At 43.0% G+C, this 64,945-nt stretch overlaps 2 protein-coding genes across 4 annotated transcripts; one reads left to right on the top strand and one right to left on the bottom strand.

Annotated features, from left to right (window-relative positions):
* Positions 1–10,946: 10,946 nt before the first annotated feature.
* On the bottom strand, positions 10,947–16,217 carry LOC131571470 (hydroxysteroid dehydrogenase-like protein 2). Of its 3 annotated transcripts, XR_009275947.1 has the most exons (5): positions 15,967–16,217; positions 15,399–15,527; positions 15,038–15,156; positions 13,358–13,552; positions 10,947–12,618 (listed from the first exon to the last, which is right to left on the bottom strand). XR_009275947.1 is itself a non-coding variant. In XM_058824193.1 (4 exons), exons 1-4 carry the CDS (start codon positions 16,067–16,069, stop codon positions 13,511–13,513), a joined length of 393 nt encoding a protein of 130 aa, XP_058680176.1. In that variant the 5' UTR covers positions 16,070–16,217; the 3' UTR covers positions 13,347–13,510. The 3 variants fall into 3 exon arrangements, 2 of the variants coding, with proteins under 2 accessions (XP_058680177.1, XP_058680176.1); XM_058824193.1 differs by lacking the exon at positions 10,947–12,618 and having other exon boundaries at positions 13,347–13,552; XM_058824194.1 differs by lacking the exons at positions 10,947–12,618; positions 15,038–15,156 and having other exon boundaries at positions 13,332–13,552.
* A 3,474-nt stretch (positions 16,218–19,691) lies between these two features.
* HSDL2 (hydroxysteroid dehydrogenase like 2) lies at positions 19,692–37,680 on the top strand. Its single transcript, XM_058823682.1, has 11 exons — positions 19,692–19,743; positions 22,507–22,670; positions 23,080–23,178; positions 23,317–23,431; positions 27,982–28,085; positions 29,030–29,128; positions 34,021–34,215; positions 34,722–34,793; positions 36,155–36,343; positions 36,783–36,911; positions 37,376–37,680. Exons 1-11 carry the CDS (start codon positions 19,727–19,729, stop codon positions 37,486–37,488), a joined length of 1,296 nt encoding a protein of 431 aa, XP_058679665.1. The 5' UTR covers positions 19,692–19,726; the 3' UTR covers positions 37,489–37,680.
* Positions 37,681–64,945: the final 27,265 nt, after the last annotated feature.

Here is a 64,945-nt window from a genome sequence, read left to right on the forward strand (position 1 = left end):
TAAGTTAAATTATAGAAAACTTCCTGGCGTAATAACAGCTACCAGTGCATAGATGCATCAGTACAGGAGCAGTATCAATGCATATTTGGTTACAAAAAAATCCCAGCTTACTAACAATGGCTGGAGAAGTACTTCAGCTGTTATGGTTTCTCCACAAGTTTTAAGTTACTTTCTAAACACCTAGATATTTTAGTGGAATACAGAGAAGAATTCTGCTACACTCTTGAGATGAGTTAGTGACAACAGCAAAAACAGTAACTTCAGGGTATATCTCTCTCACAACAAGTTTTACACTGCATATAAGAACACCTATCATCCCTGCAACACTTTCTGTTCATACTAAACCACACAGTATCTTTTTGCCAATTCTTTTATCCATTACTTTTCTAGGTGCAAGGTTTTTAAACTACCCGGTTTGCTTCTTAGTTTACCTATGAAGGATTTCAAAGAGCTAATGAATTTGAGCAAAAGGTTAAAAAATTGCTTTTTGCTCAAAGTCACAGGCAAAAGGGGAAGATTGGCACTGGGCATGATTTAGCCAGGTTGAGCACCAGGCTCAGCACAGTACAGTAGGTGAGTGAATGAACCATGTGATTCCAGTTTTTGTGTGGCTTTAGAAGTGAGAAAAAACCAGGTTTAGCCAAACCTGAAATGACGTTTGCATAATCAGCCTGAGATAACTGATAGATTCAACCCTCAGGGCAATTTTTCCTGGCTTCTGGTAAAGCCAGTCAGTCAGAAACGGTCTGAAACCATGCACATGGTGCTGTGGGGCAGGCGCACATCCCCAGTGTGCTGCTGGCTGAGGTTATTAGGTTAATTACACAACCACGTGAGTACAGCCCTGCTGGTCTGAGCTCTGAATTATATGGAGGAGAACTGAAGAAGCCATGAGAGAAACAGGAACTGGTCATTCCTGACCTAAAAAGACCTTTTGGGGTTATTCTGTTCAAAGAAAAAAAAGTTAAGGAAAAGAAGCCTAGTTCCTTAGCTGAAAAGTTGCCAGCCAGAACACAGCAAAGGGATGTCATCATTTGTTTCACGCAAATTCTCACTGCTGCTACCAAGCACACAAAGTGCTTAGTCCTATTTCTCTTCAAATCAACAGAAAAATGAAAAACATTACTGTTTGTGTCAGTTCACAGCCAAGCTTACCATCTATCACAGTTTTAGCATTGCACCACCAGAGGTAGAGGTTGTATTTTTGAGAACGGTTAAGTGGGGGAATGGCAAAGAAGGCAGTCAAAAGCAAACTTCACAGATTAACAATTCAAATGTTGAAAGCCAGCCACATACAAGGATGTCATTTTTACTGAGTGAATTGTTTTGTTCCTATGACAGACCTTCACTCACTTGAATGGAAATAGCTGTACTCTACATCTAGTACTACTGAACTGCCAGCTGTGTTCAGGAGATATTTATAACCATTAATGCTGCAGATGGAAGGTGAGTTTTAATGTATCATAGTTACTCCTCTGGCTGGAGCTCTGTCTGACAGCTGGAATTGAATTGCAGAAAGCTCAATATATCTCTCCATCGTTTTCACTCTTTCCTTTGCATGTAACCATCCCTTCCAAGCTTGCTTCTGTTTTCTGGCTTGCCTTATTGCTCCCGCCTCGTCTCGGCAGCAAGCCAAGTTAGTGTGGAGCTGCCTTTCCCAGTGCTCACCCCACTGCCTGCTTGGGCTGGGGATCAGAGGGACCCCTCGGAGCTCCCGTGTGGGACGTGCCAGGAGGGTCGAACCTCACGTGGGACCAAACCTCACCGCCAGGCACTTGGCCGCCGGCCCCGTTCTCGTTGCAGCCGGCAGACCCCTGAGGCCCCAAACCACAGCCCCCTGCGCCTGCCCACCTCGGTTTCTGCCGGGAGCTGCTGGTGGGGGCTGTAAGGGTCACTTTTCTTTCTGCAGGAGGGTGCCAGGCGGGGCGAGGGGCTCCCCTCCACTCCGTATGTTGTGACAAACCACGACCCCTCAAGCACCCCTGCCTTCCCCTGTCCTTCATCGGCACGCCCCGTGCAGCCCGGGGAAGCACACCGAGCCCTGCCACTGCACAGCGCCCCGCAACAAGGCCGGGGGACCCGCGCCTGTGCCCGGTGCAGCGTCCGAGAGAGCCCTTGGCCGCGCACAAAGAGAGAGCGAGCCAGACACGGGAGTATCGCCCGCCCCCGCGGCGGGCAGCGCTGGATGCACACACACGCACCCCCCGCACTCGCATCCACACGCACGGTGCGGCCGGCGGGTCACGTACCTGCAGGTGCCTGTCCGCGGGAGCGCGGGGCGGGGAGCCGTGCTATATCGCCCGTATTGCATGGGGGGGATGAGGCCGATATTGTTCGGGGGTTGGGGCGGGGGGGCTGCTCTGCTCCCTCCGCCCTCTTCCTCCTCCTCCTCCTCCTTCCCGCAGTGTGTGTGGGGGTGTGTGGTACTCCGCGCCAGAGGAGGCAGCGGCGGGCTCCGGCTCCTGTCAGCCACCGGAAACCGGCGCCCGGTTCCCCGCACCGCAGGAAGTGTGCAATGGCACAACCGCACACCGGCCCGGACTGGCAGCGCACCGCAGGCTGTGTGCCATGGCACACCGCACACACACCGCACACGCACAGCACCGCAGGCCGTGTGCCATGGCACACTTGCACACACAGAGCACCGCACAGCACTGCAGGCTGTGTGCCATGGCACACCGCACACACACCGCACACACACCGCACCGCGGGCCGTGTGCCATGGCACACCGCACACGCACAGCACCGCACAGCACTGCAGGCTGTGTGCCATGGCACACCGCACACACACCGCACACGCACAGCACCGCAGGCCGTGTGCTATGGCACACTGCACACACAGAGCACCGCACAGCACTGCAGGCTGTGTGCCATGGCACACCGCACACGCACAGCACCGCACACTGCTGTGCCATGGCACACCGCACACACACCGCGCACGCACAGCACCGCAGGCCGTGTGCCATGGCACACCACACACTGCACACCGCACACGCACAGCACTGCAGGCTCTGTTCCATGGCGCACTGCACACACACAGCACCGCAGGCTGGGTGCCATGGCACACTGCACACACAGCACTGCACAACACCGCAGGCAGTGTGCCATGGCACACCACACACACACATGCACCACGTTGGGTGGCACAGCCCAGTCTGGGCACAGCACAGGACCCTGAGGGACACCCAAGGGACGCCTGTCTCTCCTGAGGGACTGAGGGGGAGCAGAGAGGGGATCACTGTGACCCCTCTGCAGGGAAACAGGCAACAGGATCTGCATTCCCTGCATTGCCATGGGCAGGAGTGAAAACAAGAAGAGATGCATGCATGTGAAACCTGGATGTTGCACTAAGAAACACCTTCTCAGCTGACATAAAATAATGTAATTCTCATTATTCTGGTGGAAGTCTCCTGATTTGCAGCACCTCACCTACTCAATTTGAGTATGTCCAAACAGCTACTACTCTGTTGTTTTGTGCAGATATAGAAACATGAGATTTACGGTTACTCTTTTTTTATTTGGTATCTGCCACGACCTGTTAATTTTATGTGGACTATGTACATATGCATGCACACATCTGTACACACACTGTGCCCATGTGTAAGACAATAAAAACTGCAATTTGTGTGTTGTGAAAACTTTCTTAATTTGCTTGCAGCTAGAGACCCTATCAGCAACATTGCTCATATTTTTTTTTTTGCAGTTAATCACAGGAGGGCTCATTGTGTGCTTATAGCATTTTCTCTGGGTGTTGGTTCTCCCACAGTGAGCAAAGCACATGCCAAAGCAAACTTTGCTCATCTCCTCAGTTGGACTTTTTTTACCCTGCATCATTCCAGAAGGAGAGAGGCCTGGCTATCAGCCTTCTAAACCGGCTGCTTCATGGCCCAGAGGTTTTCTTTCCTCATCATCCTTATGCCAACATTTGCAAAACTTGAATGGGCTAACACATGCTTACTAGCTACGATGGCAACAATGCTTACACCAGAGTAAAATGGAGGCAATCTGGAAGTGTATTCATGCCAAAAGTAACGCTCTTTCCAGATTTGCTTGTGAGGTGGCAGGGGAGTTTGGTAGCAGCATTAACCTTGCCTAGGGAAGATTACCATCTCTTCTGCTAGTGTTATTTTCAGTAGGTTGTCATGCTCATCGTGCTGCAATCAGCAGAGGTCTACAATACTTAATTATTTAAGATTTCAGTAGTAGATTCCTAAAGACGAAGAACCCTAACAGAAGAACTAATTATTCCAGGGAGAGGAGAGAGAGTTTGCCTCCATCCGTCACGATCAAATACATGACACCCTGCTTTCACATCTTGCTTTTAAAATAGGGACCCGTAGTCAAAGCACTGGCAACATTAAGAAAAAGACCACAACGTTCCTGGACTCTGCTGTGCCCACAAAATCCTTGCAGGGACAGGAATGATCTGATTTTCAGAAATATGCCCCCACAGTACTGTACAGGCCATCACACACTCCTCGTGGGTCAGAGGCTGCATGGGTTGTACTGGTTGAAACCAGTGTCCTGTTTGCTTCTAAGATGGGCCTGTTCAGCTGTCTTTTCAAGACCAAATAGTTACACTTTCACTAACAACAATAAGGAATTCCTGAAGAGGAGGACTGCCTTCCAAACAAACACTCTTCATCTCTGGAAGCCTTATAATCAAGCTCACATAATCTTCAGTCAGGAAACATAAGGGGCTTGCTCTTCACTGTTGACCTTCAGTCTTGATCACTCATTTGCATTCTTTTTCTTTGTTCTTCTCTACTTCTCTCATGCTCTTCAATGGCCACAGGACAAAGCCTCTCTCCTCCTCCAACCTTCTGCCCCTCTTTCTTCTCCTTCCTTACTTCTTCGTTCTTAGGAGCAGCCACAGGTCACATCACATGCTGTCGAAGAGCTCAGTTAAGCTTAGTACAGCGTCACCAGCACCTCAGCACAGAATTGTAGTTCTGGATGAGCTTGTTTTAGCTCACTGCCTGTGTTAGTGATTGCACTGGGAGGGCAGCAATTGTGTGCACTGGTGTTCCCAAGCAAGAAAACAAGGTTTTCTCCGGGAAGGAAAGCTGCTGCTATTGACCCAACAGGACTGTGCCAGCTGCTGCAGGGTGGACAGACACAGAGACTGTTCTGCCTCTGCAAAGCCAAGAGACTGCTGTGGTGAGGAGTTTTTGCTGGCCATTTCTCCTCCTATTCATCACTTGGAATAAAACACAACCAGACAGACATCTGACTTGGTTGGTGTGGACATCTGCTGGAGGTGCTGACCTTTCATAGATGGTCCACATGTCCAGGTAAGGCAGCAGGGTACTGTCATTAATGCAGTGGGTTGAGGAAGAAGATGTATCACATCCTCATCCCAGAACTAGCATGGATTTTATTCTGTGACCTCTGACAATTTACTAACCCATGTGCCATGACCCTTCATCAACCATAGCAGGCTGTGTGGCAAGGGTGAATTGTCTCACTCCAGATGCCAGTGCCAGGAAAGCTAGGGCTTATGGTGCTCAGTGGAAGCTCATGCTCTCCCCTCCAGTACTCCTGGGCAGCCTGCCATCCCATTAACACTCGTGCCACCAGCAGACCAAAAACAATGGGCAAAAGCAAAAGCATCCCAGATCCCGCATGAACTGATCCTTCTGCAGAGAAATGCTGGCTGTGAAATAGGATGTACAAGCTGCCAAACAGGAAGGAGAGGAATAACCATCCTCCTGTTTGGGAACACCTGACTGTCTGCTTGAAGAGAGGCCCAAAGCTCCTGGCAAGTGACAGCAGCATCACAGCAGAGATGATACCACCTCACAGAAAATGTGCAGGCACCAAGTGACCACATGGCTTTGTTGTGAACTGCTCAGCTTCCCCAGCATCACTCCAGCACCACATTGGTCAAGCAGAAACAGAGCAAAGCTTGGCTTTTCCTAGGGATGTCCTCCATGAGATAAGATGTGCACCAACTCGGTCTGGGCTGGTTCCTCTTTTGTTCAGGACTGACAGGTGGGCTGGATTCTGCTGAGTGGTTTGTTTCTGCTGCCCAGCTCTGCCCTTCCTTTGATTCAGGCAGCAAGGAAGCTGAGCCGCACCCCCGCAGTCTGTGCCCTGGCCATGCCTGCTTCCTCCTGCCCAGCTGAGTAGGATGTGCCAGCACCCACACAGACTCTCCCTCAGCCCCCACCACCAGTCATGAGCCTGACCTGGCATGCCAGAAGCTTTGCCAGCTGAAACACAAAGGTGAAACACTACTCCATGTGAAACCCCCCAGCCCTCACAGCAGGAGGAAAGCTGGCCCAGGAAGAAGACAGATGCAATCAGAAAATACTTCCAATTTTAGCAGAAAGCTGGCCGTACACGAAGGACCTTCCACTAGAGGAGTTGGGATGAGAAGGAAAAATGAGAAAGGCCAAGAATGGTCTGTTTTATCAGCTGTAGGTTTGAAATCAGAACTGATTTTGTCACAGGAAGAAGGGCAGGATCAGGCCACTGCCACAACAGGCTTTTTTTTTGCAGCAATTCCCCACACAGACTGATTAGCACGTCTGCTCCAAGGGCTGCTCATCATGCCTAGAACCAGCCGGACACAGATCATGAACTAGTTTTTACAGGTGTGTTTCTCAGAGGAACACGTGCCCAACAAAACTAGCTCCTGCTGTACAAAAAGTTAAGCTGGAACCACTTATGAGTCAGAAAAATTTCCTGGCACAACAATTATCTTCTTGAAAAAGGTAGCCCCTTGAAAAAGCAGTAGGAGTTAAAAGATTCATCTTCCTTTCTAGACTTCATTTGCCATGGTCCAAGCAAGATTTTACTCCATCATTTAGCTGGAACATGATGAGAGTAGTATCCGTAAGGTCCCAGAAAGTCCTAGAAGAGCTCAGGGCCCAGCCAAACCTTGTGGTGTCCTACAGTGCCTCTTCCTCCTCTGTAACATTGTGAGGGAAGCAGCAGACAACCTTACAACATGCAGGCAGACAGCTGGTTCTTCACTGAGGCTTCCTCTACCTCAACATCTATTGCAAATGAGCAAAAAATCAAAAATCTGGGGAGTCAGCTTCCCATCCTAAGAGTCTGTGTGTCAGTCTGGAATACTGCAGTTCCCTCTCAGAGAATTAAGCATGAGCTAGACCCACCTGACTGACACACTTCTCTAGGTGAAAGGGCTTGGTGAGAAACAGGTCAATATTAATGGGCTGGCTCCCTCCTGGGACATCAGTGCTCCTGAAAGGCAGAGCAACAGGTGGGTCTGTGGGGCAGTGCAGCTTACAAACAGCCAGCTGTGACAACTCAAGGTCAGTGACAGAAGGTGGGTGCCAGTTTCCTCCATGACTGCAGGAAGACAAATGCAGAGAACTGGTGTGACGAGTGGAGCTGGGGTATTACAACACACACCTGAGACACTGGTGGTTAGTAAATAACGAATCCTTCTCTCATGACTGTGCAGAGGGCTTTGTATCCCTGTGTTTTCAGTAGCAACGTAGCAGACCTGCACTGGTGTAGGCAGGGTCAGAATGAAAGACATTAAGTGCCTCTTTGGACACCAGCTTTCTGGTACTAAACTGGTATGGTGCTATTGGGAAGTTCCTTTGAAAATTGCAAATAAATATGGAAGTGATTAAGTTGCTTGTCTGTTGTTGTTTTTGGAGGTTTCCTGTACAAAACACTGGAACTGTAATGTTTGAAAAGCAAATTCATTTACTAAGGCAAGGCAGTATCAGAACATGATCCATTTGTTTAAGAGTGGTCCTTAAAGAGGAAGATCAAGCACACCTCACACCCCACAGCTTCTCTTTAGGTAAGGAAAGGTTTTAAAAACAAAATCTGTGAAGTATCATTTCTGCATTCCTGGAACATCTGTATTTAAATACACACAATATTTCAAAGCAGAGCACTGCTGGTTAATTTGCCCTTCACTTACCTGCCAGTCCAAAACTTACTTTATGGGGGCACTACATGATGCCCTAATCATGATGCCCATGATTTCATCACTTTTGAAGAAGATTTCAGAGCAAACTCACTTTTAGTAGACCATGGTCCTTCAGCTCTGCTGGTCACTTACCACAGCATCTAGGTGCACCCTGCTCAGCAGTATTTAAACACTTGTAATCCTGCTTTTAACACTGACCCGATATCCCTGCTCCATCAGTCAGAAACAAGGGCACTACAAGAATCCGCAAGAGAGGAAGGCATTCCTCATTCTGGGACACTAATGGGACACAAGCCCTCAGCCTGATTCAAACAGGAAAGCTTGAGGAGAGTGGTCTTCTGCTCCAGCCACCTGGATTGCTGGCAATCCCTCCACTGGACTCCTAGGATATGTGTTGCAAATACTGCTCTGCCTGACCAGGGCAGGTCAGACTTACCCAGGTGCAGGAGCAGGCATTTTTCCGGTCATGTAGGTAACACCAGGCTGAATTAAAAGGGGTGATCAGGCAAGGAGTGCCCTGAGCTTGTTTCTAAAGTAGAAGGTTGTGGGACAACCTGAGGAGCAGGGATTCACCTATCACAGTGTATTGCAAAGGTTTTGTCTTTTTCCAGTAATCACTGAATTACCAGAAAACTCCTACCTTTCTCAAACTCCCTTCGGAGGTTCAACACCTAGCCTATAGCACAAATGAGGGCATGCTCATTTTCCTTTTGAGATCCTGAAGGAACGTGGGGGAGTAAGTACCAGTACTAAAGACCACCCAACTCACAGTCACTGGATTTGTTATGACTGGAGTTATTAATCAACTCTAAAAACCAGCACAACAAAATACCTAACTTCAGGTCAGGGCTACGATTAAAGTGAGTTAGAGTGTGATCAGTGAGTTAGATGAAGATCAGTCCACAAGGTGCCTTTGGAAATTCTATACTGTTTCACGAGAGGCTTGAAACGCCCTTGAGAATCCAGTCTGTGTGTATTCAGAGTTATGACCATACAACTTTGTTTTGTATTAAATTCCTGTGGGTTTTGGTGGAATAGGATATATTTCTAGCAACAGCAGGTGAGTGTCAGCTCTTGGATGAAATATACAGGTAAAGAAGAGCAATTTAAACAAAAGCCCGAATAATTAGTATTGGAAAAGTGTGTAATAAGAGCTCAACAGGAAATCCACTTGAAAGCAAACAGGAGACTTGGCACTACAACTGTGTGCTAATTATATGAGACAGATTTGTCTGAACATACAGTGTGTAGTTTCTCCATATAAGATAAGGACACTGGGCTTTTTCTGTCTAAGAAACCATGATGCTTTGGTCTCCAGTCTGTGGCCTCAAGTTATTACCTAATGTTTACCTTTAAAACACAGAGAGTGGATTTAAAACATAACCGGATCATGCTCTTCACCCACCCACACTGCTAGCTGTGAGTTCCTGGGCTCAGTCCCCCCAAAAGGGGGTGGCTCTGTGCAAATGGCATATGAAGGCTGTAGCAGACCCACAGTTGGAACATCAATGCTAGGCTGTGAGGGCTGAACTCCTGTTTTACAGGGTGCCTTAAGGAGCTCACAGTGCAAACGCAAGAAGACAGAGAGTGGGGAAATCTTTGCAATGACAGAACTGGAATTATGCGGGAGCTGAGTTGTGGCTCTACCACAGAAATCCTGGAGCTATTTCCAGCCTTTCTTGCAATTGCCCACCTGTAACAGGCTGACAACATAGTCTCCTATGTGTGTCTTTGGGAGGCCCTCATTTTCTTCAAAGAGAAGAAAATAATAGCAGAGAAGTTTGTAAATACGAATATAGGGCATTATTTACTTAGGATAGCTGGCTGTCACAGGAGCATTTATTCCTCTGGGAAAAAAAACAAAAAAAAAAAAACAAACAAAAAAAAAAAAAAACCCACAAAAACCCAACTGAGCCAGTGTTTCCTCCCAAGGTTTCTGGGTTCAGGCAACCATGGTATTATTTTCTTCCCTCCCTTTTTGGCCTGGTAAATTTCAAAGTTTGAGAGACCTGTTTCAGTGAATAGATGTGACCTAGACACTGCTTTTACAGTAAAGTCTGGATCTCAAAATTCCCCTCTATCATATTCAGTTATTTAGTATAAATAGTAAGGTATGAATAAAGAAATAGCTGACAACATCCTTCTGGAGAAAATATTACAAATAGTATGAAATATGTTTCTTGGTGAAAAAGATCCATCACACTGATTTTCTGTTATTTGTTCACCCAATACTACATCTCACGCAAACTCACAATCAAAGTTGTGACAAAGATCATGACTGAAAATAATGGTGTTGTACTTATCCCCCACCCTGCTAAAACTTTAACCACTGATGAAAAGGTCTGCTTTCAGAGTTGTTGCTCACGCCATGCGACTCCTATGACTGGGAGAAAGTGAAAACAGGTAAACAAGCTCAAAATTGCTGCTCACATTTAAGAAATTTGATAGAACCCACTTTTCCTTCATTGCTTCATTTTCTAGTGAGGTAACCATAAAGCTTGAGTTTAACCATGTCATGCCAAGAGAGTGTGCACATTTTTCTGCCTCCTTGGTTGTTAGGTTCTAATGTGCAGGCGGCTTCCCAGTCACACCTTGTGATCACAATTTCATTGCAAAAGCTGTCTTTTAGCACTGAGCAGCAACTGGCAGACGTATCAATTGCTGCACACAGACATGCACAAGTGATGTCATCTTTGCAATGCCAAGTGCTTTCTATGCCCCTTAAGGGCCCAGCAATCACTTGCAGCCCTGCAGCCTTTGACCCAAGCTGCTGTGTCAGTATTTCCCCCTTCTCCTTCCTGTGCCATTGCCTTGGCCTTCCACTTGCAAATCTCAGTAGATTCTCATAGAAAGCAATTGCTCAGTGTTATGGTTTGGGCCTGGCAAAGCCAGAGCCCCATGGGTACACCTTCTCCCCAGTGTCTGCTGTGAGATGTGACCAGGAATAAGCAAAGCAGGCTCCAAACTTAACATAAAGAAAATTTTATTAACTAAGCTACACACAAACAATTACTAAACTACACACAAAAGAAAAAAAAACCAAGGAAAATGAAAACCTCACAAAAACACTCTCCTCCTCCTCCCCCCTAAATTCCCAATACAATACATCCTCCAAAATCACCAATTCTAGGTCCAACACCACCCTTCAGATTGCTCAGACTTTCAGCTCCTCAAGAGGAGAGGGAGTCCTTCCGTGTGTCGTGGTGGCCTCTTCCGTCCTTGTTCCGGTGCTCTCACCACCGAACAGGGATCAGGGCTGCTTCCAGGGTCGTCTTTTTTTAAGGATGCTTTGTCCAGTTCCAGAAAAACACAGTATCTCACCTTCTCACCTTTGGGACATCCGTCCCCCCCATATTTTATATACCCCCTGGGGCCGAGGGGTACCCACACTGAATCTTCTCTGGCACTGGGACATTTCTCCCCCTGGACTCAGTCTCTGTATCTCACGGAAACATAGCTCTGTCCATGGCTACACAAAAGAGTCCAGCAAAAAATGCCACTCCATCTTCTCCCTTCTTTCAACATCTCTCACTCTCTCTCTCTCCAGTCCAGACCCCCATCACTGGTTCATTTCCTTCGTCCTCCTCCACTCTTATCACACGTCTAGGAAGGGTTAATGTTCTGTAGGGTTTTCATTGTCCAAAAGGGGTTAAAAACTCCTCCAGGCGTCTGGACTCCTGGCTGCACCCCCCCCCCATCTCCTCAGCTGGGCTGCCTGCTGCCAGCACATATTTACTGAATTTCAAGGTAACGACACAGGCTGCACTCTCTCTCTCTCTCTCTCTCTCTCTGTCTCCGGGGGGGGGGGGGGAGGAAGGCTGTCCGATGTCTCTTGGGGCTCTTCCTCCACCCTTCCATCCTCCAGGGCCTCCTCACTCCCATGTCTGTCCAGGCCCAGGCCTACCGCATGGCTGCCCCTCCCCCGCCCAGCGGCAGCGGCTGAACGGGGGACAGCTCCGACCTCCCTCCCTCGAAGTCCCAAGAGAGCCTCCCAGCGCCGAAGCTCTGCTTTTAACCCCTGGGTGTTCTCGGAGGTGTGTCCTAAAACCCACTGGCTACCCCAGGTGCCAATATCAAAATCCAAGCACCCATTGGTTTGACCACAACATCCCAGAATTCCCACTTCTTTCTGGTCAAACCACCACACTCAGAGTCCAATAATCTCATCTTTCTTCCCCTTGGGTTTCCTATCTGTTTTGTAATTTCAGTTTGTATTAAGGGGAAAAGCAAGAGTTAGCAAATAGAACAGTAGATAATAATCATGTAAATAACCCGTAAGCATTACCAACCATAAATATGCACAAATGGAGTGACTGACACACACCACCTGTGACTGCTTAAATGTGATCCTGTCAGCACTGACAGCATCATATACAGGAACAACCAAGCGGTAGCTTGGCTGGCTCCTAATGCCAAGAGCAGAGTTGACAGAGGAGAAAGCCTGACAACAATAATTATAGTCACTTTCCTCATCTTCACTGCTTGCTGACTCTGGAAAGGACTCTCTTCTGGGGGCCACATTGCTTCATTACTTGGCTGGATACTTGTCTGGCACTTCCTTTTCTTTCTGTTCTTTTTCCCCTACAGTAACTTCAAGTTGAAGTCTGGACCACACTGATAAAATTCTGTGCAGGTAAACCTGTCTCAAGAGGTGTGATGATACTCTCTCCAGACAGCTGGCAAAGTCTTCTTCTTAGCCCCTAGTAGAAATGGTGGGAAGCAGAGCTACAGGCCACCCCAGGAAAAGGTACTGTCTCTATGTATTATTGCTTGCGCTATTTAGTCAATTAGAGCTTAACTTTGCTATACAAAGCACCATCTTATTCTAGGACAGAATGATGCATAGAACTAATTAAGCAAGACACCATTATACAGACTATATGGATTACATAGACATTATATGGACATTATATGAAGATTCACTGGGTTTGATTTTTATCATTCATTTGATTTTAAGCATTCAGGCTAACACTCTTCCAAACCAAGTCTCTCCCCAAAATATTACTCTCACTGATTATTTCAGTGGTTCAAATAAATATGACAATTACTGGTGCTCTGTCATCTAGAAGTACACACCTTACACCTCATTCCTGCTCTGGAGCAAGAACTTTATACCAGGAATGAGGGAAGGAAGGTAAGACGATGCAAGGCACAGACACGGATTTTTAAGCTGCTGCAACCTGCTTATCTCACCCTATCCCACATGTGACGCGTGCTTTAAGCAGAAAAAGATCATGGTGCACCTTGGCGAGCCTAGCCCCTAAGCAAGCCTGCGGCAGGCCGGGCAGCAGGGCGAGGTGCCCAAGGCAGCCCCGCTGCGGTGTGCTGCCTGCTCCCTCTGCTGGCACGGCCTGCTCGCAGCCCCGGCGGAGACCTGCAACTACTGAGCCGGTGGAAGACGTCTCAACAGAGCCTTTGAACACACCAGGGTCACATTACCTTTGCAGTACGACGAGCCATCAGTCCTGCTCACCAGTGTCAGCAGCCTGCAGATCGTGTCTCTCTTATGCACGTCCTGGAGCCTTTCTCTCCATTCATCATCACCCAAAAAACCTGTAACTTTCTCTCCAGTTACTCACAGTAGCAAAACAATTACAAGTTTTTTAGTAATTTCATTTTTATGGGCCTCCAAATCTGTGAAGTGAGCAATAGAATAAAAAGAAACACTTTTGACCTCATGCAAAAATCCTTTGCAGAAGACAAACAGCTGCAATAATTCCTCTACTATAGCATCCATTGTAGGTCTTGTCCTAAGAGTGCACAGTGGACCTTTTCAATATCTCAAGATCATTAGCCTTTTAAAATAACATCTGATAGGGATGGTCAATTCATACAAGCTTTGTGAAACTAGTACAGGGCAGAAAAATACTGTTTGACCCCAGTGAGAGGAAAAGTTAGTGCTGACTTCAGCTCTTACAGGAAATATGCTGTGCATCCCCTAATCATTGGATAAGAACTCATATCTCCTTAGATATCAGAGAAAACATGATAAGAAATAAAGGTCTCTTAGGCTTGCATCTCACAGTGACACAGGACAGTCTGCAGTCAGAAAAAAATAAAGAAGTGAAAATTAAAAAATCTGTTCTTGAAACACCGGAATTTTGGGACATAATTGTTTTTTGAAGCTTTACAGAAAGTTATTTTAAAAAGCCATTTTTGCTCTTGGGTATTATAATCAACTTGAGTTGTGATTTCTTTAGCAATTACAAAGTCTATTATCTTAAGCTGCATCAGCAAAAAATGAGGACTGGTGTTTTAAAATAGCATTGTAGTTACATAAGAAAGACCAGTATTCTGCTAGTGTTCAAAATTCAACTATAGCAGCATCTTTTCCAGACTCAGTGTTAGGATCATATCACCTTTAATACTAGAATTTCCTGGCATGAAAGCCATGAATAGCTTTAGCTTATCTAAAATGAAAAAACAGAACCATCAGAAAATTAGAATGATCTGGATAGAGGCCATGCACAGGAAACAGTAATATCCCTAGAGTAGGGTTTTTGAGTGAATTTAGAAATTCTGTTTTGGAATATACTTCCTAGTTTTATCCACGTGGTAAAAATGCTAAATCAGAATCTGTGATTAAATCCCACACACTTCCAATATCTGAATCTAACAAAGAATTTCTGTATATCTGTATCTAAAGCTATTTTACAATATTGAATCACTTTGCAGTAAAGGAGGAGGTGGATTAATTGAAGTAGAATTTACTTTTCAAGTCATCTGTAAAAACATTTCTGAGGACTTGATTACAATTATTAACTTAATGGATAACTTTTTTTTTCATTATTAATCTGTTCTCTTCTGACTCCATTTTGAAGTGTGTTAAAAAAGGTTTTGAGCTGTTTTGAATAGTGATACTTGTGGAAATCACACTTAAAAAGAAGTGTAGCATTTTTAACATTATGAAAGTTCTGACATTGTCTTCTGTCCAACACTACTTAATCAGTAAATACATTCTCTGGAATGAGAAAACACTCCTGCAAGAGGAGCAAATTACATCAGATGCAATATCCTGTTACTTAATGAAATTATTAGATTATGACTGATTTAACTAAGAAAAGACCATATGGCTCCAATCTCTCAGGGGAGATGAAACAAATCAGGTTATTTTCCTACCAGCTCTTCCTGGTACGAGCAGGGCACATTTAGGAGACGCTGCTCAGACGTGCAGAGCACAAGCCCAATGCATTGACTGGTTCTCTCTGAAGATACACTGGCTGCTAAAATGTCGGTACCTGGTTAATAAAAGCAGTGTAACTTTTTGCACTCTTCCTGTTCACAGGATGCAGGAGTGCAGAAAAATCCAAGCAGTTCTTGCCTGCACTCTCCCCAGAGCCACAAAAAGCTGAAAGCTCCTCCAATCCCAGATCACAGAGCGAGAAGCCTCTCTACTCCCCTGTCAGCAGAGGCTTTTCTGGGACAGCTTTTCTGGCTCTCCCGGTACCTGTGGCCCTCGACAAAGGCCTTTGTCCCTCACCTGTGAACATCTTCACAAAGTCGGCACTCGACATGCTCATGACCACATCAGCTGTCACGGGAGCCTTTCCGAAGCCAGCGCTCCCACCCTTGGTCTTCAGGTCAATATACCAAGTGCCTCCACCATCGCCTGGACAGAGAGCGAAGCGCGGTGAGAAGGCAGCAAAGCAAGCGCTGCCGTGCCCTCCCTCTCTGTCGCCCCGCCAGACGCCCGCGGCCTCGTGCGTTTGCAGCGGCTCCGTGGCAGCCCTCACGCTGGCGGGGCTCTGCAAGGAGTCACCTCTTGTCCCCCGTGACGCCCCAAGCGCCGCGGGCTGGGGCCGCGGGCAGGAGAGCCCAGAGGCCGCGCTCTGCTCCCAGAGCCGCCGGCAGCTGGCGCTTCTGCCGTGGCCCCGAGAGCGCCCCGAGCGCGGCCACAGCAGCGCCCGGGGCTGCTCCAGCGGGCCTGCGGCACCAGCGTCACAGGAACTGAACAGGAGCCCGCCTGCTTCGGGACCAGCTTCAAAGCGTTTCTGTCTGAAAACACCGGGACCTTTTGCCAGGCAAGGCTGCACAAGCGGTAGGCTTACCAGAGAGCTCAAACTGAAAGACACCCTGAGTACTTCTCACGTACTCCTCAGTCACTGCCCCTTGAATAACTCGGAACGTCTCTGCAACAGGACCCGATGGCATGGCTGCAGCAGATTCTGTCTTTGCCTTGGCCGCATCTGCTCCTTCCTGCTGGGATCTGCTTAATTTCTTCTCCTCTTTGAATGCCTGGGCAGCACCTCCAATAAATTAATTCTTCTGCAAAGGCTTCTAAACTGTAAATCATTTACTGCTTCTATTGCCAACTTTCAGAACTCTCTAAACATGGACAAAGGGTTTAGAAAGGAGATGTTTATTGTGCCCGAGATGCAAAGCAGATATTTTCCACAAATCAAGCCAATCAAGGATTAAAATGTGAGAGAATTCACACACTGAAATCTACATAAACCTGCCTATCTAATACACAGTTATCCCTGCCTACTGCATAATTGCTTAATTTGTGCAACCCTATGCAGTGTCACTGCACCTGCGTAGGCCTCCTCGGGGGTCTCTAGTGGTCCCTGCTGGTCGTTTGGGGAGATGTCCCCTACTCAGACCCCAGCAAAGTTCAGTTCGGGACGTGCAGAACTTCAGGTTGAGTGTCCAAGAAGATGTCATCTTCTCAGACAATTGCCAGGCAAGTCATAAAATACAAAAGCTTTCCATAAACATAGAGCAACATCTGCTTAACCCACCTGATAACATCATTTTGCATTTAAAAGAGGGGTTAAAGGAGAGAATGATACCATCAACTTCCATCTGGATCAGAGATCAAAGGAAGGGACAGGGAATTCTGTTTCAAGACTCAGAGCTAAAGATCTAGAGAATTCTACATAAAATACAGAGAATTCTGTTTAAGCACATCAACTTGAACAGCATTTTACTTTATCCCAGTGAACATGCACATTTAACACTAAAGAAAAGCTCTTCCAATAAAGGAAAGCTTTAGCAATTTACAAAGCCAATCAAGCAGAAGAGCCCCTTAAAATGCTGTTGAAAGTCTCTTAGGTATCCTCAATATCAAAAATACTTAGGTCTGTTCTGTGAATGCCTACAGAATAACCAACACTAGGAGCCCAAGGAACTAACACCATCTGTCCCTGGCAGAACAGTCCTAGAGTGACCGGTCAAGGAGTATTTCCACCAGAAAGGAACACTTCCAAGCTTGCCTCCTCTGCTCTGGCCTTATCCCTATTTTGAAACTCCTATAAAAGCAGTTCAGCATTCTTAGTTGCCCTTCAGCTTGACATAAACCAATTCTGAAAGAGCAAAAGCAATGCTTTTCTGAAAAAAAACCCCAAAACATTTTTGCACACATGACGGTGTTTTCAGAGCCGATTGCGAGCCTGAAAGATCACCTCACTGTCGCCAGGACACTCGGGGCCCAGCTGACAGTGCTCGCTAGCACCTTGCTCGCCACCTCCTTCCGCACTGCCGCAGTTCCCCGGCCCTCCCGGGCTGCAGCCGGCTCAGCCCGGCCGGGGGCCCGCACGGAGGCGCAGCCGGCGCAGGGAGGCAGCGGCAGAGCCGAGAGCGCAGGGACAGCGGGCACAGCCGGGGCACGGCGGCCTTGCGCAAGGCAAAGGCCCATGGCCAACACCGACATTAAAGGAGTCGTTCTGAAAGGAAAGGGCGCTCCACGTTCTCCTGCGAGTAGCCGCGGGGTCAGCAGCCAACTCCGGGTGAATGCTGCACCATCGGAGGGAAGGGCACTTGGGAGAGCAGAGGGGTGTCCTCCCCCTGCCCCCCAGGACCGTGGGGTTTCTGCAGTGTAGAGAGCAGAGCACAGGACTGCAAGCACAGACACAAGGGTGCTCAGCCCATGGTAAACCCGTGTTTCCCTGCTCAGCACCTGAAGTGAGGCAGGGTGAGCTGAAACTCAGTGCTCAAGCCTTCCACCTTCTGCAGTGCCTGTTCAATGCCTTCTGCCCCTCATGCTTAAAAAAAGCCTTCCAGGAGGCAAACTGACCCTCCTGATACAGCAAAAAGCCCCATCACTTGAGTTCCCCTATTACATCCTGGAGAGAGAGAAAAAAAACCAAACCAGGAAACAAAACAAACACTCAAGGGGAAGATGGCTGAACCGTGATGCCCAGGTGTTTCTCCTGCAGGTGCCTGTGAACGTAGACGAAAGGCAGCTCTCTACACACAGACACTACGGCTCACTTCCATGGAGAACACCGCAGGCATGAGGCTTACAGCCTGGGTATGCCAAATGACCAACGCAGTCAAGCCGTGCATTGGTCATTTGGGCTGAGTGGCTGCAGGGAGAATGAAGGAAAAGCATGCCTGAAGATCTTAGCAAAGCACTATCACTTCCATCTGTGCTGGATGTCAGCCCTGGCAAAGCAGGTGGTATGGGAGATGTTATGGAGGTTACAAAGTGCTCAGACAGCCCCTGGCCCCTTTAGCCTGCTCTCACCTCAGTCATGCAGGAGTCTGCAGCCCTGCAACACTGTGAACTGCAGTGAAGGGAACCAACAACCACCATTATATTAATACACAGGCTAGTTCATCTGCTCAGGGCTCACTTTGATTTTTGTTGAAGTCAGTAAAACCATCTGTCACAATTCTTCCAGCAGGTTCAGATCTACCAGGTGATTTCCCCTTCTGCCATCAGCTCTCTGTGAAACCTGAAGCCTTCTCAAGGTGCTGCACAGAATCTCTGTGAGAGCTGAAGGAGGAAAGACAAGCCAAAGGTGGAACCTGGTGGAAGATTTGCTAACCACAGTAACAGGTGGTCAGCATGGCAAGCACGGGAGGAAGTCAGAGTCTTCACTGGGTAACAGAAGGAGGACAAGGAAAAGTTATACATGCAGGGCACAGAGGAGAGGGATGACCTTGAAGTTATTGTGAAATAAGAGAGGTACTAGTGGAAAGGATGAAGGACAGGATAGGTGTGGCTGGGTGAACAAAGACACAGGATCCTACTTCAGGCTATCTAATAAACCGGGAGTCACAAAATCATTAGAGTTGCAAGGGACTTTTGGAGATTATCTACTCCAACCGCCCTGTCAAGGCACAGTGACCTAGAGGAGATGACACAGCCCCCTAGGGCAGCCTGTTCCAGTGCTGTGCCACCCTCAACACAAAGAAGTTGTCATGTTTCAGTGGAATTCTTGTAGTTTAGTTTATGGCCACTGCTCCTTATTCTGTCTCTAGGCGCCACTGAAAAGAGTCTGGCACCACGGTCTTGGCATCCAGCTTAGAGATACGCATATGCATTAAGGAGATCCCCTCGCACTCATCTCTGGACTAACAGGCCCAGCTCCGGCAGTCTGCCCTCAGAAGAGAAGGGCTCCAGGCCCCAAATCGCCTTAGTGCTCCCCCACCTCACTGACTGCAGTATCTCCCTGTCTCTCTTGTCCTGAGGAGCCCCGAACTGGACACAGCACTCCAGAAGATGAGATGGAGGCAAAGCTCCAGTGATTTGAGTGCAATTGGCAGGAGACCAAAGCAAAGTTTCATACGACGGGAGAACGAAAGGATACGGAAAGCCGTCCAGATCCACTCTTCATCCCGCATAGGCCTTTCTCCAGTCTCAGGTGAGCTCGCAGCCCGAGCCTGGCACCCGCGCTGTGCCCCAGCCCCCGGGCAGAACGGCAGGGCCCGGCGGCCGAGCGGCCCCGGCCCTGGTCCCGGCCCTGGTCCCGGCCCCGCCCCGAGCGGCCGCGGCGGCTGCGCAGCGGAGCGGCCCCGGACCTGCCCCTGCCCCTGCCCCGGCCCGGCCCGGCCCGGCCCTGCCCGGCTGCCCGCGCCGCCATGCTGCCCAACACCGGGTAAGGTGTCCCCGCCACGCCGGGACGGGGCTGCGCCGCCCGCCAGGGGCTCTCGGGGCGGGCGGGCTGCGGCCGGGGCCGCTGGGGTTCGCGGGACACCCTGAGCGCTGTCGCCGTGCGGGGCGAGCGGGACTCGCAGCGGCCGAGGGCGAGGAGCTGTGGCGGAGGACACGCGTGTCCGAGGGGCCCCGGCAGCACCGGAGCCCTAGGACGAGCAGTGCGGGTCGTACAGGGGACTTGAACGGTGCCTTATGCAAGGGAAGCAGTTACTGGAGGAGTTTAATGTAAATTAGGCAGTGTATCAGTAATTTCATATGGAACATTTTTATTAAAGTATAATTGCTTATTACTATTAGTATTGTTGTTGTTGCTATTTTTGTTATTATTTTTGTTATTGTTGTTTAGTATTATAGTCTTCTACTACTGTCGTACCTGGCAGCCAATTTTCTTCCTGTATAGGATCTTAATTTAGAGGTGTTTTCTGCCTTTTGGCTTTTCAGATAACAGCTGGGAAGATAAGTTATTATTAGTTCCTGTGTGTTATAAAGAGGATTATTAAATTCCTAGCATCTGTGTAAGTCATTAAAAGTGTCCCTGATGTGACCTGAAGGTCTTTATTGGCAGTCATCTGTGGTGGGAAAGGAACCGATCTTGTTTTCCAAGATTGTAGGGCACAGATGTGATTTTGATGTTTTCTGTCTTATTAGCAGAATTCAGCTCTTAATGGAAGTGATGCAGATGTGACCTTCACAATACAGGTCATAAGATATTTTAGCCAGGCAGATGTGCTTTATGAACTTTAAACTACTGGGCTGCTAAGTGAATTAAGAAAGAAATCCTTAGTCTTGCGAATATGACTAACTAAGCACCACCCTCTGACCCTGACTAACCAACTAGTTTTTTACCTGTCATTTGCACATGCATTCAGATCATGGCATCATGTCTTAAATATGAAGCAAAAATACTATGACCATGTTGAAAGACTTGCATTCACCCACTCTCTTAAGCAAAGGCCCTGCTATCCCTACCAGTGTAGCAGAAGTCTCTGAGCTTTTGATGTCCTTCACAGACTTCTGCTGCAGGCGAACTTTGATTTTACTGGCACCACCCCAATGTGCCCTGGCAGTGTTTCTAATTCCTTCTTTGTGGCCTGTCTTTGCACCCACTCCCTGTATGACACTTTTCTTGGGAGCTAATTTCCCTGCATAGTCCTGCTAGTCTCTGGTACACTTTCTTGTCTTCCTGAGTAGATCACTCCAGCCGCAGGCAGGGCTTAAAGCCCTATCACGTTTTCTCTGCTCTTTTCTCCTCCAGAGCTGCCTCCTGCTGGACCCCTCTGCCAGGGGGTCCATTTGCCTCTTCTCTGACTAAGGTGAATTATGCTGACCTCATATTGATTGGTTGAAGGAGGTAGAAACTAGGTTCTGACCTTACTTCACTGACTTTTACACTTTGACTATGTATTCCACAGTTTAACTTTCCTCACTGTGTGACTGAGTTCATATCAGTAGATTTTTGTGGTTCACTCTTCTGTTTAGATATTTTTCTTCCTGTGCCTTTCTAAGACTCTAAGATTTTGCAGATAAAAGCTGTTTGAAATGACATCTTCTGGACATGGTTGACTTTCTGAGATCCTGTAGATGCCTACCTAGCCTTGCCGCTTCAGGGGAAGAGGTGTCTCCCCCTTTCTGCCCCATTCCAATTTTCTGCCTTTTGAAAGCAAACATCCTCCTAGAGAGCATTTAAGTGATAGATGTGCTCAGATTAGAGGAGAAAAACATACCTGAAACTGGATGGGGAGAAACAATACTAAGTTTGGCCCAGTGTGAAAGGAAAATTAATGGAATCTCAGAGTGTAAGCTTTTGTAACATTTATGGTGTGACTTTTGTGATGCAAGCAAAAATTGACGTTGCTGTTGCACATAGTTTATATGAATTCTTCAACTGAAGTTAAAATCCTGAACCTCCTGCGTTTTGCTACAGTGTTACATAAAGAAACATGACCCTTATGTAAAGCACTGAAACACACATTCCTTCATATGCAAACCTGTTGTCTAAAAGACTTTATCATTGAATATGTTTGTGGAGTTGATATTTGTCTTTCCAAAAAATCAGGGATACTGTGTTAGCCAGACATCCTTCTTAAGCTTTAAAACTTGATAGTTTCTCTCAGTTGATTGGACCTGTTTATGGGAGGATCCACTGGACTACACACAGTTACTGGGAAGCTGTTGAGTATGGAGAAAAATTTAAGAGAAAAATTGCCATTTCTGAAAATAAAGCTTCTGGCATTTGCATATGGTGCTGTGATTCCAGACTTTATACCCCATTGAGACATCAGTTTTTTGTATTTAGAGCATTGTGATTAATAGAATTCAGAGATCTGTGTAGGTGTGTTGTCTTGTTGGAAACTGGCATTTTCTTTTTACAAATTACTTCTTTTCCATTGCTGAGAACATAGCAGCTCTGTTGTGATACAGTGTGTTGGATCTTTTTACAAAAAGGGAGAAATGTAACTGGGTAACTTTCTTTGTAGTGTTTGCAAACTTGGGATGTGGTCTTACATCAGTGCACTTCTCTGTAGCTGTAACCATCCCTTTTGTGTTCTTTGGGCTGTTTTCTTAGTAAAAGGATGAAGGCGTTTTTCTGGCTGGGAGACTGTCCTAATTACGTTTGCCCTTAGAGTCTGATAAAAGTCAAATGATTAACAGCTTCTGCTTTATTCTTCTCTTCTTTACTGTCCACTTTCCCCTTCACCTTTAGGAAACTGGCAGGATGCACTCTCTTCATCACAGGAGCGAGCCGGGGCATTGGCAAGGCCATTGCTTTGAAAGCTGCCAAGGACGGTGCCAACATTGTGATAGCTGCCAAGACAGCTGAGCCCCATCCTACTCTTCCAGGGACTATCTACACTGCTGCACAAGAAAGTAAGTTGTAACAAGTGAAGGTGCTTGGCTGAGTGTATACCCTTGCTTAATTACTGTACCTGAGTGGAAAAATGCATAGACTCTTAGTTCGAGTTCACCTTTACTAAATTATGCTTAGTGCTTCTCTTGCCTCCCAGGAATGCTGTAATGCTACAGTAATGAAGATGGATGTATATATATAAATGTAAAAATGCTATGCTACTTGAGATGTATGAAATAAACATTTGCAGTGCTAAGATACTGTTTTGGCTTCCCTGTTCCTCATATGATGTGTTAAAAGGTCACAATGTGAGAGTGTGATTTTCAGTGCCATCTTGAAGTTGTCATTGCTTGAGAGGTTCTCAGAAGGTTATGTTAGTTGTCCCATCTGAGAGCAAATTTTTAAATGTTTAATTTTTTAATTGTGCAGTTGAAGCAGCTGGAGGAAAGGCTTTGCCATGCATTGTTAATGTGAGAGAAGAACAGCAAATCATTAATGCCGTGGAGAAAGCTGTTAAGACTTTTGGAGGTAAGTTAAGGTGTGGGGGAAGGCAGGCATTAACAGGCAGATTGTTCAAACAAAGAGGAAAAAGAACTGCCTGCCTTACTCATTTTTTTTTTTTTTTTTCTTTAAATGCTAATGTGAAATGGCTTACTTTAAAACCAGGGATTGATATTTTGGTGAATAATGCAAGCGCCATCTCTTTGACGGGCACTTTGGAAACAGCAACGAAGAAGGTCAATCTCATGATGGATGTCAATGTACGAGGAACCTATCTTACGTAAGTGCTGAGAGAAGGAAGCAAAGCAATTGTAACAGAATGCATGATGTTATTTCAGTTTTTCTGAGAAATTCTGTAGCTGTCTTGCTGTCCTAGAATTTGAGTGCAGATATTTGCATGTACTCACAGGAAATTGCTCAGTTATTGGTCAACTGATTTGAATTAATATTTCCAAGAATTATTTGCTAGTTGGAGTAAACAGAAACGTTATTACTGAAGTCATTAAATGTTCACAAGCCCTTCCATGCATGTAGGAAGAAAAAAGTAATTTGTTTCAAATGAAGCTCCAGCTTGGCTTTGTTAAATGTTGGTGCTGTTTCATTTCAAGCAAAATGACTACATTTTTGCATACATCAAGTCAATATCTTACTTGTCAGTTTTCTTCTCATAAGCTTCTTTCTCATCTTGAGAAATGTTGTAAAACTCACCATACTTAAAAGAGAAATGTTGAACTTGTAACTTCATGATCCAAAGTGTTCTCCTCCTATTTTCAGCTTATCAATTCTATTGTTTATTTAAATGAACATACTAAGATTTGATTTCACAATTCCTGGGTTCCTTATTTTGCACATGCTAGGAGGTGGATTTAGCAGGTTGAATCATCATTACATTTTCAGGATGTCATTTAAATCAGTCTTAAAATGAAGACTTGGATTTTCACAGGGTTTATAAAAAAGCCCATAAGATGATGGAGATTCTCTAAATCCAGATGTTGCTTGGTGTGATCAGAAAGCTTTGTATCAAAGTATCACCACAGAATTGTAGAATAGTTTGGATTAGAAGGCACCTTGAAAGGTTATCTAGTCCAGTCCTCCTGTCTAGAACAGATTGATTGTCATTCTCCTTTCTGCAGATCAGTCTGGTTCCCAGCTCTTCATAAATTGCTGAATGGATTCAACTGTATTGCTGTAGCAAGTTCCATCTTCTCCTCCCCATCCAATAGCAGCAGTGATTTTCTTGATGTTACATCTAGCTATTCCAAATTAATGGGGAATTCTTAAACTGTATTTTTAGTCCTGTTCTACCTTGAAAAGATTAAAAATCAGGTTCTGTGTGCTGGAAGGGGAAAAGCATAAGAAAAATCAGTGCCTCTCAAGGGAATGGTCTTTGTCATTGTTTTTGTAATTCTCAATTGAGAAAACCTAGTGAAGCATTTTGAGAAAACCTAGTGAAGCATTTTTGCCCTTTTTTCTCATTGCTTTGTATGTTAAATCTGATTGTAATTTGTAGAGACCTACTTTCAGTTTAATGTTCAGAAAATTTCAATAGCTTATAAAAAAAGGTGTGGATTTTTTGCCTGTGTAGAAGTGGTACTAGGAAAGATTCCCCAGCTTACAGAGTATACCTGTTGACATAGGATCATGGAATTGTTAAATCGTGGAATGGATTGGGCTGAAAGAAAGCTTAAAACATTTTCTACTTCCAAGGGCTGGAAGAGACCTTAAAACTGTCTGCTTCCAAGCCCCCACCATAAGCAGAGGTATCTCCCATATACCAGGTTGCTCTGAGCCTATCCAGCCTGACCTTGAACACTTCAATGGGTGGGGAATCTACAGTTTCTTAGGCAACATGTTCCAATGCCTTACCACTCTCAGAGTAAAGAATTTCTTCCTAATATCTAATCTCAACCCACCCTCTTTCAATTTAAAGCCATCCATTCATCCCCCAGCCTGTGCTGATACTGGGAGTGTCCTGACCCAGGTGCAGCACCTGTTTTTGGTCTTGTTAAACCTCATGAGATCCCCATGTGCTCACATCTCAAACTTGTCCAGGCTCCTCTGGATGGCATCCTGACCTTTAGTGGTGTCTACAGCACCACTCAGTTTGGGATCATCTGCAAATTTGCTGAGGGTGCTCTTGATCTCTTCATGTGTCATTGATGGAGACATGGACTAACACTGGTCCCAATACCCACCCATGAGAGACACCTCCTGTCACTGATATCCATCAGGGTTCTGATCCAATGACCACTACGCTCTGGATGCCACTGTCCAACCAATTTTTTATCCACTGAACAGTCTGCCCATTAAATCTTCTCTCCTCGAGTTACATAAAAGGATGTTATGAGGAACCTTCTCTAAAGCTATACAGACTAAATGACACCTGTAGTGCTACCCTTGACCTCTGGTGTAGTCCTTCTCTCGTAGAAAGCCTTTTGGTTGATCAGGGAGGACTTGCCCCTGATGAAGACCTTCTGACTGTCCCAAATCACTTCCCTGTCCTAGGATCACCTCCTGATTCTAGGAGGATCTGTTCCAAGATCTTCCCAGGCACGGAGGTGAGGCTGACAGGTTAGTAGTTGCCGGGGTTCTCCTGTCCACCCTTTTTAAACATTGGTATGTTTCCCCTTTTCCAGACACTTGGGTCTTCACCTGATTCCACAATTTTTCAAATGTAGGGAGTGGCTTGGCAAACTATTCTCTCAGGACTGTGAGGTGCGTGTCATCAGGCCCCAAGGACTTGTGTATGTTCAGGCTCCTCATGGTCAGAGTCCTCATCTTCACTTAAAGTGGGAAACACTTTGCTCTCCAAATCCCCATCCTTCTGTCCATCTACTTAACAGGTGTGGGAAGAGAAGTTGCCATTGAAGACTGAGGCAAAAAAGTTGAGCCCCTCAGCCTTCTTGCATTAGTCGCTACCAATGTTCCAGCCTTGCTTATCCCAGGGTGTATGTGTATACATTTTCTTTGCTTTCCTTTGGTGACTGACAGATCTGTAGAAGCCCTTTTTGTTATTCTTTGCATCCCTTGTAAAGTTCAGTTCCAGTTTCACTTTAGCTTTCCTCACCCCAAATGTGTACAAGTCTGTATATTCTTCACAGGATACTTTTTCCCTGTCTCCACTGGCTATGCATTTGTTTCTTGTCCTTTAATTTGACCAGCAGTTCTTGTACTCTTCTATTCCAGTCTCTTGCCTTCCTTGCCAATTTCTTTGCCATTGGGTCACTAGCTCTTGTGCTCTGTGGAAGGTGTCCTTAAAGATCTGCCAGTTCTGTTCTGCTCCCTTGTTTCTGAAGGCAGCGTTACAAGGGTTCCTGCTGGCTAACTCATTGAAGAACTGGAATTTTGCTCTTCTGAAGCTCTGGGCCCTGACTTTGCTCTTTGCCTGACCCATTTCCCTCCAAACTGTGAAGTCCATCAGTGCATGATCACTGCAGCCCAGGCTGTCTCCTGTCATGATGTCCCTGATTAGCTCACTTAGGTTTGTGACCATCAGGTCCAGAATGGCATCCCTTCTGGTAGGGTTTTTACCTGGATCAAGGAGTTACGCTCCATGAATTCCAGGAATCTCTTGGGTTGCCTACAGTTTGTTTTGCTACTTTTCCTTCAGACACTGGGGTGTCTGAAGTCTTCCAGCAGGACAAGAGTACATAAGTATGATCCTTCCTGTAGCTGGAGCAAGACGGTCTCATCAATAGGCTACTCTTGCTCAGGGACCTGTAGTGACACCAACCACATGATTCCCTTTGTTGCCTCAGTCTCTGTTTCTTACCCACAGGCTTTTACCTGCTCATTGTTGTTGTTCACAGGTTGTTCTTCAGAGATGGCTCATCACACTCAATGCACTTCTTGAAGTAGAGGGCAACCCCTCCATCCCTCCTTTCTCCCTTGTCCCTTCTGATCAGGCTGTAGCAATCAATGGCTGCAATTGAGTCATGGGATTTATTGTACCAAGCTTCAATTATGGCAGCTAAGTTTCTTGGTTCCTATGCATTAAGAAATTGAGGCATCTGTTAGTGAACCTTCCACTGAAAAGAAATGAGACCCAAGACAGTTAAGGAGGTGGTAAATCATTTACTTTACTACTACTATGGTGATTTTGCTATTGAAGGTGGTGAAGTTGTTCCCTTTGTGGCTGAGAGTCTGCGTGGGTCCTGTTGGAATTTTTGAACTGTTGGTCACTAATGTGGTGATGTTTTCACCCTGTGAAGCTTGATTAAAAATTCTCAAGCAGAGATAAAATATAAACATGTGCCCTAGTGCTAGAAGTGAAGTCAAAAGACAGTTTCTGTAAAGCAGAAGTTCCAATTTACAGAGATGTGTGAATTCAAAGTAGAAATCTCTTAAAAGAGAATAGGGTTTCAGTTTTCTTTGGAATATTTGTAATAGCATTCTGCTATGCCGTATTATTTCTTCAATATGGTTTTAAAGAAGAAATAAGTATGGGGTCAGAAGAAAATATTTTTATGACTACATGATGCTCTACACTGTTAATTTTCATTGTTGCCTTAGAGTGTTTTGTTGCCACTACCAGAACTATTATAAGGAGATTATGGCTTCTGAGTATCTGGAAAATTAGCTTCAGTCAAAACTGATGCACTGATTTGAGAATGTGGTCCAGTTTGCAGGAATGAGTACTAGGCCTGAGATTAGTGATCTTTGACAGGTTTTTTTTTGTTGTTGTTCTTTACATCAGTTAAATACTTGATATGAGAAGAGGCTTTGTCTTGGTCTGTTGTGAAAATACTGGTCTACTAGTATTGTTTTTACTGTAATTATAGGTGTTCCATAAAATAAGAGGTGACTGATTTGTCTGAATCTATCTTTTAGGTCTAAAGCATGTCTTCCCCACTTGAGGAAGAGTAAGAACCCCCATATCCTGAACCTTAGTCCACCGATGAATTTGAATCCCATGTGGTTCAAAAATCATTGTGGTGAGTAGCTTTCAGAGCCTTTGTTGGTATTTTGTGAGAAACAAGTAAGTACCTGGTGAAGTGTGCAGTAGTGCTAGTGCAGAATGCCAGATCTTATATCCTTAGCACTGCATACAGACTGGCACTAATGGTTCCTCACAGCATTTTGTACCTGACCTACAAGAAATTGTTTTGTGGGAAAATGTAGGGCAGGTTTCAAGGCATCATCCATGCTTTTTGTTTTCAGGGTAAGTCTGTGATTTTTCTATGGGAATTGTTAGGATTACATATTTTCTGCTCCAAATAGAGACAGAAACCCAAAATGTATTTTCTTACTGATTCATCTTCCTGGTTTTTTTAGTATGGATAAAGCTCAGTGTTATCTTTTAATACAGAAATTATTTTGAGATGGAAAAAGAGCTCCATATTGTGTTGAAATTAGTGTTGCTCATTTTAAAACTGTAGTAAACCCTTTCCATTTTGGACATTTGTCATGTTAAACTCCAGCAAGTTCCAGTTCTTTTCCCAAGTTTCCATTCTCAAAGTAGACAGGTAACAAGGATATAGAACTCCTGTTCCCCACTTTTTTTGTCTATAGGATTCTAGTTTGGTTCTTAACAGCTGCTATGCCTTAGGCATCTTAAAAAAAATTGATCACTCTTGTCAGTGTAGCCTGCATAAAAAGCATGACAAAATCCACCATGCAGGTAGGCTTCAGCTTTCTTTTTGGCAGAACATGCCAAAGTTTTCATTTTGTTTGCAGTGAAAAGATGACAGACTACAGTTTATAGCTGATGGAGATAGCAGGTAGAAGGGAGAGATTTTAACTCTAGGAAAGTGCTATTTTTTTCTGAAAGCTCTGAATTTTCCATATGAGCCAATTATTTGTTTTATATTCCTCTTATAATTAAAATTAGATTTTACATAGAGTCTAAACTTTTCTATTTTTTCACTTCTTGTCTTAGCTTATACCATTTCTAAATATGGGATGTCCATGTGTGTCTTGGGAATGGCAGAAGAATTTAGAGGAGAAGTTGCTGTCAATGCTTTATGGCCTAAAACAGGTATTTTTATTTTTCTTTAGTATTACTGAAATACTGACTTTCTGTATTTTTTCTGCTAAAGCTTATTTTATTGACACTGAATATACTTCAGACTTCTTCTGGAATAGATTCAAGCAGTTCTTTTATGTGTTATCTTCTTTTATATATGTTGTGTTCTTTTATATATGTTATGAGCAGTTCTTTTATTTCTTCATCCTGCATGGGTTCTGGTTTTCATTGTAGTTCTCACTAGACTGTTGTCACTTTGATCTAAACTCATCTTCATCTAGTTTAAAACCACACAGTTGAAGCATGTGTGTGGTGTTTGGCTTGCCTGTGCTTTTTCTGATGCAGCCAGTGTTTTGGTTTGGACAGAATCACAAAAATAATTGTATGCTTTAATGAGTGGGTATTGAACATCTGTGTATGTAGTACTTTTTAGAATTCCTTGCTAGTTAGACAGCAGGAGCTTACTGACAAGACAGATACCTCTGTACATGCGGAAATAATTTTTAAAAGGCCTATTCCTAGAAGTTTTGGCACGGTGCAGTTCTGTGAAGAGCTTTTCACAGAACCATCTGATTGCAAATGACAAGAAATTAAAGAGCTCTCTGGAAGAAAAATAGCTCAATGCTCCCATGTTGTATTAGCTTCAATTTGCTTTGTGTGGGTCAGTGAGGATAAGGACTGCTGTTGGAGGTTTGGCCAGCTGTTTGCCAAGGAGGCCAGTCTCTTTCCCCAGATACATTTATGGGCAGAAATTATACAGAGTGTTAAAATCAATACCATACAGAGGGTAATCCTGCCCCTTAGTGGTGTGCGCCCAGTCATTGTGTTAGAAAACATTACAACAGTGTTTATTTCCTTAACAAGTGCAAGGAAGGAAGAAGGAAGAGGAGATAAAAATATGAACCAAGATCCTCTTCTGAGGATGGTGCTCCTGTTTAAGAAGTGTTTGTACACAGACACTTTTCAACGTTCTGCTGTTAGGAATTGCAAGCCCCTTTCAACCTTTAGTGGGAACTGTAACTCTCTGATCTACTTTCTCTAAGGTGAGAAATGTGAGAAAAACTTAACTATTTCAGACAAAATCAGCCAAATTTCTGTGCTTGAATACTGTAGCTGATCATCAGTTGAACAGTTGGGTTGGTGTGCCTGACAGACTTGGTCCTTTTTCATTGGTCTGGATGCTTGCATCTTAAATGCTTCCAGTAAATGGATGTCCCATAGTCCTGCTCACTCTGTGAGTTCAACCCACAGAAATTTTTTTGTAAGGGATAGACTTTTAAAATTTTAATTATATCATTCACGATAATTACATCATCACAAAACCTGTACTATTCTGAAGACAAAAGGTCTTCATTTGTGATATACTGAAGGCAACTACATGCATAACTTCAAAATATGGATTGCCTTGTGGTGGAGTCAAAGTTCACCTTTCAGGTTTCAAGTCTGTGTTGTATTTTTTTTGTTTCTGAGGCAGTTAAAAGAAATGTGCACTTGTTTCCACATACTTGCTTCTTGAATGCCCCGGGAAAACCTCAAAAAATTTTCCATGGAGATTTCTCAGTATCTATGTCATTTGGAATAGAACCATGAAACCTGATTCTTGGTCTTTAGCTCCCTAGATCCCACCCATCCCCTTTGTCTTGTCTTTAAAATGGCACTGTTAAATGGGTTTTATATCCCCTCAGAATCCAGTAAGTGGGAGTAACTTGGTTTCTCATTAACAGAGGTGACCTTCTACCTACCGTTGTATGGTTTTTGGTCATTGACTGATTTAACAATGTATATTTTCTATGAAAGTTAGGGATTGTAAAGGAATTAATTCAGATGATCTCATTCAGATGGAGAGACATGAAACTGCAGACTACCAATTTAACTTATTTTTTCATAAAAAGGGTGTTACAAGATTGCCTGTGTCTTGTAAGTACACACTTCATATGCTGTATAGACAGATTATGTGGATCCTCCACAGCTTTCTTATTCTGGATGTGCTGGAAAAACATCGACTACTATTGTGGAAATGAGTCAGTGGCTTTATGGGTCCTGTTAAAAGCTAAAGAATTTTTTTCTGCAGAGACCAGCTGGTTATAATAGGTATTTATTTTGCAACATGGCTGTTTCTCCTGCCCACCTGAATAATTTGACCTGAAAAATAATGGCAAGGGAAAAATGAACCTGTGAGAATTTCTCCACCCTTTCCACAATGGAAACTTTTTCAGAGGGGCAGCTAACTTTATAAGCAGGTTACATTAAGTCTTGCATCGCATAGTTGAATACACTATTTCTTTATAGTTTTGTCTTACGCTGCAGCACTCCAAGAATCAGTAGTAGTACCTGTGTCTCAGATGTCGTCTGGTATTAAAGAATATTTTTGGTGCTGTTAATAAGCTTCTATAAAATCTGACATTCTTAATGTGAGGAAGTGGGAAACCCAAACCAAATACAGTTATATCTTTCTCTTGAGCATTACATTTCCATTGTGTCCTTGGTAACATACCCATACCTGCTAAAGTAAGAAGAGAACACTCTGGGAGCTGCTATTGGTTACAAAGTGCAGCTGATACTTGTTCCCCACAGGATCCTGCAGAACATGAGGCTTGGAAGTGCAGGAAGATTCAATTTACAGATGAAAACTGTATATATTCTAATAAATGCTTTTTTAAAAAGTCTATGTGAGATGCTGCAAAGAAATAAAAAAAAGTAATTAAGCTTTTTATAAAATCAAGGGTATACAAGCAGAGCTTTTTGTTTGCAGAAATCATGCCTGCTCATTCAGTGGTGCCTCCATGAAAACTGATGTGACATAAAGTATAAAAGATCATAATGTGTGAATTCTCCAGTACAAAAAAATGTGCTTTTGAAAGGTTTATCTTCCGAAAGTGATAAAGTTAACTTCCTTATTGTGAGCCTCCAGAGAGGCAGTGTCACAGACTTCCAGGGTATCTGAAATACAGTTGCAAAGTTCTTAATTTAAGAGCCAACTATCATCTCATACAAATGTGATTACCCTCAGTGTTAGTATGGATGCCAGGATCGGTTCATTAATCTGATTCTTTAAACACATGAAAGTATGTTGGTACTAAAATGCCAGAGTTCTCCATTTATCTAAAAGTGAAAGAGGACATCTGTCAAAAGGGCAAGGGGCAGTCCCATCACCAAGAGAGCAGAGGAATACTACAGGTGTCCTGGGACAGAACTGGAAGTCTATTGATGTGCATTAGAGGCAAACCTGCATCCTTTATATGAAATGAATATAATAATGTGCAACCAGACTACGAGGCAGTACTGTTTGAAACCTCTTTGCTTCAATCTATGCAGATAGGGTGACTGTGCTCAGAAGAATAATAGTTAACAGTAACAGAGAAGTGACAGACCTGTGGGACAGGGAAAGTGGCCAGCTTAATGAATCCTCAGAATAAATATATTTGAGTTAAGAGAACTTGATACATTTCATCATAGTATTTGACAAAAATATTCTCTGCACTGTTGGTAGCTATTAAAAAAAATAAATCTTGCTGGGCATATATCACTTCAGAAGACAAAAAAAAGGCAAATTTATTGATTTCCTTAAAGATGAGAAAATGACCTAGGTAGACCTACATGTATCTGCAGTATATTTATTGTCACTTTTTATTTAGTTGTGTGTTTGTAGCAGTTCAATTGATTTGAAAAAAAAAAAAAGCAAACTGAGGTTGCTTAACAGTAAATGAAACCTAGAAGCTAATTCTCATCACAGAAAACTAATGTAATGTAGTCAGTAGGGACATCTACACACGTCTGCACTCTCCTAGGGTACACTTGGACAGGAGCTCTCAGGCCAGTGCTTAAGATTTTGGTCCTTTTTCCCAGTATGTACTTTAAAAGGTGAATGAATGATCCAGTTCAGACACATGTGTCCTGCCCAGTGCCTATTTTTTTTGCTATTTACGGAATGTTGTGATCATTTCTGTACCAAAATTGCTGTTACTTTGTGTGGAATGGAAGCACTGCAAGGGAGACAAAAATTTATCCTTCAAGATTTATCCTTCTGCTTCCCTGATGTTCTGTGTTCTGGCCTGATATGTAGGAAAGGGTTTGTGAATCTGCCTCAAAACTTGAGGGCAGAGTGTTGAGTTTTAAACAGCAGATGGGAAAAACTAATGAAGCAGAACATATGAGGGAAAAACAGTAAGATGGCAAATGTCAAAAGCTGCAACCCAATAGCTTTTCCATGGAATAGAAAGAAAAAAAATGGAATGGATACTTCAGCCTGCAAGAGCAAATCACAGACTTAGAGAGCAGCGTGCCACAGTTTTAGTAGATCCAATGAGAGAAATGTAAAGAAGACTAGTAGAATGGCACAGAAGTACCAGAATTGCTTAATAAAAGAATCAGAAGCCTAGGAGATGTGGATTTCATTCTTAGGTCTAACACAGCCTTTCTGTGAAATACTGAACAAGTCATGTGAGGGTTTTGTTATTTGGTTTATTAACTTAGGAGAAGCACTTTAGTAGCTCATGGGAGTTATCGAAAAGACTAAAATTAAGCATCAAGACTTTGAGTGTGATAATCACCAAAGCTAATTCCTCTTCATAACTGATGTGTCATACATTCACTTTCAGGAAAACTGTTGTCCTGTTAGTTTTTCATGTCCTGAACAACTAGTGGAAAACTGGTGGGCTGACAAATACATAGAGGGAGGTGACTGTCAGGAAATGTTCTGGCATTTTTGATTCCTGTGATAGTTTCATGGATTTTTACTGTTGCTTGTAAAGAATTATTTATTGGTTGGAAGTATTTCACAGCTTCTGTCTTCTAGAGTTTCCTTTTGCCTGAAAGGAAGGTAAAGTTTGTTTACCTGTGAAAGAAATGAGAATTCTATGTCATCAGTGTTAAAGCTTTGTTTTCTTGCCCTCTAAACTTTCTAGCCATACATACAGCTGCTATGGATATGCTGGGAGGAGCTGGAATAGAAAAACAGTGCAGGAAAACGGACATCCTGGCAGATGCTGCATATTGCATTTTGACAAAACCAAAAACTTTCACTGGGAACTTCATTATTGATGAAGTTTTGCTGAGAGAAGAAGGAGTTAAGGATTTTGATGTTTATGCAATTGCACCAGGTAAAGACATCTTTTAAAGGTGAGAAATAAATTCAAGAAGGAGGGAAGACTATATGGAGAATATTAATACACTTTTGTTTCTTAGAGTTCTTAAATTGGTTTATAAAAATGTTGCTTTGCCTCAGCTTTGAGAACATTCCTTAGCAGAAAGGCCATATGGATCCACTGAGAGTTTAATAATTAAATGTCTATTAAATTAAATTAAGAAATTCTTTAATGAGAAGAAAACCTACTGGCACTGTAGATGTATATATTACTATTTAACAGCTAATGAGATAGATTTTTTTGTTGTTTTTCTTCTCCAATGTTCTTCATTGCAACCTTAGAAGCCTTCTAGGGCAGATTTTAAATGAAAAAAATTCTAAACATGTTACTTCATGCCACATTTTTCCTTCAGATTTTAACTGAGATACAGTACTACTTGACTGTAGTTTCAGATGAAATGGATTCTTACTGTGCAAATCTGATTTACTTGGATCTATTAATACATTTTTCCTCCCTCTTAGGTCACCCTCTGATGCCTGACTTCTTCTTAGATGTTGAAATTGACACTACAACTATGAACCAAGAAGGATATGGTAGGGAAAGCACTGTGTGTACAAGTCCATAATTTCCATAATTAATTTCAAGTCACAATAATGAATGCTCTCTGTTTTTCTTTTTTCCCCTATGAATTTGGACTCCAGCCAAGCTTTTTTAGCAAAAAACATTTTCTCATTTGAAGAGTAAGATCTATGGAAATGACTATGTAGTTAAAACTGGGGGAAAAAATCATACCTCTTGCAGGATTTCCATGGTGTAAAGTCAGTGCATTATTTTGAAGAATTCTTTTTTAATCATCTGAATTGTGGTAGTAGGGAGGTCACAGGTAAGTATTGCTGGAAAAAGAAATTAGACTGCAAACAGCATATTTTGCGGAAACAGCATATTTTGTGGGAATATCTCCTTTGCCTTGCTCATTTATACAAAAGAATATGACAAAAATCCTCCATGGCTCCTTACATGAAACGTGCACAATTTGCACATTTAAAATAGCTGTTGGGTGAAATGTAGAATTTTTTAAAGAAAAGCATTGCTTTTTCTTTTTCAGAATTGGTTTATGTCAAGCTGAAGGGCAACTAAGAATGCTGAACTGCTTTTATAGGAATTTCAAAATAGGGATAAAGCCAGGGTAGAGGAGGCAAGCTTGGAAGTGTTCCTTTCTGGAAATACTCCTTGAGCAGTCACACTAGGACCGTTCTGCCAGGGACAGATGGTGTTAGTTCCTTGGGCTGCCAGTGCAGGTTATTCTGTAGGGATTCACAGAACAGATCTAAGTATTTTTGATACTGAGGATACCTAAGAGACTTTCAAGAGCATTTTAAGGGGCTGTTCCACTTGATTGGCTTTGTAAATTGCAGAAGCTTTCGTTTATTTCTAAATGTGCATGCTCATTGGGGTGAAGTAAGCCACTGATCAAAGCAGTAAATTTATTTCCACCTTAGAAGCTATTGCAGAAGAATTTGTAAAAATATGCATGTTCTTTAAAAGATAGACAAGACAGAAGTATTTTGAGATGAAAGCAATGGCCATTAAAGACAATGATTTTTTATTTTTAATGTTGTGTAGTCGTATATGGATTACATTAGAAAACTATTGTGTGAATGGCTGTAATGACCTGTAAGCAGTCAAAATTAGAATTTTGCTGTGGTTTTATTTTTGCTTTTCTTTTGCTCTGTCAGGAATCAAAATTTATCACAGAATAACATTTAGCAATGTACACCTATTGAGATTCCTGGTGGAGAAATTATCCTTTATCAGTGTTAATACTGAAATAGTAAAAGAACCACTTTCCCTACTTTGAAGCTTAAATCCTTTCAAATGGAGTTCTCTGCTTATGGTTCCACATACACTTTTAAAGTGCTTTGCATTTGAAAGAGAAAAGTAATCTTTCTCATAGGTGCTGCCAAAGAGGAGAAGAAATTAAGCAGATCCCAGCAGGAAGGAGCAGATGCGGCCAAGGCAAAGACAGAATCTGCTGCAGCCATGCCATCGGGTCCTGTTGCAGAGACGTTCCGAGTTATTCAAGGGGCAGTGACTGAGGAGTACGTGAGAAGTACTCAGGGTGTCTTTCAGTTTGAGCTCTCTGGTAAGCCTACCGCTTGTGCAGCCTTGCCTGGCAAAAGGTCCCGGTGTTTTCAGACAGAAACGCTTTGAAGCTGGTCCCGAAGCAGGCGGGCTCCTGTTCAGTTCCTGTGACGCTGGTGCCGCAGGCCCGCTGGAGCAGCCCCGGGCGCTGCTGTGGCCGCGCTCGGGGCGCTCTCGGGGCCACGGCAGAAGCGCCAGCTGCCGGCGGCTCTGGGAGCAGAGCGCGGCCTCTGGGCTCTCCTGCCCGCGGCCCCAGCCCGCGGCGCTTGGGGCGTCACGGGGGACAAGAGGTGACTCCTTGCAGAGCCCCGCCAGCGTGAGGGCTGCCACGGAGCCGCTGCAAACGCACGAGGCCGCGGGCGTCTGGCGGGGCGACAGAGAGGGAGGGCACGGCAGCGCTTGCTTTGCTGCCTTCTCACCGCGCTTCGCTCTCTGTCCAGGCGATGGTGGAGGCACTTGGTATATTGACCTGAAGACCAAGGGTGGGAGCGCTGGCTTCGGAAAGGCTCCCGTGACAGCTGATGTGGTCATGAGCATGTCGAGTGCCGACTTTGTGAAGATGTTCACAGGTGAGGGACAAAGGCCTTTGTCGAGGGCCACAGGTACCGGGAGAGCCAGAAAAGCTGTCCCAGAAAAGCCTCTGCTGACAGGGGAGTAGAGAGGCTTCTCGCTCTGTGATCTGGGATTGGAGGAGCTTTCAGCTTTTTGTGGCTCTGGGGAGAGTGCAGGCAAGAACTGCTTGGATTTTTCTGCACTCCTGCATCCTGTGAACAGGAAGAGTGCAAAAAGTTACACTGCTTTTATTAACCAGGTACCGACATTTTAGCAGCCAGTGTATCTTCAGAGAGAACCAGTCAATGCATTGGGCTTGTGCTCTGCACATGTCTGAGCAGCGTCTCCTAAATGTGCCCTGCTCGTACCAGGAGGACTTGGTAGCAGTATAGATGCTAAGGTTTCACTGTGGTGGCGTTACGTTATCCTGTGCAAAGGCTTTTTCCTTTGATATTCTGATGATTCTCTTTCTTCTTTCTAGGTAAATTAAAGCCAACTCTGGCCTTCATGACTGGAAGATTAAGGATTAAAGGAAACATGGCACTAGCAATAAAACTTGAGAAGATGCTTTCACAGCTTAATTCTAAACTGTGAGGGGAAACCATACTAGCACAACACTGGCCTTTCATATATAACTGCAATGCTGTTTTAAATTTTTTGGCCTTGTTTTTCTGATGCAGTATAATACTGTATAATACTGATAAAATGTGAGGTTTTTATAGAAGAAATAACTCAATCTCATTCAAAAGATGTCCATGATTAAACTAATTCTGTCTCAAGAATGCACTTAGTTTCCAGGTGTTTTCTTTATTTCTGCTCCTCTGGGTCAGTGTAGGACATCTGAAGTGAGTTTTTTCCCTTGTAGTTGATTTTGCACATATATCCCATGGAAAAGGTGGGTTGAGCAAATGTCACCCTGCAGATCAGTGCTACAAGTGCTATGCCAAATTAACTAAGCCGGCTTAGTAGTAGAAGTAATGTAGTCAGTTTAACAGAGCTTTAGTTACACCTGGTAAATTATTATCTCAAATTTTTCTCTCCTTTAATGAGTTTATTACCTACATGTATTATCTCTGTATTGCACTCGGGCTGCACAGCCATACTGAGTGATAAGCATGTTTTCTTCTTATGCAAAGGTGCGCTTACAGACATGCATACTCGTGCTGTCTCTCTTCTCCTACCCCTCTACATCCCTGCAGCCAGTCAGTTTCCCCTTGCTTGCATTTGGCTGGTAAAGATTTAAGCTCACTGGTAAAATGATGCATGTCTCCACTTTGTAAGCGTGTAAGAGTACACACATGGTCTGCCACTTCATGTGACAGCATCTGGAAAGTCAGATGGAGCAACCTCTTAAAACATTTATTCATGGCAGCCAAAAAAATGGCCCAGATTCTGTGTCATTCACCCTTCTGAGCAAGCTGAGAAGGTTGCAACACTTAGGATTTATTTCTTAATTAACTTAAAAACACAAAAGTTAACAACTTTTTTTAGAGCCTGTGCTTGTTTAAAATTGCTTGACCTGCATTGAGAATGTCACATCTGTATTGCTTTCATCACAGTTCACAGAATGACAGAATGGGTCAGTTTGGAAGGGACCACATTGGGTCATCTGGTCCACCCTCCCTGCTCAAGTAGTGTTGTCCTAAAGTACATTGCACAGAATTAAATCCAGATGGTTCTTGAATATCTCCAGTGAAGGAGTCTCCGCAACCTCTATGGGCAGCCTGTTCCAGTGTTCAGTCAATCTCATAGTAAAAAAGTTCTTCCTCATATTTGAGTGGGAAATCCTGTTCATCAGTTTTGCCCATTGCTTCTTGACCTGTTGCTTGGTATCATTGAGAAGAGCCTGAATCCATGCTCTTGGCACCCTCCCTTCAGATACTGATGAGGTAAGGCAGTTGAATTCTATTATAAAACTAATTTACCTCTGGCCTGCAGTCTCTGGAATCTTGAAAACTAGTAAAATAGGTTCCTTCCTCACCAGGCCCAAGGGGCTGGGGGTGCTGAAGGAGGGAGAGGAGTGCTACCATAATTCTGTGTTGGGCATTATGGCAGCACAGCGAAGGGTGGCTATGGCCAGGGGGCAGCATGAGTGGGCTGTAACGTGACCGCTCCCAGTCCAGCCCGCACACTGGACTGCGCTCAGTGGCTGCGCTCAGCCCGAAGCTCCATGAGATCTGTGTGCCCTAGTTACCTCCCATTGCGGCCAGTCCCAGCAGCCGTGCCCAAAAGCTTCAGGCTCCACTGGGCTCCACTTCTTAGCCTCATCGTGGTGGCTGAGTTGGTCACCCCATGACTGCTGGACTGCAGATCCCAGATTACTGTCAGTCTGCTCAGATCTGGCAGCTCAAGGATAGCAGAAGTGCTGGCATGCACCAGGACATGGAAGGAAAGGCCGAACATGGGATGGAAAGAAAACAAGATCGAGCACTGGAAACCAGAGTCCTCTGGAGACCAAACACTTCAAGTGATAGTGATAATGTATACATACTGCTGGCTGTTGTAAAGAAGTCCTGTGCTCTGCTCTCTACACTGCAGAAACCCCACGGTCCTGGGGGGCAGGGGGAGGACACCCCTCTGCTCTCCCAAGTGCCCTTCCCTCCGATGGTGCAGCATTCACCCGGAGTTGGCTCCTAACCCCGCGGCTACTCGCAGGAGAACGTGGAGCGCCCTTTCCTTTCAGAACGACTCCTTTAATGTCGGTGTTGGCCATGGGCCTTTGCCTTGCGCAAGGCCGCCGTGCCCCGGCTGTGCCCGCTGTCCCTGCGCTCTCGGCTCTGCCGCTGCCTCCCTGCGCCGGCTGCGCCTCCGTGCGGGCCCCCGGCCGGGCTGAGCCGGCTGCAGCCCGGGAGGGCCGGGGAACTGCGGCAGTGCGGAAGGAGGTGGCGAGCAAGGTGCTAGCGAGCACTGTCAGCTGGGCCCCGAGTGTCCTGGCGACAGTGAGGTGATCTTTCAGGCTCGCAATCGGCTCTGAAAACACCGTCATGTGTGTCCTCCATGGGACTGTCTCAACACACTTGCAGCTGTCTTTGGCCCTGTCCTGTGAGTAGTGTGTAATGTATGTGTTTACATGCTTCCTCCGACTCAGTTCCATTAGCTCTCATGGGAAAATCTTCACTACCTGTCTCACACTGTTAGAAATATGTCTTTGGGGAATACTAGGTTTTGGCTGAATCTTCCTCTCATCTTGCCATTGAGCAAACTGTCTCTGGAGTGTACTATTTTCTATTTACTAACTTCAGTTACTTAATTCTTTTCCATCCTAGAGACCTTTTAGTTTATGGTATAAATTTACATAAGCCCATTTAATTGGAAACATTTATACTAATTTAAGAGACATTACACCAGCCACAGTGAATGTATGGTACAGGCTTCCAGGTACTCGGGAGACAGTGGAAGACTGTTCAATTCCACTAGCACTACAAAAGCCTCTCCAGGGATAGTACATGTGCTTTTAGTGACTCATGTTAGCCCCTCTGCAATGACTGTGGCAGAGATCATTCAGTGGCAGGAAATTAAGATATCAAGTGCCTGGCACAACACTTGTTTGTTCAGTATCAGGACTTTGAACTGAATTATAGAAGATTGCAGGGTTTTTTAGAACTGGAATTTGCAAATGGCAATACATCTATTTTACCAATGTTTTAAACTGCCAAGCATCTACCTTCAGAGCATCTTCTGGGAGCAGCTATTTCTATAGACAGCATTATTTGCCCCAACTCCCTCACAAACAGACTGCTTAACACAGCAAGATAACATTTTCAGCCCACAAGGATGAAAATATTAATGACTTGTACTGCATATTATAAAGTTACCATATTATAAAGTTAACCATATCTGTTACCAAAATGGGAAAAACATGGCAGTTTCATGAATAAGTCACAGTAACTTACCTAATAGCACATTTCATTTACCAGGATTCATGTTAATGTTTCTTTTTAGGATTTCTTTTCAGCAGTGATATAAGCACAGGCAGGACACTAGTTACCATATCAAATATTTGTATCTGTTCCAACTTACAGAAACTCCCAAAACTACATCCTATTTAGTCAGAATTCCATTTATTTAATAAAAATGAATATTTGAAATCTAGCTTTACCCATTACTCAAATAGCTCATCTCTATTTCCTTGCTTGTGGCCTTATATTGGTTTCAGATTTTGCATCAGCATTAGCACTGCGTATCCTCTAAGACTGTCTTTTCCCCCTCTTTTGCCTGTAACCATACTCCAAGCTTTCCTGGAACAATCTAGGGTATTTGATTATCCTTAACTTACGTCAGTGCTCAGATTAGAGGAAGAAGTAAAAAACTGCCAGCTCAAGTATTTTTTAAAATATCTGATAGGAGATTAACTTTGATCTGGTTATGCATGATCTGGTCAATCACATTGAAGTCTAGACAAATTAGTCCAGGGTTGTACCATTATCAGCTACTCCTCACTGTTTGTGTTCACCAATGCTCTGCATGTGCATTCACAACATGGCTCTCACAAAAGGGAGTAACCTGCTTCACACACAGGTGAATGCATATTTTGCAGCCCTGAGTGGCATATCACATTGGGTAGGGGCAAAAATATGAGGAGGCTTAGAGAAGGCAGCACAAAGTGCATCTATCAGGTGCCCCTGTAGTGTTACTCAGGCCATTATGAGGACCTTCCCATGGTGGTAAGTGTATTTGTGGGCTCAGAGAAAGTCACCTGTGAACTTGTGGAGATTGTCCAGGAGATCATGATCTGGGATCTTCTGATCTATACAGAGCAAATGAAACAAAAGACAGGCACTTAGAGATAGGGTTGATGTTCTCAGGTCTGTGCCAGGTCTGTACTCTGTGATTTTTCTATTTAAGATCCCTACTCCTCCATGTTTAGGGTGACAGGCAAACTACAAACAGAAAAAAACCACCCTCCGTTGCCAGCTGAAGCATTCCTAGTCTCTTCCTGTGATTTCCAGCCCACAAGGGTACCTTTAGCTCAGCTGTACTGGTATAAAACTGGGTGGTCCTGCTATTAACCAGAATGGGAAATGCAGCCAGAGAGATTATGTCTTTTTTCTTCAAATTAGCCCATATGAATTCTGCAACTTTGTTAAAATAATAAAATAAAACCAACCCAAGAACAAAACCAAAATAAAACAATGAAAACTCAAACCACAAACAAAAAAACCCAACCAAACCCACAAACCCATAAAACATAGTAAAATCTAAACAAAATAGCAAAACCAAAACAATAGAGAAAGACAGTTACATTTTGTTCTGTAACAGTAGGAAAAAAAAATAATGGAAGTTGGATATGTAAAGCTGGGTATACATGGATCTTTGTGCAGAACAGAAAGTATACTATGAATGTATATGCCTTCAACACTAACTAATGTAGTGTTGAAGGCATATACATTCCTGTAACATTATTTTAAGTTACTTCTTCAGTTTGCGGTTCTGATTTATCTGAAGTCGGCAAGATCTTTACATCTAGTCATGTAAGAATTTACTCAAATGGACAAATCAAACTATTTGGGTAAAGCATTTCTATCTGTAGGATGTTCTTTGTCCTTCTAGAAGCATCTCCTTGCCATCTGCTTCCCTTGAGAATTTCCTCTGATGTTCACTTGGGTGTGTTTCTCCCAAAGACCTCTAGCCTACAGCAGTGCTCACGGTGCCTCACTTAACCATGCAGCTGACTCAGATATCGTGTTACACTGGGATGATCAGTGTCAAGCTCAATTATTTTTTCTTCAGAAACAGCTGGCTTAATCACATGTGTCCTCTGATTATTACTGTGCAAACAAAAATGTGGAATAGCAAGTATTCTGAGTTAGGATAAGAACAGCTAAAACACAGAATTCTATCAGAATTCATTACCTAGTTAGGAACCGCATTTTCCACTGCAAGGTATTTCATTATCAATTCTAAACAACTTTTGAATCATTAAAAAAGTATTTCTATGATCTTGCTGCAATGGAAGCATCTTTCTATACATTCTGTAGTTTAAAATCTGGGTTGGTTGAAAGGAATTGATGATTGAAAGACATGAAGTTCAATAGCAACGTAAGAAAGATTAAGAAACTGATAGAAGGTTAAAGAGCTGTAAAATGGAATCTGTGGCCAACCTCATTAGAGCTTTTACTGTCATTCAAGCAGTTTTCCTCTTAATGGCATGAATGCACAATATATGGTGTGGTGTGATGTGGCATGGCATGGTATGGTGCATTCTGGTGTGACCATTGCACTCTCAACTAAAGTGCATGAGACTACCTTTACATGAAACAGCTTCCCTTGCTAAATGAGACTGTTAGTAATTCACCTTTGATGAGGATTTTCTGTCTTTTCTAGGGAATTTTTAGATCAGTGTCTCTTTAAAGTCTACTTGTCTGGGTTTTTTTGTTTAAAGCATGACTTTAGTGCTTACAGGCAAGCCCTCCTTTTCCATATTCTTCTATCTAATAAGGTCATACTGTGCAAGTCAATGAAGTTTATAAAACCTGTGAGTCACTGCCAGCCTGAAAAAAATGAAGCACATGTGGTGAGCGATGATTGCTGTTTAACTTTTTTTTTTCTTTTTTTTTTTTCTTTTTTTCCCCAAGATCTTTGCAGTTGGCTTTGAGGAGGGAGCTGCTGTTCTGGAAGATGTGTGGAAACTGGGGGAGGGCTGGAAGCATTGGCTCGGTCGGTGAGAGCGTGGTGCCAATAACGCTGAAGTTGTGTGCTGGATCGGCAGCGGCCCATTCATTTAAGAGCTGGACTCGATGATCCTTGTGGATCCTTTCCAGCTCAGAATATCCCATGGCTCCGTGGAGATCCCCGAGGAGGGCACGATAACTAGCTAGACGATTCTGCTCTCGCTGAGGTACTTTAGGAAACTGGGAGCAGGAGGGAGCGACACGGAATTTGACCACACGAGGGTGCGTGTGAGTAGTAAGAATGAGTAGGTCGCCGAGTATTTCGGGAAGCAAAACCCTCGCAGGTAAAACCCCGCTGTGCAGGGGTTTCCGCTGACCTCACCTAGCAATCAGTGAAAATAATCACCATATTGCCTATATGTACTCTAGACAGCACGGACACAGTAACTTCATGCTTGAAAAGCAGTCACTTAAAAGCACCATAAAAGCACCATGTCAGACCTAGGGGATTTTTACCTTTTTACCTACCGCAGGAACTTGAAAAAAGAAAAAAAAAAGAAAAAAAAAAAGAAAAAAAAAAAAAAAAAAAAGGAAGGCAGTGAAAAGGAACAAAGTGCACAGTTTAGGGATGCCAGTCCAAGAAGATACCCCGAAGATCTTAACTTCCGTGTGTGTGTGTACCGCTGCAACAAGGAAATGTTCCCTTAACAGCTAGCATTATGAGACAATGCAGCAGCACAGAATTATCTGCAGAAGAGATCCTTCTTGATTTCTTAAGTAAAGCAGAAAGCAGGTCTTGCCAATAGGCATGAAATTCTAAACAAAAAATTCTCTAAGGCAGAGAACATCAGCCTGAAGCAATAGCATCCTGCAAAAATATTAACTATTAATATTTTCAAGAAAGAGTGAAAGATGTTTGAAACAGCTTGAAAATTAAGTAACATCCATCAGTTCTAAAGCTGCTGGAGGCATTTTGTCCTGTTTTCTGCTCAGCATGAGCCTAAATGAAGAATAAATACATGAATTTCTTTTTAGGGGGGAGAACACAAGGTCATCTTGACCTATCTGACAGATGGAGCATATTTCTAAACCCTTGACGTTTTTACCTGACCTTGAAGATAAGAGAAGAATCTCAGAAGAACCAAGAAGTAGAGAACTGTTTTTAAGTTAAGAGAAAAGTTTAATCATTCTTGACTTGAACACTTATGAATCAGGTCAGGAGGCTTAAGTTGAAAATATTGCAACAATTCCAAGGAGAGAACATCAAAGTCTCTTCCTTTTTTCTTACTAATCAGTAGATAAAGGAAAGCCTTCCATTATTAAAAAAAAAAACCAACAAAAACTGGTGGGAGACAATAATAATTAATTTGAAGCCAGGAGACAAGTCATACATTCAAGAGCTAGAGAGTATGACTTTGATAAAGCAGTGGTGTATATGTAAGACATGTATTCTTTTTGGTAAATCTTGTTACATTCATTCAGCATGTATTGGCTGAAGCCAAGAGAAAATTTTCAGCAAGATATACTGATAAGTGTTTTGGCTTTCCATCTTGTTTTTAACAGACTAAGTCCATGAAACCTGTAGGGAAAGAATTATACAAAACTATTTCTTATTTAAAGATTGCATGGCATTCTCAGGGACTGGTGTTGGGACCAGTGGTCTTTGAACCTCCTTGGTTGGTGCCACAGAGTGGGAACCAGTGCACTCTCAGCAAGTTTTTTAATGACACTGAGCTGTGTGGTGCAGCCAGCATGCTGTAGGAGGGGGATGCCTTCCAGAAGGATCTTGACAAGTTTGAGAGGTGAGTTTATGCAAATCTCATGAAGCTGAACAAGGCCAAGTGCTAGGTGCTGCACCAGGGTCAGGGCAGTCCCTAAACAAAGACAGGCTCGGCAGAGAATGAATTGAGAGCAGCCCTGAGGAGAATGGCTTGGGGGTGTTGGTGGCTGAGAAGTTCGACCCAACAACTTGCATTTCAGCCTAGAGAGCAAGAAGTGTTCTGGGCTGCATCCAAAGCAGCGTGGGCAGCAGGGTGAGCAAAGGGATTCTGCCCCTCTGCTCTGCTCTGCTCGACCCCACCTGCAGTGCTGCATCCAGCTCTGGGGTTCTCAACAGAAGAGGGAGCTGCTGGAGTGAACCTGGGTCACAACCCCTGCCATGGCAGGGTGCTACACTAGCCTTGAAGTCTTTTTCAACATAAAACATTCCATCATTCTGTGATGAAGATGATGATTTTCTATTTAGACAGAGGAAATAAGGAAAGTCCAAGTTGTACAAGTTGCTGAAGACTGCATCCATAGTGTCTAATCCTGCTAGAATTTAAGTGCGTCTTTTCTTCCAGTGTTTCAAACATCTCACAGACACTCATAAAGCTGAGAGTTTCTCTTTTCAAGATAATAAGAAAAAAATATTTTACCAATATGGCAGAATTTTTTGGTTCATAGAAATTGTAGTAGGATAAGCTGCTATAAGACTTAGAAATTTGACAATTTTATACAGGTTTCCTAAATTCAAATATAGGATATTCTTTGGTTGCATTTTGAAAAAGCATTACCATTTGCCATTTCCTGTGCAAGTCTCTCAGGCTGATTTGTAACAATGCTGTAGTTCCACCACGCAAATGGACTGTAAAAAATGTGCTGCATAGCAGAATGCTTTTGATGTAAATGTATAGCAAGAAATTTCTGGAAATAAAAACTGTATTAACAAAGCTGGCACTTGGCCACAGTTGATTCCATCCTGGTTGCTGCAACCTGTATCACCTGCAAGGTTGTTTACTTATGGAAGCAGGTGGAGTACAGCCTGTCCCACTGCTGTCCTCAGGAGCCTCTGGTACAGGTACAGGATATATAGCCTTATCGCAGCTTCACATTGCAGATCCTTTGTGTCATTCCTGCTTGTTATAAAAGGGTGACTCTTACAAGTGTACTGCTGTAGCAAATTGCTCTAATACTTAGAAAGAATTCCAGTTTCCTGCTTTACCTCATCTGCTCCTCAGCCTCTTCATACAAACGCATAGCTGCCAGCTATGTTGGAGAAAAAATACAAGTGAGGGAGTGAAGCAGCGAGAGAAGGCTATCTGTCTTCAAAACATTCCACTAACATTTATAATTAGAGTCTACTTTTAAAAAAGCAACAGAAAACCTTCTTTGTTTATATCTTGAAATGAACTGTCAATGTAATGCTATCAGAGTTGCTACATCCTTGGTCTTCAGGCACGTATGCAAGGAGGAGGGTACAATGCCTTCCTCCCTCATTCCTTGGACAAAGAATTAAGACTATCTGACTTTTGTGTTAAAATTTAGAAAAGCAAGTTATAATGACACTTACTATGCATCCTAAACACAGAGAGCAAGTGAGTATTTGGTTCATTAAAGATTGTCTGTATGGTTTTCTCTTTGATAACTTGAAAATCAAAGCTTCTAATTTATTAGAAATTGACAACAAAAATACAACAGTGTACCTTTCACAGCAGTAGAGAAGATAGGTAGCAGAATACTGAATTAATTAGTCATTCCATGGGGTTAATAGAGCTGAAGTATGGGTGAGAACCACAATTAGAATATGTGTTATGAAGAATAAAGGTTTGACAATGAAGATGTTATGAATCATTTACTTAAAAGAAGACAAAGTCAAATTAAAAGCTAGAACCAAAGAGAAACTTTATATATTACATGCTGTTTCTTTTGCTAACAGGTGGTTTATTTCTGCAGTGATGGTATAGTAAGTTGCAAACTCTTAAGCATAGATACTGAAAACAAAATATTTTCTGTGCAGCATTTCCATCATCAGAACCAGTGATACCTAGCTGATTGCCACCGTAAAACTTTAGCTCATCTCCTTTAGAAAAATAATTTGTATTTTACAGTTAGCACACAGTTTTAACCATGGGCTGGAAAAGAAGGAACAATGCAAATGGTCTGTAAAATGTCACATAGAAGAAATACTGCTGTATTTATCAAATGTTTTTGAAAACTGACTGAGAATTCATAACCTGATTGAGAGTATATTCAGGTTTCATTGACCATGGTCCTCCCGAAATATAACTACAGGTAACACTCTATAAAAATCTGTAACTAAAAAGCTAATGCTTCACCTGAGAGCTGAGCTACAGAACAGAAACTTGTAGCTGAATCCCAGTTAGTCCTTCTCTCTGCAGATGTGTTTGGCCCCACTGGAGAAGACGAAAATCTTTGCATAATTTCATGTTATTTTTGGACTTCCATAAGGTTTTTTCACCCTTGGTAAGAATGCTAATAGAAATAAATGTGGATTAGTTAGTCTATTAGCACTTTGCTAAAGGCTGAGGGTCAGAAAAGGTAATTCAGATGTTAAAGGATTTTCAGTGGAAGAAAGGGTTAACAGAGGCTCAGTGTTTCAAGGTGTGTCTTGAAGAAAGGACTTTGAAAAAGAATGCAGCACAGACACTGCAGACTGTGATTCTTTTAACAATCACTACCATGAGGAAAGTTCCAAAGGAAAGGTTTTTCTAAAAGAGGAAACTAACAAGGAAATTGCTCCTGTCTGCCACACCACTGCCCTTCTGATGAAAAATAACATTATTGGTAGTTGGAGAGATTTATTGCCACACAGTTCTTGCATTGAATCAAAGCATGACTGTCAATTTTTTAAAAGAAACCCACACAGACAATCTCATTGTGCCATTTCAGAAAAGAAGGGAGCCTCTGAAGTAACCCTTTAAGAGGCCTCTGGACCAGAGAGCTGCTTTTCCACTTTCTCCAAGTATGCCTATTATTGGGGTCATCATCCATGACTGACTGGGTGTCTTGTCTACAGCAGATTTGCTACAGCAGGTGTTCACAAACACTGGGGTTGAGGAGTCTTTCATAATCAGTCAAATCAATCTAATTTAAACCACTGGCCTTCAGACAGATGTACTCTCATCAGCCTTGCTTTTAGTGTAGGAAGAATTCTCTCCCTTTGTTGCCACATTGGCATGGGTCTGTGGCTGGAGACATGGGCACCTCCACATGTTCAGGTGGCAGCAGGATCTAGGATCTCTGCCATGAGCACCTGACTGGGCAAGCAAAAAAGGGCAAGAGAAAGCAAAAAATAGGCAATGCTTGTAGAGGCATACAAATAGGTTGGTTTCCACTGAAACACCAACAATAGGTCATGAGAGTTTGTGTAAAGACAAACTACACACATTACTGAGGGGTAAAGGCAGCTGTCACCTTAAGGTAGATGCTTCCAATAGCTGTTCTCAGTTACCTGCATTCAAACACTGATTATTTATTTTAAAATCTTCCTTGCGATAATTTCTCTCTGATAAGAAATAAATTATCTCAGTTTTCAAACTTGTTCAAATATTCACTAACACCTGTAATTTCTGTTTCCTAAGCTTGGATTGTTGAGAGAGTTCCTATATGGAGTTACCTTCCTCACATCTTCTGTAAAGGGCCAGAGACTTTTCCTTTCTTGCTTGCAAAGCAACCACTGAACCCACACAGTTTACCTTCAGTACACCAGGCCTTGTACCGCAGTAGCTGCACATTCGCTGATTCTTTCCAACAGGGATGCAAATGACTGCAGGCAATGTTTTAGCTTAACTATAGCTCCTTTACTGCAAAGCTGCTCACAGTCCATGTTCCATTTCACTTTCTGAATATCGCTGGAACTTTTGGTCCTTACCCTGCTTGGAATATGAATTACAGGAATAGTGCCTCTTTTGTCCAGGCAGTCAACCCATCCACTTAATTTACTTACCACTTCTGGATGTTTCCTAATTGACAGACACAGCCCTGTCTCACACAGCCTCTACAATGACCTAGGAAATTATCATACATGGGTCATGTCTGTGTAGGGCATCTCTATGGACCATGAAACATGGTCTCATATATGGAAGCAATACACTGAGATAAATACAGCACTGAATCTTGCACCAACTTCACAATCTATCTGCTATTGCCTGTCTCTGTTTGTGTGCCAGTCACTTGAATTAATATCCAGTGAAAACAGACATATAAGGATTATGCTTCAGTCTGTGACTGAACAAGTTGTCATGAGCATCAAGGGGGCTGGAATTTTCCGATGTAGCTCTTAAATCCTTAAGTAGCAGAGGGAAGATCAATCCTTTACAATTTAGCACTCGATACTGAGTCACTCACTAAATACAAATGTTTGTGGTAACTCAGAACAATTCTAAGTCAGTCATCTATGAATGAGAATACTTGTGGCTAGAGGCTTAGCTTCTACAGTAACCCCAGTCTTTGTCATTTTGGCTTTTCTCATGTCTCCTTGTACTCCTGCAGATTAGTACTGATAATACCAGACTTGCTGTGCAAATAGCAGAGTGCAGGTTCTTTCTACCTTTCTTCTCAAGATGCCATTGCTAAGACTTTCATTCTGCATGTCTTGGTTCAGCTGATACATTTTTTCAAAGCCTTATTACTCTAAATAAAACAGCAGGGATCAGGTAAATGCCAGTTTTTGGCTTCTTTTTTAATTATTAGTGATAAGTAATTATTAGATTATTGGAGTTTTCTGTTGCTTATACTGCTTCAAATGGAACATTGCAAAAGGAAGACTCTTTGCTAGCTACCAAATCATTTAGCCCTGTTAAGATCCAGTTCTGAATGTTGTTGAGAATTCCTTATTGAAAGTGAAACTCAAACTTGAGTGCTAGTGTACTGCAAACTTGAACAAGCCATCAAACTCAGTGAGGAGAAAGAGAAACTTTTGCTTGGTGCTGTGCATTATACATGTACATGTGTATTTGTGTTTGTCTTAAACTTGGTCTTGATAATGAGAATAAAAATATGTGCACAAGGAAGGCTGCAGGATCAGTAAACTGGTCCGTCTCTAACACACTTTTTCCCCAAGTGGAATCACTCCTTTGTAGCACTCCTGCAGATTCTGAGTATTAGGTCTTTCTTATTTTTATGTGTCAACGTATGTCTTGTTCTTGCTCATGCGATTAAAATTAGGAGCAATACTCCATGATGAAAAGGCATCCTATGTAATCCTATTATTGTGTAAATCAACCAGTGACTCAATTAGTAACTGCATTCAGCAAAGTACAGGCTAGTATAAGATTTATCCTGACATTTGTCACTTAAACAAATAGCTTAATTTTATTCTGAGCATGCAAAGCTGAGCAAATAAAGCTAATTACCACAGTGAGGTAGGGCATCTGGCAGAGAAGGAAACTGTGCCTGTACCAGTTTCATTTTTTCCTAGAAGAAAGTGAGAACAAGTTACTGCAAAGAAAAACTTCCCCCTCCACACACACATAGAGACACATAATGCTGTGTGTGAAATGCCCACAGCCATTTGATGCACTGTGCAGCATCATTGCAGAAGGTTAACAATGGTTCACCAGGAGTAGGTGTTTCTAAACTAAGAGATGTTCTTGTTAGTACCAGACAAAGTTCTCCCTAATGATAGGCAAAGCACTGCTTGATCAGCCAAATGTTTCCTGCTACTACACAGCTGTCAACTCTTCCAGCCACAGTTCCAGGGAAAATTCAGGCTGTGAGCACTTGGGTAAGGCCAACAGCTTCAGCCTTCTAATCCATGCAGAAACCTCTCTGGGAAGAGGCACTTTCTTTACAAAGAATTGCCTGAGAGGCCATCTTATAGAGCAGTTATTTTATAGATCAAAGGGAAAAGACAGGAAATATGCCAGCAATCAGAACTACTATCTTCTCATCTATGTGGTATTCTAATGAACAGGTCAAAGAAAAATTGTTAGAATATGTTCTAAGCTGTCTGCAGCACTTATCTGAACATTATTTAAAAAAAACAGTAATAAACCAGAAAATTTTAAAAACCCAAAGCAACAAACCCACAAACAAAACAAGCAAACACAAAATAAAATAAAGAAATAAAACTTTCCAAAACAAGGATGTAAGCCAAGCCACTTGAAAAAATACCAATTAGATAGTCAGGAGAAGAGGAATTTAAAACAAATTAAGAAACCTTGTTTTTTAGAATAAACATAAGCACAGGCCTACCACAGTGAAATAATGTCAAATACCAGCAGGACTGTCAAAAATAAACAACATGATTTATTTTTTACAAAGGAAGTCCGTTAATAATAAGTTACAGTGAAACACAGTGAATGAAAAAAGCTGTGATGGTAATGCTTGGAGCAATGATTTAGGTTTATAAGTATTCTTGATTAACAAATATTTATTGGAGCATGAGGAATATAAGATAAGCATATTCAAATACACGGGATCAAGACTCAATCAAACAACTCCAAAGAAATATTACTAATTAAACTTGTTCAAATAAAACCAAAACCTTATACAAAATGATGATACAAAATTGTGGTTTCTGTATGTAATTGAGTTGAAAAAAATCAGTCTACAACCAAATATAATGTGTGTTAAAACTAATCTAAAACAAGGGGACAAAATACAACGCAATCCCAAGCCCAGAAAAAGCAGGTGAAGGAGTTTTCTTTGTTACCTAACTGACACCACAAGATTATAAAATATCACTTCTCATTAAACCAAAGAGAATCAATATCCACTGGCTTCAGTAGGTTTTATTATAAGGAAAAGCTGCCTTGGTCTGTGCAGTTATTTCCATGAGACACTGAGCAGGCCCAAAGGTCTGACCACAGGGATCTAGCTGGCAGCTGGGACTTGACAACTATAGCCTGTGATAGCTGCACTGGTAGCAGCCCCAGTTAGCCATTCACCACTTTGCTGGTAAGGCACTGCACTCCTGAATCCTCAGTCAGCATCAACTTCCAGGCCCTCATCTGTGACCTCTTCCACGTCAGGTTTCTGCACATCCTCCCTAAACTACAGTTGGGGTTTTGCATAATCTCTTATTGAGATTTTGATTCTGAAGTTCAGCTGTCTGAACTGTTTGGCCATGTCCAAGGTCCTCTGTTTCCCACTTTGGGTGTAAAAAAGCTGTTGACAAGAATCCCAGAAAACTGAAACACTCAGGTTCACACCAAAATCCTTCAGAACACCTCAGTTTCATATGCACAAACAAGCTGATGGTGAGTTTTCTTAGTATTTCTAGACACATAGAATCATAGAATGTTTTGGGTTGAAGGGATCTTAAACATTACCTGGTTACAACACCTCTGCCGTGGGCAGGAACAATTTCCACTAGATCAAATTGGTCACAGCCCCATCCAACCTGGATTAGAATACTTCCAGGGACGTGGCATCCACAGCTTCTCTGTTCCAGTGCCTCCCACTCTTACAGTAAAGAATTTCTTCCTGGTATCTAACCTAAGATTACCCTCTTCAGACTTGCAGCCATTCATTCTTGTCCTGTCACTACATGCCCTTGTAAAAAGTCTCTCTCCTGTCTTTTTTTAGGTCCTTTACATACCGGAAGGTGTTATAATTTCTCCCTGGAGTTTTCTCATCTCCAGGTTGAAAAACCCCAACCCTCTCTCAGTCTGTCCTTGTAAGAGAGGTGCTCCAGCCCCTGCTTATTGCCATGGTTCTCCTCTCAACTCATTCCAACAGGTTAATGCCCTTATGCTGAGGACACAGAGATGGGTTCAGCATGCCAGGGAGGGGTCCCACAGAGCAGAGCTTGCCACGCTAATTTGGATACAGCCCAGGATATGGTCAAGTTTACAGACTGCCAGCACACAGTGGCTCACAGTGCTGCCAGCACCCAGCATTGCTGTGTCACATCCATCCTCTCATCTACCCCAAGTCCTTCTCCTCAGGGCTGGTTTCAGACCATTCTTGGTCCAGTCTGTGTTTGTGCTTAGTAGTTTTTGACATTTGCATAGGCCCCTCTCTCAAGCCTGTCCAGGTCCCTCTGGGTGGCATCCCTTTCTCTGCAGCACATTGACTGTACCACACAGCCCAGTGTCACCAGCAAACTTGCTGAGGGTGCACTGGCTTTGTCACCAACAAAGACATTAGGGGCTGTCCTACACTACTCATCACTGGTCTCCACATGGACATTGGGCCAGTGATCACAACTCTTTGAATGCAACCATCCAGCCAATTCCTTATCCACAAAGTGTTACGTGCATCAACTCCAGTTTAGAGACAAGGATGTCATGTGGAAGAGCGTAAAATGCTTTGCACAAGTCCAAGACAGATGTAAATCACGCTTCCTTCACCCATAACTGCTGTAACTCCATGGTAGAAGGCCACCATATCTGTCAGTTGTGATCTGCTTTTCAGCAAAGCCATACTGACTTCATTGCTTTCACTTCAAAAAGGGAAGTGAAAAACATTTGAATGACTCTAAACTTCTTTTAGTGCTGCATTCTTTCTTACAGCTCATTGGAAGCTATACTGCTTTCTTCTAAGAACCAGAGTTCCCTTCTCTCCACTCACAATGAGATGCTAAAAATTGTCTAAGAAAGCAAATAATCTGGCTCCATCCTTTTTATAACAGTGCATTTCCCTTCTCCTCAGGTGATTGATAGGGTGCGCTTAAGGATCTCTTTCACAATTTTCTGCTAGTGAACATGTATTCTTCAGAAACAGTTAACTTGTTCTTTTCTAGCACATATTTTGTGCTATTGAACAGGAATCAACAGATTTTTTTAACAGTCTTACGCCAACAGCTCTGTGGAATTTTACTGTGATATCACAGTGAGAAGATAAAGCAGCTGAAATGAAAAGTTTTTTACAAAGCAGTATGCAGTGTTTCTCTGTGTAAAAGCAATTCAGATTAGGAGTGGTGCAACTAAAAGCAAGCTTCTTCTCTTTCTTGCAAGAAATTAATTTCTATTATAAACCTTTTGTTAGTCTCTGTTACCTAATTTTGTATAGTGTCAAAAGGATTATTTAATTTTTTGCCAGTACAGCTGTGCTCAGCTATAGGCATCAGCACTCTGGAAGATTCCCTAATCTACATCATTCATGGCAGCAAAAGCTTTTCAGTGTTGAGCACACCAAAGTAACAGGCAATCTCACAGTTGGGATATTTCTATTTTGACTGTGTTTCCACACTGCAGCAATGGTGAGGACAAAGCTCTGTGCTCACTTTGTGGATTCTGCATGCTTTAACTTACGTATGTAATATACAGGAAATCAAGGGGAAAGCATAGAAGGAATATCTATGCTATAACCTTCAGAGTAATATCTCAAAATAAGTTGATATATGGGGAACACTGATTGTAACATCTGCACAACTAAATGCAGATGGCTAGAAAAATTTGTGACTAAGCCAAGTGTCCATGGATAATTTCTTATTTCTGTTTGATATCGCACTCACGCAGATCTTAAAATTGTTTTTAAGAAAGCCAAGCCCACAGAAAACCAAAACAAAAGCTGAAATAGAGTCATTGCCTTCTTCAAAGTGAAGTTTTTAATAAGTCTGTAATAAATTACTGGTGAGTACAACTAGCATAAAGGCTAGGCTGACAAAAATCTCACTACATAACGTTATTAACTAAGGTGCAGCCTTCCCTTTGTACATTCACATACTCAAGCATACAAAGAACCAAAGGGCCAATGTAAACATGAAGACTAATTAAAAAGACTCCTGCTACATTCTTCCTTCATTTGATATGCTGAGGCTAACTGCAGACAGGGCCAGACCACCTGTGCCAACCACAAAACTCACTGTTTCCATTTCCCAGTGCCTTTGAAAATGAGGCGCTCCTATTTCTACCAAAATTGTTTGTACAGCTTTAAACCATGCAGGCTCTTAATAAATGTATCTTATTTTAATGCAGTCCAAAGCATCAGATTATGAGTAGCCATTTATGCAGAAGAAATTATACATTTTTTAAAAATCTTGTGAGCCATTTAGAGTTCCCGGCCTTGTAATTTTTTCAGGAAGCTCTATTTAGCTGGTGTTCTCATAACTATGAGAGCTATGGTGTTCCATATCTATGGATCTTGACTACAGATGGGCAAGAAATGCAACAAAAGAAGCATTTCTATGGGGTGAAAAACACTATAGGAAAAGGGACTGGATTTCAGCATTTGTCATGCTGTCAGCAGCAGGAAGAAGTAGGGCTGTGCTATAACCATGCACTTCTTTATGAAGGATGTATCAGAAAAGACATTTCAAAGCATTTTTTCTGTCTTTATTGAGAACTCCACAAGATAGACCTTTCCCCCACTACTTTCAAGACAGCCAGCTGTGAAAATGAGTCACATTGCTAGCACAGAATAGGACTACTCTAAAGTGATCATTGATCATACCAGCTTTAATATGTCCATAGGAGAGGGACTGTCGTGGGTTGACAGCCTTTATCCCAATATCTAAATCTTGGGGAAAAGTGAGTATTCAACAAAGCCTGCGAAATAGTGTCTCTTTGGAAAAAGAAATTTTAAACAAAAATTAAGTACTATTAAAACCATGTTTCCCTAGTTTTAAAAGAAGGCTTGCAGCTTCAAATATGTTCATTCAAACATGCTTAATTACTAGTAATTAATAAGTCATTACTAATAATTAAGGACTGTTGTTGCTGTCTTGTATAAGTGTTTACAGAAATTAGCTGCGGCAAGGCCTACACAGCATGTTATTAGTGTCCACATGCACTGCGCTGTTAATACATGAGAAATACTTCACAGCCTAAAGTGTGCATACTTCTCTGCTGTAACCAGAATAAGACTCTTCAATTTTACAAATTACTTTCTATAACATTTCTCTTGTAATTCTGAAATTTGTGAAGGACGCAGTGTAATGCAGCGTATCTATCCATGGTTCATTGTTTTGCCTCTTTCAAGACAGAATATTTACTCAAGTAGGTGAAACACACTTCAGATCTTCACAAAATTATTATTTCCCTTGCTTAGTGTGTATTTAAACATTTGAGGTTGAATAAGGTTTCTTCCCCATTGCCATGATACTCTCAACAACTTCTGACCCCAAATGCTGCCACATTTAAAGCTTGTGCCTGGGGACCCAGCTTAGGCTTTGAACCTACAGAAGGATCTGCCACCCAGATGAAAGCTCAGTTTCTCTCTTCTCTTACCATCTCTTTGCTTATGAGATGCAGACATGCAGCTTTATATTGGATGGAGAGGAAAAGAAATGGCTGGAGGACAACTGTGAAATAGAAGTTACCTCCCTTCCATCCTTCAATAAGTGTGACTTTTGTAGAGCAAGAATGAATGTCTGACCATGCCCTCAGTGTCATACTGGAGATCAGTGTAGAGCAACTCTGCCAAAGCAGCTTTGGAGATTCAGGAGATTTGAATGTCCTATCACTTTTCATATAACTGTCCTGAAATAGTTTTATTCACAGCATCCTTACAAACTCTTTTAAAGAACTCCAGAACAGTACTAGTGTTGGAAACACCCGAAAAATTTCTTTGTACCTGCCTCTGGCAAAGACACATATGCTCATCTATAGTGCTCTGTCCCAAGGAACCACTGAGACTGGTCCAGCTCCCTTCTGGGAATTTAGCAAGAGTTAGACAAAAAAAGTAACAATTTGGCACACTCTGGCTTTTGTACTTACTCAAGGTTGTACTAGCAGGAACTAACAAGGGTGCTTACTACAGATAAAGTCTGACTTTGTTCTGACATCTTCTAGAGTGAGGTGAAGCACAGACATTGTGACACTAATCACCTTGGAAGGACACAATTTCATAGGTAAAGAAACAGGTCAGCTACATGTTCAATTCTGTTCATGTAACATGTGCTGGAGGTCCCACTGGGTTCTGTAATACTGACTGAACATTGGGAAAACTGGGCCTGACCCTAAGTGCGCAGTATTCGAAAACATTAATTTTTAACAGGGGTTTGTTTGTTCCCATGTTTGTTGTGAGTTTTGTGCATGTAAATCTACTGGAGATTTAAACAAATGGCAAGGTAACAAGGAACAACTGACATCAGATGAATAGTGAATCTGCTCCAGGCATGCAAGATTTACCCTGAACATATCTATGACTATTCTTCCATGCACAAATGTCTGAATATGTGGACTTACAGGATTTAAATTTTAAAATATTCACAAATATGAACTAAGTTACAACCATAAGGATTCTCTCAAAACCTTATGTATTAGTATTTAATGTTCTTCAAAACAGTATTATTGTTAAAAAAGCTCTTAAGTAGTTTCTTTAATATAACACCTGCTGGCAGGAGTTTTTCAAAAGACATTTTTAGGTATACACTCATGAACATGAAAAAGTAAGATAAACCATTTCTCTCTGTCTCTCAGAGTTTACAACTATGTTACCTTGGTTTTAGCCACCTTTCCTGCCCACTGCTGCCAAATACTTCCTGGTCACTTTTACAATAATAATACAGGAGAAAGTTACTTAATTAACTCCTTTCTTACACAATACTCCTTCCAGCCTTCTAAAAAATCATTGTTATTGGTACAACTGATCACACCTTATATTCTACAAGTTCTGAAAACACAGTTTGAAAACAGAAGTAGAAATAGAAACACACTTAAGGATTTAGCCCAGTGTCCCCACACAGATATTAACTCTTTGCAACTTTGGTCCAGTATCTCATAGAGCCTGAATTAAGTCCTTGGATCTCAGTACAAAAGACTTGCAGAATTAGGCTCTGGTTCTTAAAGTACTGCCCTTACTGTAAGTCAGATTAAAATGACCGCCATCCAGTGCATGATATAAATTTAAGTTCTATTTATAGCCAAATACTACATTTTTATTCCTTCAGACTGTAAAGAGCTCTTGATATCCCAGTATAGTATAACTGAAATAAGGCACATCCTCTAAATCTGAAGTCTTCATACTATGGTCAAAGGATTTTTGTACTTGAAAACAATAGGGAATAAATATTACCAGATATTACTATTCTGTCCAAAAGGAGGAACACAAAAAAATGCTACAAGAAACATATAAAGAGACTGTGTACTGCAACTGCTTGACAAAGTTTTTCACTTGTCAAACATTTCTGAGGAGCAAGAGGACAACACTGGAGGATGAAGGGAACTGGAAATGGGTGCCTATTTGGAGAGGTAATAAAAATTCCTCCTGACCCCCATTACCTACCCAGGTCCCCTTCAGAATAGGTATGAGCCTCTGGACCTAGAGGGTCAGCCAGAGGGCAGAAGAAAATTATCTGCCCAGAGAGCCTCCCTCACACTTCTGAGGGGAACAGAGTGCCCCATATGTCAACTGGACCCACTGCACAGAGAGGTCTGTTGCCTCCCTGGGGCCTGGGTACAGGATACTACCGAGAGACTCCCTGGGCTGATTCAGCCCTCTGATTATTACTGACTGCTGATACGCCAGGCTGGCAGTGATGACACTGAAAAGAGGAGTGTCAGGGCAATTAAAAAGGACTTTAGGGCATTGGGACAAGTAAGTGATAGGGCAGGAGAGCAGGTAGTGCTCTGCTCAGGTCCTTTTGTGCAAGTGAAAGGAATGGGAGAGCCCACACTGTCAACAAGTGGCTTAAAGGTAGGTGTCATCAGCAGAATTTTGGGTTCTTTGATCATGGGGCAACTTTTTCAGCACCTGGCCTGTTGGAACCAAATGGGCTCCATCTCTCTGTTAAGTGCAGAAGAATTTTAGCTTATGAACTGGTGGAACTTGTGAGGGCTTTAAACTACATTTGAAGGGGGAAGGGGATGTATCTGGGCTGTCTGGAAGCAGGCCTAAGGGTGGTAAGCCTGAGTTAGGGCTGAAATCAGTAGCCCAGCTGAGGTGCATGTATGCCAATGCACACAGCATACAAGAAGAGCTGGAGCAACAACAAAGCTGTGATGTAGTCACCATCACAGAAACGTGGTGGGATGACTCACATAATTGGAGCACTGCAGTGGATGGTTACAAGTTCTTCAGAAGAAACAGGAAAGAGAGAAGAGGTGGAGGGATGGCCCTTTATACTAAGGAGGCTTTTGATGCCATGGGTATTGAAACTAATCATGATGAAGCTGAATGCCTGTAGGTAAGAATTAAGGGAAGGCCAACAAGGCTGACATCCTACTGGGAGCCTGTTATCGTCCACCCAACCAGGAGGAAGAGGTGGACAACTTATTCTCTAAGCAGATGGAGAATGTGTCAGGATCACAGCCCTTGTTCTTGTAGGTGACTTCAACCTACCAGACATCTGCTGGGAACTTAATACAGCAGAACAGAGACAGTCCAGGAAGTTCTTAGAGTGTGTAGAGGATAACTTTTGTCACAGCTGGTGAAGGAGCCCACCAGGGGAGGGACTATGTTAGACCTGCTGTTTGCAAATAGAGATGGGCTGGTGGGAGATGTGGTGCTTGGAGGCTGCTTGGGGCAGAGTGATCATGAAATTACACAGTTCTCGATATTTGGTGAAATGAATACCAATAAGACTTTTACGTTGGACTTCTGAAGGGCAGACTTTGGCCTATTTGGAGACTTAGAGAGTTCCTTGGGAAGCAGCCCTTAAAAACAAGGGAGTCCAGGAAAGGTGGGTGTGCTTCAAAACAGAGATCCTGAGGGCACAGGAACAGACTGTCCCTGTGTGCCGAAAGATGAGTCAGCGAGGCAAACATCCAGTCTGGATGGGCAATGAGGTTTTGAAGGAATTTAGGAATAAAAAGAGGATGTATCATCTTTGGAAGGAGGGTCAAGTCCCTCAGGAAGTATTTAAGGGGCTTGCTACGGCATCTAGGAAAAAAATTAGAGAGGCCAAACTCATTTTGAACTTAATTTCGCAACTTTTGTAAGGGATAATAAAAAATGTTTTTACAATATTAATATCAAAAGGAAGGGTAAGACCAACCTTTATTCTCTACTGGATGTGGGAGGGAACTTAGTAAGTGCAGATGAGGAGAAGGTGGAAGTGCTTAATGCCTTCTTTGCCTCAGTCTTTAGTGGGAAGATGGTTTGTCCTGAGGACAGCTGTGCTCCTGGGCTGGTAGATGGTGTCAGGGAACAGAATGGTCCCCCCATTATCCAAGAGAAGGCAGTCAGAGAACTTCTGAGATGCTTGCATATTCATAAACCTATGGGCCCAGATGGGATCCACCCCAGGGTGATGAGAGAGCTGGCAGATGAGCTTCTGAAGCCACTCTCCATCATTTACCAACAGTCCTGACTCACTGGGGAGGTTCCAGATGACACCCATTCACAACAAGGGTGGGAAGGAGGATCCTGGTAATTATAGGCCAGTTAGCCTGACCTAAGTAAGCCCAGGCTAAGTAAGCCTTACGTGGTAAGGTAATGGAGCAGTTTATATTGAGTGTCATCACAGAGCACTTACAGGATGGCCAGGGTATCAGACCCAGCCAGTGTGGATTTAGGAGGGGCAGGTCATGTTTGACCAACCTGATCTCCGTTTATGACCAGGTGACGCACCTGCTGAATGCAGGAAAGGCTGTGCTTGTTGTTTATTTGGACTCCAGCAAGGCCTTTGACATCATCTCCCACAGCACACTCCTGGAAAAGCTGGCAGCCCACGCTTGGACGGCAGCACTCTTTGCTGGGTTCAGAACTGGCTGCATGGCCGGGCCCAGAGGGTGGTGGTGAATGGTGCTGCACCCAGCTGGTGGCTGCTCACCCTGAGGGGTGTCCCTCAGGGGCCTGTGCTGGGGCCAGTTCTGTTCAGTATTTTTATTGATGACATGGATGATGGGATTGAGTCTTTCAATAGTAAATTTGCAGATGACACCAAGCTGGGAGCGTGTGTCAGTCTGTTGGAAGGTAGGAGGGCTCTGCAGGGACCTGGAATAGTGGGTTGAATGGGCAGAGTCCAGTGACATGGTATTTAATAAGTCCAAGGGCCCAGTCCTGCATTTTGGCCACAATAACCCTCTGCAGCACTACAGATTGAGGATGGTGTGGCTGGACAGTGTCCAGGCAGAAAGGGACCTGGGGCTTCTGCTCGACAGCCGGCTGGACATGAGCCAGCAGTGTGCCCTGGGGGCCAAGAAGGCCAAGGGCCTCCTGGCCTGTACCAGGAACAGTGTGGCCAGCAGGAACAGGGAGGTCATCCTTCCCCTGTACTCAGCACTGGTGAGGCCACACCCTGAGTGCTGTGTCCAGGCCTGGGCCCTCAGTTTGGGAAGGACATTGAGGCACTTGAGCGTGTCCAGAGGAGAGCAACAAGGCTGGTGAGGGGCTTGGAACACAAGCCCTGTGAGGAATGGCTGAGGGAGCTGGGGATGTTTAGCCTGGGGAAAAGGAGACTCAGGGGTGACCTTACACTCTCTACAACTTCTGAAAGGTGGCTGTAGTCAGGTGGGGGTCGGTCTCTTTCACCAGGCAGCAGCTGACAGAACCAAAGGACACGGTCTCAAGCTGTGCCAAGGGAAATATAGGTTGGATATTAGGAAAAATTTTTTTGTGGAAAGAGTGATAAAGTGGAATGGTCTGCCCAGGGAGGTGGTGGAGTCACCATCCCTGGATGTGTTTAAAAAAAGATTGCATGTCACACCCAGTGCCATGGTCTAGTTGAGGAGTTAGGGCATGGGTTGGACTCGATGATCTTGAAGGTCTTTTCCAACCTAGTGATTCTGTATGTGATTCTGTGTGTGTGATTCTCTGGAAGGAGCAAAAGTAAAAGCCTGGGAGGATGGTGGATTGTTTCATTAGTTTGTCTTATCCAGTCAAAAACAGGCACAGGCTTCCCAAAGAGGTGGTTGATTCCCCTAGTAAGAGGCATTTGGAAAATGCCCTTAATTAAATGCTTTAATTTTGGTTAGCTTTGAAGGGGCCAGGCAGTTGGACAGGATGATCTTTGCAGGTTCCTTTCAAAGATTCGACTTCTATTCTATTCTATTCTATTCTATTCTATTCTATTCTATTCTATTCTATTCTATTCTATTCTATTCTATTCTATTCTACTCTACTATCTCTTGTTGCTTATCTGGAATATACTAAAGACTGAGTCCTGTGGGCGACTTCCTGGGCAAACACAGAGTGCATGACTAGCCCTGCCCTGAAAAATGGGCAAGCCAAACAGAAGCAAGAGGATGGATACATGAAAGAGCAGACCAACAATGCAGTCATTAATACAGCTGTTGTAACTCTTATAAATTATGATTTTGATAGATGTTCATCACCTTTTGATAGCATTACCCAACTTCCCCAAATGAACATCTTCCCCACCTGTGTTCAAGTACAGTCATACACAAAGTTGATTAGTCATTCCTTAAAACTATATGAGAAAAATGAGTCATTAAGAAAGAAAAAAGAGAGTGGAAAAGCATTCTCCTAAAAGCTGTGCCAAATCTCTATTAGTCAGTTCCTAACATTCACTTCATCTTCTGCTAGGTTATCACCTTTTTGTTAGTGTTACTAGGTCAAGTGTTTGTAAAATGGGACTAATCTGAGCTGGCAGAAGCAGTCTTCTCAAATAAAACTAAGGGCACCCTTTTCATATTATTTTCCAGTTCAGCCTAAAAGGCAAAAGAACTCCACTTCTCATGTTCATTTTGCAATTTTCTTTTTCACCTGACAGTTAGTTAAAAAAGCAGAAGAGAACTATGACTGGAAATACAACCTCACATAGGCAGATGTAGCCTTGTAAATCTGGCAGGAACATGGATGGCTTCCTGAGCAGAAAGGACAGGGCTTATCAAAAGATCATTCAGAGGAGTCTATGAACAATTTGGTATATGAAAGAAAGCCTAGGTTTAAGTCTACAGTACACACTGTTACCAGCAGCAACTAAAAGCTCTTCCAATGGAGGAGGCATAAGACCAAGACCAAAATTACCACATTTGGTCTCAGTCCTTCAGCACTTTTCTAGGCAGTTAGGCTGTGACCTGATAAAAGACACAAACAGACACTATGCTACAGCCTAAAAATTTTTGGCATAAATGGCTTAGTTTAGAAACTACGTATTATTTAGATCCATGGGACTGCAAGCAGAGAGATTAATCTTCAGAAATTACCCATATGCCCTGACCTGTTTGTGACCACACATGACCAAAACACATGAACAAACTTAAATTCAAACTCTGCAAGTCCGTGAATTCTTTGGTACCAAGTAATTCCAAAGAGTTGTGGAACAGAATTGTTAACTATAGTAAAAAAATACATACAAGTAACACTGTGCAGTTGCAAATGATCCTTATTCCAGATGACCAGAAATTAAACATATAGCAGCTGTTTCCCAGGCTTAAACTCCTCACCCAGTCACGTGTATGCTGGTACATGTAGCTATTTACAAAGTTCATACGAGATAGTGCTTCTGTATCTGTGAAACAAAGCCTATAGAACTAGAAATAGTAATTTTCTAAGTGTAATGTAGAAATGAACTCTAAAATCACACTGGAGCATCCTAAGGGACAACTAACTAATGACAGATGTATGAAAATAACAAGTCGTGAACATGACACTCTTTCAAATTAATCAAAGTCTGAAAGGGACAATATGAATACTGAGAAAATTTAAATTGCCAGTTACCTACCAAAAGCAGATTATTTAATATTTGGAAAGAAAAAAAGTATAAGTATGCTAGATACATAAGTATTTTACGTATTCAATTGTTTCAATTGTTAGAGCCATGCCCTCATAGGAAATTTGGTCCGTTAATGGAACTTGCTACTATAAACACTGGAAGAATGTCAAGAAAATTCTTCAGGGAGAAAAAAACTGTGCCGTGTGATAATGATATTCCACTATAACAGTTATCAGCTAATTGGCCATCTAGGAAGCTCTGCCATTTCCCTGACACTTCCAAATATGCAACAAACAAAAAAAGCTTACCACTGGAGGGTATTGTTATGCTAAGCTGTAGAAGAAAGGCACCCAAAGGTGCCAACAAATTTATTACACAGGTGTAATGTCAAGATGTAGCAGGAAGGCACATGAAGGGGGCAACAAACCTGTTATGGCCATGTGGTGCTGTTCACACAATGAAGTACAAAGGCTTCTTTACAAAAAAGATGTGATCATTTCTCCATTATTAGGCACAGCAGGAGCCTCAGTTGATGAAAAATTGAAAAAACTTATAGAGTTTTACAGAAGATAAGCTGTACCAAAAATCCATGTCACAGAATGTCAAGATGTAAGTACAATAAATTAGTCTGCATCCTAAAAAGTAGATGCTTAAAATAGGCAATCAGTCAACAACCAAATCAGGTAATAAACCCTAGGCCAAATGATCTCCAACTTTCACAGTTTCATTACCAAAACTGTTACATCCTGAAGATATTCTCATTAGCTACATTAGCTATATCATAACTGTAAGTACTTGTAAAACACAAAGCAACTAGTGCAAACAAGCCATTTCCATCTGGGGAAAAAATGGAGTGAGAAAAACATGAGACAGAGTGTTTTGATGTTATCCAGAAGGCTTGGGGGAGGAATCTCTTTCAATAGAAGATGATATCACTACTCTGTGTCCCATCAGGGGAAAAATAGTAGGAATATTTCTTCATCCAAAAGCAATGTCTGCTTTTCCAACAAACATTCTGCTCAAAGGAAACTCTGACCATTAGTTTTCTTCCAAACAGCCCTTCACCACTAGAGAAGATAAAAAACTTTCTTCTGGCTTCTCTTCATCCTGATATCCCATCTTCTTTCTCCCTTTGAAATAAACAGAGTCAACAGGAGAGTCCACACCCAGTATGACCCTGTCAGAAACCTTGATGACAAATAGCTTT

This window comes from Ammospiza caudacuta, chromosome Z, assembly GCF_027887145.1.
Source record: "Ammospiza caudacuta isolate bAmmCau1 chromosome Z, bAmmCau1.pri, whole genome shotgun sequence".
NCBI classification, from domain to species: Eukaryota; Metazoa; Chordata; class Aves; order Passeriformes; family Passerellidae; genus Ammospiza; species Ammospiza caudacuta.

Excerpts from the sequence above, each read along its gene's own strand:
- LOC131571470 (XM_058824193.1), bottom strand. The coding sequence starts at position 16,069 with ATGCCATCGGGTCCTGTTGCAGAGACGTTCCGAGTTATTCAAGGGGCA. Across the intron at positions 15,528-15,966 it reads CTTTCAGTTTGAGCTCTCTG|GCGATGGTGGAGGCACTTGG; the intron begins GTAAGCCTACCG and ends CTCTCTGTCCAG. Across the intron at positions 13,553-15,037 it reads GCTCGTACCAGGAAGAGCTG|ATTTGGAGGCCCATAAAAAT; the intron begins GTAGGAAAATAA and ends CTCACTTCACAG.
- HSDL2 (XM_058823682.1), top strand. Across the intron at positions 22,671-23,079 it reads CTACACTGCTGCACAAGAAA|TTGAAGCAGCTGGAGGAAAG; the intron begins GTAAGTTGTAAC and ends TTAATTGTGCAG. Across the intron at positions 34,794-36,154 it reads TATGAACCAAGAAGGATATG|GTGCTGCCAAAGAGGAGAAG; the intron begins GTAGGGAAAGCA and ends TCTTTCTCATAG.